Below are 72,089 nucleotides of genomic sequence, written 5' to 3'. Positions count from 1 at the left end.
TCCACGCGCGCCGGCCCTGCCCGTGTGCGCTACCGCAGCTGCTCCTGCTCTGCTTCCCCCTCTCCGATGCGCTTCTCATCGCCTGCACCACCTCCGCCCAGCAGCTTCGTCGTGTGCTGCTCGCTCGGCATCGCCACGCCTGCTATGCGCTCACACCTCAACTACACTGCGCCACCACCGCTCGACCTCGCTGGCCACCGCACCCGCCTCCTCTGCCTACCCGCAGCCCCTCTGCCACCACGGTCACCGCGCGCATCCCGTGCCCGCATCCGCCTAAGGTTGTGCCCCCTGCTCCATGGTCTGCTCTGCTGCTGCTCGTTGACGATGCCGCTCCCTCGCCTCGGGCCTCCCCTGCCCGCGCCCCTTGTCGACCTCGTCTCCGCGCGCCCCCGCGCCCAGACTGCGCCCTGGCCGCGCACACGACCACGCGTGCGCTCACACCCCTCACCTTTGACTGCGCCGGCACCCGCGGCCCGCTCGCTCCTCGAGTTGCGGCTGCGCCTGCGCGCTGCCTACTGCTGTTGCTGATGCCGCTGCCGCTCGCCGCCTCACTTTTTGCTCGCGTCGCCGCGCTCCTCGCCTCCGCTCCGCTGGCCCCGCACCATCCCGGCCACCTCCGGCGCACTCGCCCGTTGGCCCTCGCCCGAGTCGAGCGCCTGCAGCGCCCTGCGCCCAATCGCCCGCTAGCGCCGCCCGTTAGGGCTCCCCCTGAAGCACTCACCTTGGGGCCCCATGCCCTAGAACATTAAAAAAAGATTTTTAAAAATAATAAAAATAAAAATATATTAATTAATTAATTAAATTCAATAACTTAATTAATTGTGTTTAGTTAACCTAATCAATTAACTAAACTAATTAAACCTGATTAGTTAGTCTTAGTCTATGACAGGTGGGTCCCACTGGACCCACCGGTCAGGTTTGACTGGTCAGTGGACCGTTGACCGCTGACGTCACCTCTACGTCATGCTTATCTCACCAGGCACTGTTCTGGATAATGCTGATTTAAAATAAATAAATGAATTCTAGAAATGTTTAAAATCTTTAGAAAATCACAGAAAATAAACCGTAGCTCAGATGAAAATATTTTATACATGAAAGTTGCTCAGAATGACAAGACGAATCCGGATATGTAGCCCGTTCATCCACCACACATACCTAGCATAGCAAACACGCAACTTTCCCCCTCTAGTTCATCGGTCCGAAAACGCGAAAACTCCGGGGATACTTTCCCGGATGTTTCCCCCTTCGCCGGTATCACCTCCTGCTGCACTTGTTATGTCATGCATCAATATGCATCTGTTTGCATTGTATTCATTGTTTCTTCCACCTCTTCTCTCCGGTAGACCACGAGACTGACGCCACTGCTGGTGCCCCGATCGACTACGTTGTAGACAACCCCCCCCCTTACCAGAGCAACCAGGCAAGCCCCCCCCCCCTTGATCACCAGATATCGTCTATTCTTCTCTCTACTGCTTGCATTAGAGTAGTGTAGCATGTTACTGCTTTCCGTCAATCCTATTTTGATGCATAGCCTATCATTGTTGCTACACTTGTTGATACCTTACCTGCAATCCTAAATGCTTAGTATAGGATGCTAGTTTATCATCAGTGGCCCTACATTCTTGTCAGTTTGCCATGCTATACTATCGGGCGGTGATCACGTCGGGTGTTGATCATGGGTAAATACTATACTTATTACACATGATACATGTTGTGACTAAAGTCGGGTCAGCTCGTTGAGTACACGCGGTTGATTCACGAATTGGGGGCTGAAAGGACATACTTTCCCGATGGCCCTCTGTGTGGATCTTTGTGGTGGAGCGACAGGGCAGGTTGAGACCACCCAGGTGAGTGGTGGGCCTGGCCCTGGTCCGTGTCCGCGGTAACTTCAAGATAACATGCTTAACGAGATCTTGGTATTTGATCTGAGTCTGGCCACTGACCTATACGCACTAACCAACTACGCGGGAATAGTTATGGGCACTCGACGTCGTGGTATCAGCCGAAGCCTTCGTGACGTCAGCGACTGGGCGGCTGATACGTCTCCAACGTATCTATAATTTTTGATTGCTCCATGCTATATTATCTACTGTTTTGGACATTATTGGGCTTTACTATCCACTTTTATATTATTTTTGGGACTAACCTATTAACCGGTAGGCCAACCTAGAATTGTTGTTTTTTGCCTATTTTAGGGTTTCGAAGAAAAGGAATATCAAACGGAGTCCAAATGGAATGAAACCTTCGGGAACGTGATTTTCTCACCGAACATGATCTAGGAGACTTGGACCCTACGTCAAGAAACAAAGGCCCCCCCCCCCAGGCGCGCCCTCCACCCTCGTGGGCCCCCTGTTGCTCCAACGACGTACTCCTTCCTCCTATATATACCTACTGTTGGGGAACGTAGTAATTTCAAAATTTTCCTACGCACACGCAAGATCATGGTGATGCATAGCAACGAGAGGGGAGAGTGTTGTCTACGTACCCTCGTAGACAAGAAGCGGAAGCGTTAGCACAACGCGGTTGATGTAGTCGTACGTCTTCACGACCCGACCAATCAAGCACCGAAACTATGGCACCTCCGAGTTCTAGCACACATTCAGCTCGATGACGATCCCCGGACTCTGATCCATCAAAGTGTCGGGGATGAGTTCCGTCAGCATGACGGCGTGGTGACGATCTTGATGTTTTACCGTCGCAGGGCTTCGCCTAAGCACCGCTACAATATTATCGAGGACTATGGTGGAGGGGGGCACCGCACACGGCTAAGAGATCAATGATCAACTGTTGTGTCTCTGGGGTGCCCCCTGCCCCCGTATATAAAGGAGTGGAGGAAGGGGGCGGCCAAGGAGGGTGGCGCGCCCTAGGGGGGAGTCCAACTCCCACCGGGAGTAGGACTCCCCTTTTTCCTATTAGGAGTAGGAGAGGGAAGGAAGAGGAAGGAGGGAGGAAGGAAAGGGGGGGCCGGGCCCCCTCCCAATTCGGATTGGGCTTGGGGGGGCGCCCCCTCCCTTGCTCCTTTCCCCTCCTTTCCACTAAGGCCCAAATAAGGCCCATATACCTCCCGGGGGGTTTGGATAACCTCCCGGTGATCCGGTATTGTCCTAATCTCACCCGGAACCTTTCCAGTGTCCAAATATAGTCGTCCAATATATCGATCTTTATGTCTCGACCATTTCGAGACTCCTCGTCAAGTCCGTGATCATATCTGGGACTCCCAACAACCTTCGGTACATCAAAATATATAAACTCATAATGAAACTGTCATCTTAACGTTAAGCGTGCGGACCCTACAGGTTCGAGAACAATGTAGACATGACCGAGACACGTCTCCGGTCAATAACCAATAGCGGAACCTGGATGCTCATATTGGCTCCTACATATTCTACGAAGATCTTTATCGGTCAGACCGCATAACAACATACGTTTGTTCCCTTTGTCATCGGTATGTTACTTGCCCGAGATTCGATCATCGGTATCTCAATACCTAGTTCAATCTCGTTACCGGCAAGTCTCTTTACTCATTCTTTAATACATCATCTTGCAACTAACTTATTAGTTGCATTTCTTGCAAGGCTTAAGTGATGTGCATTACCGAGAGGGCCCAGAGATACCTCTCTGACAATCGGAGTGACAAATCCTAACCTCGAAATACGCCAACCCAACATGTACCTTTGCAGACACCTGTAGAGCACCTTTATAATCACCCAGTTATGTTGTGATGTTTGGTAGCACACAAAGTGTTCCTCTGGTAAACGGGAGTTGCATAATCTCATAGTCATAGGAACATGTATAAGTCATGAAGAAAGCAATAGCAACATACTAAACGATCGGGTGCTAAGCTAATGGAATGGGTCATGTCAATCACATCATTCTCCTAATGATGTGATCCCGTTAATCAAATGACAACTCATGTCTATGGTTAGGAAACATAACCATCTTCGATTAACGAGCTAGTCAAGTAGAGGCATACTAGTGACACTTTGTTTGTCTATGTATTCACACAAGTATTATGTTTCCGGTTAATACAATTCTAGCATGAATAATAAACATTTATCATGATATAAGGAAATAAATAATAACTTTATTATTGCCTCTAGGGCATATTTCCTTCAGTCTCCCACTTGCACTAGAGTCAATAATCTAGATTACACAGTAATGATTCTAACACCCATGGAGCCTTGGTGCTGATCTTGTTTTGCTCGTGGAAGAGGCTTAGTCAATGGGTCTGCTACATTCAGATCCGTATGTATCTTGCAAATCTCTATGTCTCCCACCTGGACTAGATCCCGGATGGAATTGAAGCGTCTCTTGATGTGCTTGGTTCTCTTGTGAAATCTGGATTCCTTTGCCAAGGCAATTGCACCAGTATTGTCACAAAAGATTTTCATAGGACCCGATGCACTAGGCATGACACCTAGATCGGATATGAACTCCTTCATCCAGACTCCTTCGTTTGCTGCTTATGAAGCAGCTATGTACTCTGCTTCACATGTAGATCCCGCCATGACGCTTTGTTTAGAACTGCACCAACTGACAGCTCCACCGTTTAATGTAAATACATATCCGGTTTGTGATTTAGAATCGTCCGGATCAGTGTCAAAGCTTGCATCAATGTAACCATTTACGATGAGCTCTTTGTCACCTCCATATACGAGAAACATATCCTTAGTCCTTTTCAGGTATTTTAGGATGTTCTTGACCGTTGTCTAGTGATCCACTCCTGGATTACTTTGGTACCTCCCTGCTAGACTTATAGCAAGGCACACATCAGGTCTGGTACACAGCATTGCATACATGATAGAGCCTATGGCTGAAGCATAGGGAACATCTTTCATTTTCTCTCTATCTTCTGTAGTGGTCGGGCATTGAGTCTTACTCAACTTCACACCTTGTAACACAGGCAAGAATCCTTTCTTTGCTTGATCCATTTTGAACTTCTTCAAAACTTTGTCAAGGTATGTGCTTTGTGAAAGTCCAATTAAGCGTCTTGATCTATCTCTATAGATCTTAATGCCCAATATGTAAGCAGCTTCACCGAGGTCTTTCATTGAAAAACTTTTATTCAAGTATCCCTTTATGCTATCCAGAAATTCTATATCATTTCTGATTAGCAATATGTCATCCACATATAATATCAGAAATGCTATAGAGCTCCCACTCACTTTCTTGTAAATATAGGCTTCTCCAAAAGTCTGTATAAAACCAAATGCTTTGATCACACTATCAAAGTGTTTATTCCAACTCCGAGATGCTTGCACCAGTCCATAAATGGATCGCTGGAGCTTGCACACTTTGTTAGCTCCCTTTGGATCGACAAAACCTTCCGGCTGCATCATATACAACTCTTCTTCCAGAAATCCATTCAGGAATGCAATTTTGACATCCATCTGCCAAATTTCATAATTATAAAATGCGGCAATTGCTAACATGATTCGGACAGACTTAATCATCGCTACGGGTGAGAAGGTCTCATCGTAGTCAATCCCTTGAACTTGTCGAAAACCTTTTGCGGCAAGTCGAGCTTTGTAGACAGTAACATTACCGTCAGCGTTAGTCTTCTTCTTGACGATCCATTTATTCTCAATTTCTTGCCGATCATTGGGCAAGTCAACCAAAGTCCACACTTTGTTCTCATACATGGATCACATCTCAGATTTCATGGCTTCAAGCCATTTTGCAGAATCTAGGCTCACCATCGCTTCTTCATAGTTTGCAGGTTCATCATGATCTAGTAGCATGACTTCCAGAACAGGATTACTGTACCACTCTGGTGCGGATCTTACTCTGGTTGATCTATGAGGTTCAGTAGTAACTTGTTCTGAAGTTTCATGATCATCATCATTAGCTTCCTCACTAATTGGTGTAGGTGTCACAGAAACCGGTTTCTGTGATGTACTACTTTCCAATAAGGGAGCAGGTACAGTTACCTCATCAAGTTCTACTTTCCTCCCACTCACTTCTTTCGAGAGAAACTCCTTCTCTAGAAAGGATCCATTCTTAGCAACAAATGTCTTGCCTTCGGATCTGTGATAGAAGGTGTACCCAACAGTCTCCTTCGGGTATCCTATGAAGACACATTTCTCCGATTTGGGTTCGAGCTTATCAGGTTGAAGCTTTTTCACATAAGCATCGCAGCCCCAAACTTTCAGAAACGACAACTTTGGTTTCTTGCCAAACCATAGTTCATAAGGTGTCGTCTCAACGGATTTTGATGGTGCCCTATTTAACGTGAATGCGGCCGTCTCTAAAGCATAACCCCAAAACGATAGCGGTAAATCTGTAAGAGACATCATAGATCGCACCATATCAAGTAAAGTACGATTATGATGTTCGGACACACCATTACGCTGTGGTGTTCCAGGTGGCGTGAGTTGCGAAACTATTCCGCATTGTTTCAAGTGTAAACCAAACTCGTAACTCAAATATTCTCCTCCACAATCAGATCGTAGAAATTTTATTTTCTTGTTACGATGATTTTCAACTTCACTCTGAAATTCTTTGAACTTTTCAAATGTCTCAGACTTATGTTTCATTAAGTAGATATACCCATATCTGCTTAAATCATCTGTGAAGGTGAGAAAATAATGATATCCGCCACGAGCTTCAACATTCATTGGACCACATACATCTGTATGTATGATTTCCAACAAATCTGTTGCTCTCTCCATAGTACCGGAGAATGGCGTTTTAGTCATCTTGCCCATGAGGCACGGTTTGCAAGTACCAAGTGATTCATAATCAAGTGGTTCCAAAAGTCCATCAGTATGGAGTTTCTTCATGCGCTTTACACCGATATGACCTAAACGGCAGTGCCACAAATAAGTTGCACTATCATTATCAACTCTGCATCTTTTGGTTTCAACATTATGAATATGTGTATCACTACTATCGAGATTCATCAAAAATAGACCACTCTTCAAGGGTGCATGACCATAAAAGATATTACTCATATAAATAGAACAACCATTATTCTCTGATTTAAATGAATAACCGTCTCGCATCAAACAAGATCCAGATATAATGTTCATGCTCAATGCTGGCACCAAATAACAATTATTTAGGTCTAATACTAATCCCGATGGTAGATGTAGAGGTAGCGTGCCGACCGCGATCACATCGACTTTGGAACCATTTCCCACGCGCATCGTCACATCGTCCTTCGCCAGTGTTCGCTTAATCCGTAGTCCCTGTTTCGAGTTGCAAATATTAGCAACAGAACCAGTATCAAATACCTAGGTGCTACTGCGAGCTCTAGTAAGGTACACATCAATAACATGTATATCACATATACCTTTGTTCACCTTGCCATCCTTCTTATCCGCCAAATACTTGGGGCAGTTCCGCTTCCAGTGACCAGTCTGCTTGCAGTAGAAGCACTCAGTTTCAGGCTTAGGTCCAGACTTGGGTTTCTTCTCTTGAGTAGCAACTTGCTTGCTGTTCTTCTTGAAGTTCCCCTTCTTCTTCCCCTTGCCCTTTTTCTTGAAACTATTGGTCTTGTTGACCATCAACACTTGATGCTCCTTCTTGATTTCTACCTCCGCAGCTTTTAGCATTGCGAAGAGCTCAGGAATTGTCTTATCCATTTCTTGCATATTATAGTTCATCACGAAGCTCTTGTAGCTAGGTGGAAGTGATTGGACAATTCTGTCAATGACGCAATCATCCGGAAGATTAACTCCCAGTTGAATTAAGTGATTATTATACCCAGACATTTTGAGTATATGCTCACTGACAGAACTGTTCTCCTCCAACTTGCAGCTATAGAACTTATTGGAGACTTCATATCTCTCAATCCGGGCATTTTCTTGAAATATTAGCTTCAACTCCTGGAACATCTCATATGCTCCATGACGTTCAAAACGTCGTTGAAGTCCCGATTCTAAGTCGTAAAGCATGGCACACTGAACTATCGAGTAGTCATCAGCTTTGCTCTGCCAGACGTTCATAACATCTGGTGTTGCTCCAACAGTAGGCCTTGCACCCACGGTGCTTCCAGGACGTAATTCTTCTGTGCAGCAATGAGGATAATCCTCAAGTTACGGACCCAGTCCGTATAATTGCTACCATCATCTTTCAACTTTGCTTTCTCAAGGAACGCATTAAAATTCAACGGAACAACAACACGGGCCATCTATCTACAATCAAACATAAACAAGCAAGATACTATCAGGTACTAAGTTTATGATAAATTTAAGTTCAATTAATCATATTACTTAAGAACTCCCACTTAGAAAGACATCCCTCTAATCTTCTAAGTGATCACGTTATCCAAATCAACTAAACCATAACCGATCATCACGTGAAATGGAGTAGTTTTCAATGGTGAACATCACTATGTTGATCATATCTACTATATGATTCACGCTCGACCTTTCGGTCTCAGTGTTCCGAGGCCATATCTGCATATGCTAGGCTCATCAAGTTTAACCTGAGTATTCTGCGTGTGCAAAACTGGCTTGCACCCGTTGTAGATGGACGTAGAGCTTATCACACCCGATCATCACGTGGTGTCTGGGCACGACGAACCTTGGCAATGGTGCATACTCAGGGAGAACACTTTTATCTTGAAATTTAGTGAGAGATCATCTTATAATGCTACCGTCAATCAAAGCAAGATAAGATGCATAAAAATAAACATCACATGCAATCAATATAAGTGATATGATATGGCCATCATCATCTTGTGCTCGTGATCTCCATCTTCGAAGCATCGTCATGATCACCATCGTCACCGGCGCGACACCTTGATCTCCATCGTAGCATCGTTGTCGTCTCGCCAATCTTATGCTTCCACGACTATCGCTGCCGCTTAGTGATAAAGTAAAGCATTACAATGCGATTGCATTGCATACAATAAAGCGACAACCATATGGCTCCTGCCAGTTGCCGATAACTCGGTTACAAAACATGATCATCTCATACAATAAAATTTAGCATCATGTCTTGACCATATCACATCACAACATGCCCTGCAAAAACAAGTTAGACGTCCTCTACTTTGTTGTTGCAAGTTTTACGTGGCTGCTACGGGCTTAGCAAGAACCGTTCTTACCTACGCATCAAAACCACAACGATAGTTTGTCAAGTTGGTGTTGTTTTAACCTTCGCAAGGACCGGGCGTAGCCACACTCGGTTCAACTAAAGTTGGAGAAACTGACACCCGCCAGCCACCTGTGTGCAAAGCACGTCGGTAGAACCAGTCTCGCGTAAGCGTACGCGTAATGTCGGTCCGGGCCGCTTCATCCAACAATACCGCCAAACCAAAGTATGACATGCTGGTAAGCAGTATGACTTATATTGCCCACAACTCACTTGTGTTCTACTCACGCATATAACATCAACGCATAAAACCTAGGCTCGGATGCCACTGTTGGGGAACGTAGTAATTTCAAAATTTTCCTACGCACACGCAAGATCATGGTGATGCATAGCAACGAGAGGGGAGAGTGTTGTCTACATACGCTCGTAGACCGGAAGCGGAAGCGTTAGCACAACGCGGTTGATGTAGTCGTACGTCTTCACGGCCCGACCGATCAAGCACCGAAACTACAGCACCTCCGAGTTCTAGCACACGTTCAGCTTGATGATGATCCCCGGACTCCGATCCAGCAAAGTGTCGGGGATGAGTTCCGTCAGCACGACGGCGTGGTGACGATCTTGATGTTTTACCGTCGCAGGGCTTCGCCTAAGCACCGCTACAATATTATCGAGGACTATGGTGGAGGGGGGCACCGCACACGGCTAAGAGATCAATGATCAATTGTTGTGTCTCTGGGGTGCCCCCCTGCCCCCGTATATAAAGGAGTGGAGGAGGGGCCGGCCAAGGAGGGTGGCGCGCCCTAGGAGGGAGTCCAACTCCCACCGGGAGTAGGACTCCCCTTTTTCCTATTAGGAGTAGGAGAGGGAATGAAGAGGAAGGAGGGAGGAAGGAAAGGGGGGGCGGCCCCCCTCCCAATTCGGATTGGGCTTGGGGGGCGCGCCCCCTCCCTTGCTCCTTTCCCCTCCTTCCCACTAAGGCCAAAATAAGGCCCATATACCTCCCGGGGGGTTCCGATAACCTCCCGGTGATCCGGTATTGTCCTAATCTCACCCGGAACCTTTCCGGTGTCCAAATATAGTCGTCCAATATATCGATCTTTATGTCTCGACCATTTCGAGACTCCTCGTCAAGTCCGTGATCATATCCGGGACTCCGAAAAACCTTCGGTACATCAAAATATATAAACTCATAATGAAGCTGTCATCGTAACGTTAAGCGTGTGGACCCTATGGGTTCGCGAACAATGTAGACATGACCAAGACACGTCTCCGGTCAATAACCAATAGCGGAACCTGGATGCTCATATTGGCTCCTACATATTCTACGAAGATCTTTATCGGTCAGACCGCATAACAACATATGTTTGTTCCCTTTGTCATCGGTATGTTACTTGCCCGAGATTCGATCGTCGGTATCTCAATACCTAGTTCAATCTCGTTACCGGCAAGTCTCTTTACTCGTTCTATAATACATCATCTTGCAACTAACTTATTAGTTGCATTGCTTGTAAGGCTTAAGTGATGTGCATTACCGAGAGGGCCCAGAGATACCTCTCCGACAATCGGAGTGACAAATCCTAATCTCGAAATACGCCAACCCAACATGTACCTTTGGAGACACCTATAGAGCACCTTTATAATCACCCAGTTACGTTGTGACGTTTGGTAGCACACAAAGTGTTCCTCCGGTAAATGGGAGTTGCATAATCTCATAGTCATAGGAACATGTATAAGTCATGAAGAAAGCAATAGCAACATACTAAACGATCGGGTGCTAAGCTAATGGAATGGGTCATGTCAATCACATCATTCTCCTAATGATGTGATCCCGTTAATCAAATGACAACTCATGTCTATGGTTAGGAAACATAACCATCTATCCATTGACGAGCTAGTCAAGTAGAGGCATACTAGTGACACTTTGTTTGTCTATGTATTCACACAAGTATTATGTTTCCGGTTAATACAATTCTAGCATGAATAATAAACATTTATCATGATATAAGGAAATAAATAATAACTTTATTATTGCCTCTATGGCATATTTCCTTCACCTACGTACCCCCAAACGATCAGATACGGAGCCAAAACCCTAATTCCACCGCCGTAACTTTCTGTATCCACGAGATCCCATCTTGGGGCCTGTTCCGGAGCTCCCCTGGAGGGGGCATCCATCATGGAGGGCTTCTACATCAACACCATAGCCTCTCCGATGACGTGTGAGTAGTTTACCTCAGACCTTCGGGTCCATAGTTATTAGCTAGATGGCTTCTTCTCTCTTTTTGGATCTCAATACAATGTTCTCCCCCTCTCTTGTGGAGATCTATTTGATGTAATCTTCTTTTTGCGGTGTGTTTGTTGAGACCGATGAATTGTGGGTTTATGATCAAGATTATCTATGAACAATATTTGAATCTCCTCTGAATTCTTTTATGTATGATTGGTTATCTTTGCAAGTCTCTTCGAATTATCAGTTTGGTTTGGCCTGCTAGATTGATCTTTCTTGCAATGGGAGAAGTGCTTAGCTTTGGGTTCAATCTTGCGGTGTCCTTTCCCAGTGACAGTAGGGGCAGCAAGGCACGTATTGTATTGTTGCCATCGAGGATAACAAGATGGGGTTTTTTATCACATTGCATGAATTTATCCCTCTACATCATGTCATCTTGCTTAAGGCGTTACTCTGTTTTCATGAACTTAATACTCTAGATGCAGGCTGGATAGCGGTCGATGAGTGGAGTAATAGTAGTAGATGTAGGCAGGAGTCGGTCTACTTGTCTTGGACGTGGTGCCTATATACATGATCATACCTAGATATTCTCATAACTATGCTCAATTCTATCAATTGCTCAACAGTAATTCGTTCACCCACCGTAAAATACTTATGCTCCTGAGAGAAGCCACTAGTGAAACCTATGGCCCCCGGGTCTATCTTCATCATATTAATCTTCCAATACTTAGTTATTTCCTTTGCTTTTTACTTTGCTTTTATTTTACTTTGCATCTCTATCATAAAAATACCAAAAATATTATCTTAGCATATCTATCAGATCTCACTCTCGTAAGTGATCGTGAAGGGATTGACAACCCCTTATCGCGTTGGTTGCGAGGAGTTATTTGTTTTGTGCAGGTACGAGGGACTCGCGCGTAGCCTCCTACTGGATTGATACCTCGGTTCTCAAAAACTGAGGGAAATACTTACGCTACTTTGCTGCATCATCCTTTCCTCTTCAAGGAAATCCAACAAAGTGCTCAAGCGGTAGCAGAGAAGATTTCTGGCGCCGTTGCCGGGGAGTCTATGCAAAAGTCAATATACCAAGTACCCATCACATACCCTTATCTCTCGCATTACATTATTTGCCATTTTCCTCTCGTTTTCCTCTCCCCCACTTCACCCTTACCGTTTTACTCGCCCTCTCTCTCTCTATCCTCCCTCTCTTTCCCGTTTGCCTCTTTTTGCCCGCTTGCTTTTTGTTTGCTTGTGTGTTAGTTTGCTTGCTTGTCACGATGGCTCAAGATAATACTAAATTGTGTGACTTTACCAATACCAACAACAATGATTTTATTAGCACTCCGATTGCTCCTCTTACTGGTGCTGAATCTTGTGAAATTAATGCTGCCTTGCTGAATCTTGTTATGAAAGATCCGTTTTCCGGCCTTCCTAGTGAAGATGCCGCTACCCATCTAAATAGCTTCGCTGATCTATGTGATATGCAAAAGAAGAAAGATGTGGATAATGATATTGTTAAATTGAAGTTATTTCCTTTTTTGCTTAGAGATCGTGCTAAAGCTTCGTTTTCGTCTTTGCCTAAAAATAGTATTGATTCTTGGAACAAGTGCACAGATGCTTTTATCTCTAAGTATTTTCCTCCTGCTAAGATCATCTCTCTTAGAAACGATATTATGAATTTTAAGCAACTTTATCATGAACATGTTTCACAAGCTTGGGAGAGGATGAAATTAATGATACGTAATTGCCCTACTCATGGTTTGAATTTGTGGATGATTATACAAAATTTTTATGCCGGATTGAATTTTGCTTCTAGAAATCTTTTAGATTCGGCCGCAGGAGGCACTTTTATGGAAATCACTTTAGGAGAAGCTAGTAAACTCCTAGATAATATTATGGTTAATTATTCTCAATGGCATACTGAAAGATCTACTAATAAAAAGGTGCATGCGATAGAAGAAATTAATGTTTGAGTGGAAAGATGGATGAACTTATGAAATTATTTGCTAGTAAGAGTGTTTCTTCTGATCCTAATGATATGCCCTTGTCTACTTTGATTGAGAATAATAATGAATCTATGGATGTGAATTTTGTTGGTAGGAACAATTTTGGTAACAACGCGTATAGAGGAAATTTTAATCCTAGGCCTTATCCTAGTAATCCCTCTAATAATTATGGTAATTCCTACAACAATTCTTATGGAAATTATAATAAGATGCCCTCTGATTTTGAATCTAATATTAAAGAATTTATTACTTCACAAAAGAATTTCAATGCTTTGATTGAATAAAAATTGCTTAAGATTGATGAGTTGGCTAGGAACGTTGATAGAATTTCTCTTGATGTTGATTCTTTGAAACTTAGATCTATTCCTCCTAAGCATGATATCAATGAGTCTCTCAAAGCCATGAGAATTTCCATTGATGAGTGCAAAGAAAGAACCGCTAGGATGCATGCTAAGAAAGATGCCTTTATAAGAGCGTGTTCTTCTAGTTCCTATGAAAATAAAGATGAAGATCTAAAAGTTATTGATGTGTCCCCTATTAAATCTTTGTTTTGCAATATGAATCTTGATAATGATGGGACTTATTATGATCCACCTTTACCAAGAAGGCGTTCCAAGAATTCAAAATTTTTAGACCTTGATGCTAAAATTGATAAAAGTGGGATCGAAGAAATTAAAACCCTAGATGTTGCTAAACCCACTATCTTGGATTTCAAGGAATTTAATTATGAAAATTGCTCTTTGATTGATTGTATTTCCTTGTTGCAATCCGTGCTAAATTCTCCTCACGTTTATAGTCAAAATAAAGCGTTCACTAAACATATCATTGATGCCTTGATGCAATCTTATGAAGAAAAACTTGAATTGGAAGTTTCTATCCCTAGAAACTTTATGATGAGTGGGAACCAACTATTAAAATTAAAATTAAAGATCATTAATGCTATTTTTTGTGTGATTTGAGTGCTAGTGTTTCCACGATTCCAAAGACTTTGTGTGATTTGTTAGGTTTCTGTGATTTTGATGATTACTCTCTAAACTTGCACCTTGCGGATTCCACTATTAAGAAACCTATGGGAAGAATTAATGATGTTCTTATTGTTGCAAATAGTAATTATGTGCCCGTAGATTTTATTGTTCTTGACATAGATTGTAATCCTTCATGTCCTATTATTCTTGGTAGACCTTTCCTTAGAATGATTGGTGCAATTATTGATATGAAGGAAGGAAATATTAGATTCCAATTTTCGTTAAGGAAGGGTATGGAACACTTTCCTAGGAAGAAAATTAAATTACCTTATGAATCTATTATGAGAGCCACTTATGGATTGCTACCAAAGATGGCAATACCTAGATCTATCCTTACTTATTATGCCTAGCTAGGGGCGTTAAACGATAGCATTTGTTGGGAGGCAACCCAATTTTATTTTTATTCCTTGCTTTTTGCTCCTGTTTAGTAATAAATAATTTATTTAGCCTCTGTTTAGGTTGTGTTTTTGTGTTTAATTAGTGTTTGTGCCAAGTAGAACCGTTGGGAAGACTTGGGGAAAGTCTTGTTAATCTTGCTGTAAAAAACAGAAACTTTAGCACTCACGAGAACTGCTGCCATTTTTATTTGGAAACTGATATTTAGTTAATTCTTTTTTTCAGATGATTAATAGATAAATTACTCATGTCCAGAAATTTATTTTAGAATTTTGGGGGTTCCAGATCTTGTGCTAGCTACATATTACTACAAACTGTTCTGTTTTTGACAGATTCTGTTTTTCGTGTGTTGTTTGCTTATTTTGATGAATCTATGGCTAGTAAAATAGTTTATAAACCATAGAGAAGTTGGAATACAGTAGGTTTAACACCAATATAAATAAAGAATGACTTTATTACAGTAACTTGAAGTGGTCTTTTGTTTTCTTTCGCTAACGGAGCTCACGAGATTTTCTACTTTGAGTTTTGTGTTGTGAAGTTTTCAAGTTTTGGGTAAAGATTTGACGGATTATGGAACAAGGAGTGGCAAGAGCCTAAGCTTGGGTATGCCCATGGCACCCCCAAGATAATCTAAGGACACCTAAAAGCCAAAGCTTGGGGATGCCCCGGAAGGCATCCCCTCTTTCATCTACTTCTATCGGTAACTTTACTTGGAGCTATATCTTTATTCACCACATGATATGTGTTTTGCTTGGAGCATCTCGTATGATTTGAGTCTTTGATTTTTAGTTTACCACAATCATCCTTGCTGTACACACCTTTTGAGAGAGCCATACATGATTTGGAATTTGTTAGAATACTCTATGTGCTTCACTTATATCTTTTTGAGTTATATAGTTTTGCTCTAGTACTTCACTTATATCTTTTAGAGCATTGTGGTGGATTTGTTTTATAGAAACTATTGATCTCTCATGCTTCACTTAGATTATTTTGAGAGTCTTAAATAGCATGGTAATTTGCTTAAATAATCCTAATATGCTTGGTATTCAAAGAATAGTTAAAATTTTTCTTATGAGTGTTTTGAATACTAAGAGAAATTTGATGCTTGATGATTGTTTTGAGATATGGAGGTAATAATATCAAAGTCATGCTAGTTGAGTAGTTGTGAATTTGAGAAATGCTTGTGTTGAAGTTTGCAAGTCCCATAGCATGCAAGTATGGTAAATGTTATGTAACAAATTTGAAACATGAGGTGTTATTTGATTGTCTTCCTTATGAGTGGCGGTCGGGGACGAGTGATGGTCTTTTCCTACCAATCTATCCCCCTAGGAGCATGCACGTAGTGCTTGGTTTTTGATGACTTGTAGATTTTTGCAATAAGTATGTGAGTTCTTTATGACTAATGTTGAGTCCATGGATTATACGCACTCTCACCCTTCCATCATTGCTAGCCTCTTCGGTACCGTGCATTGCCCTTTCTCACATTGAGAGTTGGTGCAAACTTCGCCGGTGCATCCAAACCCCGTGATATGATACGCTCTTTCACACATAAACCTCCCTATATCTTCCTCAAAACAGCCACCATACCTACCTATTATGGCATTTCCATAGCCATTCCGAGATATATTGCCATGCAACTTTCCACCATTCCGTTTATCATGACACATTCATCATTGTCATATTGCTTAGCATGATCATGTAGTTGACATAGTATTTGTGGCAAAGCCACCGTTCATAATTCTTTCATACATGTCACTCTTGGTTCATTGCATATCCCGGTACACCGCCGGAGGCATTCATATAGAGTCATATCTTGTTCTAAGTATCGAGTTGTAATCATTGAGTTGTAAATAAATAGAAGTGTGATGATCATCATTTTTTAGAGCATTGTACCAAGTGAGAAAAAAAGAAAGGCCATAAAAAAAGGCCCAAAAAATAATTGAGAGAAAAAGAGAGAAGGGATAATGTTACTATCCTTTGCCACATTTGTGCTTCAAAGTAGCACCATAATCTTCAAGATAGAGAGTCTTTTGTTTTGTCACTTTCATATACTAGTGGGAATTTTTCATTATAGAACTTGGCTTGTATATTCCAACAATGGGCCTCCTCAAGTGCCCTAGGTATTCGTGAGCAAGCAAGTTGGATGCACACCCACTTAGTTTCTTTTGTTGAGCTTTCATACATTTATAGCTCTAGTGCATCCGTTGCATGGCAATCCCTACTCCTTGCATTAACATCAATCGGTGGGCATCTCCATAGCCCACTGATTAGCCTCATTGATGTGAGACTTTCTCCTTTTTTGTCTTCTCCACATAACCCCCTCATTATATTCTATTCCACCCATAGTGCTATATCCATGGCTCGCGCTCATATATTGCGTGAAAGTTTATAGGTTCGAGATTACTAAAGTATGAAACAATTGCTTGGCTTGTCATCGAGGTTGTGCATGATGAGAGCATTTTTGTGTGACGAAAATGGAGCATGACTAAATTATATGATTTTGTAGGGATGAACTTTCTTTGGCCATGTTATTTTGAGAAGACATAATTGCTTTGTTAGTATGCTTGAAGTATTATTATTTTTATGTCAATATGAACTTTTATCTTGAATCTTTCGGATCTGAATATTCATACCACAATTAAGAAGAATTACATTAAAATTATGCCAAGTAGCACACCACATCAAAAATTATCTTTTTATCATTTACCTACTCGAGGACGAGCAGGAATTAAGCTTGGGGATGCTTGATACGTCTCCAACGTATCTATAATTTTTTTATTGCTCCATGTTATATTATCTACTGTTTGGACATTATTGGGCTTTATTATCCACTTTTATATTATTTTTGGGACTAACCTATTAACCAGAGGCCCAACCCAGAATTGTTGTTTTTTGCCTATTTTAGGGTTTCAAAGAAAAGGAATATCAAACGGAATCCAAACAGAATGAAACCTTCAGGAACGTGATTTTCTCACCGAACATGATCCAAGAGACTTGGACCCTACGTCAAGAAACAAAGGAGGAGGCCACGAGGTAGGGGGCGCGCCTCCCCCCAGGCGCGCCCTCCACCCTCGTGGGCCCCTTGTTGCTCCACCGACGTACTCCTTCCTCCTATATATACCTACGTACCCCCAAACGATCAGATACGGAGCCAAAACCCTAATTCCATCGCCGTAACTTTCTGTATCCACGAGATCCCATCTTGGGGCCTGTTCCGGAGCTCCCCTGGAGGGGGCATCCATCATGGAGGGCTTCTACATCAACACCATAGCCTCTCCGATGACGTGTGAGTAGTTTACCTCAGACCTTCGGGTCCATAGTTATTAGCTAGATGGCTTCTTCTCTCTTTTTGGATCTCAATACAATGTTCTCCCCCTCTCTTGTGGAGATCTATTTGATGTAATCTTCTTTTTGCGGTGTGTTTGTTGAGACCGATGAATTGTGGGTTTATGATCAAGATTATCTATGAACAATATTTGAATCTCCTCTGAATTCTTTTATGTATGATTGGTTATCTTTGCAAGTCTCTTCGAATTATCAGTTTGGTTTGGCCTACTAGATTGATCTTTCTTGCAATGGGAGAAGTGCTTAGCTTTGGGTTCAATCTTGCGGTGTCCTTTCCCAGTGACAGTAGGGGCAGCAAGGCACGTATTGTATTGTTGCCATCGAGGATAACAAGATGTTTTTTTATCATATTGCATGAATTTATCCCTCTACATCATGTCATCTTGCTTAAGGCGTTACTCTGTTTTCATGAACTTAATACTCTAGATGCATGCTGGATAGCGGTCGATGAGTGGAGTAATAGTAGTAGATGCAGGCAGGAGTCAGTCTACTTGTCTTGGACGTGATGCCTATATACATGATCATACCTAGATATTTTCATAACTATGCTCAATTCTGTCAATTGCTCAACAGTAATTCGTTCACCCATCGTAAAATACTTATGCTCTTGAGAGAAGCCACTAGTGAAACCTATGGCCCCTGGGTCTATCTTCATCATATTAATCTTCCAATACTTAGTTATTTCCTTTGCTTTTATTTTACTTTGCATCTCTATCATAAAAATACCAAAAATATTATCTTATCATATCTATCAGATCTCACTCTCGTAAGTGACCGTGAAAGGATTGACAACCACTTATCGCGTTGGTTGCGAGGAGTTATTTGTTTTGTGCAGGTACGAGGGACTCGCGCGTAGCCTCCTACTGGATTAATACCTTGTTTCTCAAAAACTGAGGGAAATACTTACGCTACTTTGCTGCATCATCCTTTCCTCTTCAAGGAAATCCAATGCAGTGCTCAATAGGTAGCAGCAGCGCGTGCCGGGTTGGACTGGAACGCCTGCTCTTGTATAAGGGAGGCTAGGTCTGCTCGCCGGCCGCGTTCGCAACATGCAGGTGTGCAATGGAGGATGGGCCCAGACCCCTACATCATAGGATTTAGACCGGCGTGCTGACCTCTCTGTTGTGCCTAGGTGGGGTTGCGACATGTTGATCTTCTAAGGCCGGGCATGACCCAAGAAAGTGTGTCCGGCCAAATGGGATCAAGCGTGTTGGAAAATGTGGTGCACCCCTGCAGGGAAGCTTATCTATTCGAATAGCCGTGTCCCTCGGTAAAAGGACGACCCGGAGTTGTACCTTGACCTTATGATAACTAGAACCGGATATTTAATAAAATACACCCTTCCAAGTGCCAGATACAACCCGGTGATCCCTCTCTCACAGGGCGACGAGGGGAAGATCGCCAGGTAGGATTATGCTATGCGATGATACTTGGTGAACTTACCATCTACTCTCTTCTACATGCTGCAAGATGGAGACTGCCAGAAGCGTAGTCTTCGACAGGACTAGCTATCCCCCTCTTATTCTGGCATTTTGTAGTTCAGTCCACATATACTATCCTTTTCCATTTGATACCAATGCATATGTAGTGTATATCCTTGCTTGCGAGTACTTTGGATGAGTACTCACGGTTGCTTTGCTCCCTCTTTCCCCATTTTCCTTTCTTCTCGGATGTCGCAACCAGATGGTGGAGTCCAGGAGCCAGAGGATCCCGAGGATGTTTCTACGTGGAGTTCGGCTTCGAGGAGTAGTTCAGGAGGATCCCAGGCAGGAGGCCTGCGCCTCTTTCGATATGTATCCCAGTTTGTGCTAGCCTTCTTAAGGCAAACTTGTTTAACTTATGTCTATACTCAGATATTATTGCTTCCGCTGACTCTTGTGTTTTTGAGCTTATGTATTCGAGCCCTCAAGGCCCCTGTCTTATAATATAAAGCTTGTATTATTTTAATTTGTGTCTAGAGTTGTGTTGTGATATCTTCCCGTTAGTCCTTGATCTTGGCCGTACACATTTGTGTGCATGATTAGTGTACGGTCAAATCGGGGGCGTCACAGTTCCGGAGGCTTGTTGTCCCTTCTCGTCGTGCATGCCGGAAGGAGGGATGGAGAAGACTTGCGTGATGACGCAATGATCTGAAACGGTGTGAAACCATATGTTGTAGCGGCGGCTAGGGTAGACATCTGCCTAACTATATAATGCGGGTTGGGATAGGTCACGGAGAAAACCCCACGTCCAAGTAACAGCCCCACAATCCAAAAGAATCGGAAATGGATGAGTAATTAACACGTCCATTAAATATTAATTAATGACTTATTAATTATTCCTAAGCAGCAAAAATATAAACAACGTGCATAGCTTTGTCCTCGGCTCATTCCCGCAACCCGCGGCACATTCTTATGCTCATACAAATGGTAGAAGAGCTCACCTTATAAAGAGATGCAAGTCTCACTCAACTTTCGGGGTGGGACTAAACTTTAGTCCCAGTCACAAGCTATGCATGAATGGGCCAAGAGGATTTCAGAATTTTAATTGATCTTTGGGACAGAGGCCTACTAGTAAATTCCAACAATAAATACTCAATGCGGGAGTCGGCTGTGAGAGAATGACCTCCTCGCACCGACCGGGACATGTACAATTATGCTATCTTAGGTGTGCCACCCGGACATGTACAATTATGCTATCTTAGGTGTGCCACGTAGGATAATTGTTGAGGTGGAGCCGTGGAGGAGAGAGGATCCATAAGAAAAGGTTTGTCTTCTCTTATTTTAAAGATGATTCTTAACCCAATATGTGTTACCATGATTTTAGGAACAACTAGTTATCTTAGATAAGACTAGGAGATAACTCATTGTATATTTTATTGTCATCTCCAAATTACATGCAAAATTTAAGATAAGGCTATCATATCAACCATTGTACATGCCCTAACTCGCCAACGACGGCACACCAAGGTGGCCGGCAAAACAAACCCAGAAAGAAACGACCCCCCATCGACCCGGAACAACACAGGAAAAGTGCCCGTGATCGCCCAACTCGGCACCCTAAGCAGCCCAGCGGGCAACCACGCCGCAGAGTCGCCCAACCCAATGAACACCGGGTACGCGCAGGCTACCCGGCATGATCGAACCCAACACAGCCTAGCGGCCAACCATGCCGCCGACCCGCCCACCCGAGTGAACGTTGGGCCCAGCTAGTGTGTCGCGGACGGGCGCGACACAAGTTGTTGCACCATGGTGGCCCCGGCAGCGCCCGCAGCCCATCTGTCATAGACCACCGAGGTGTGTTGCCTTGATAGATACGGAGGGCGCGGGCGTCACGTGAGCTGACGCAAGCAGGTAGACCGCACACGCCGACTATAGCTGACTGTAGCGACCGAACCAACCGTCTGGGACTAAGACGCCGACACGCGGGTCTGGCTAGGGCGCAACGAAGATCGCCCAATGATGGTGGTCCCGAGCGGGCAGACGATCCACCCGTCATGGACCTTCCAGCTGGGTCGTCTAGGTCCACGCCGTCCGGGCAAAATTGGACGGCGCGGAGCTGCTTCGAGAGGCTCCCGCCGCAAGCCACACCGAAACGGACGGCTAAGAGGCGCACTTCGCCCTCGATGAGCCCCAGGAGGCGGGTACTCCAGCTTCTTTTATAGAAGTATATATAGTTCAAAAAGTAATTAATCTCTTACTCCCTCCGGCCAATAATATAAGACGTTATCACATCATCAATATACTAATGTCTTACATTATGAGACGGAGCGATTACCTCGTTTTAAAAAAAAAATCTCTTATCTTTTACTCAGGGGCTGCACTAGAGAAAACTGATCCAAAAGTCCACAATACATAGGTATAAAAATACGAGGTACTATTTATTATTTATTTATACAAGCCAACAATTGATCAATTGCTGCACAGTTTTGTACTTTTGTTTACAATGAACATCAAGAAGCAAATTGCTAGCTCCCCCACTGCTCTCACTGTCGAAAACAGGTAATTAGTCTGTGATTTCATCCCCGATTAACGAGTAAAGTCCTATCCTAAAGTCGTCCTCGTCCTCGTCGAGGTAGGTGATGTATTCCTCAATCTCCGCGACCATATGCTTGGGCCAAGCGTGCGGATGTTGTTTGGCGACCCTGGCAAAGCGCTTCTGCCATTCCTTGTCCTCGTCGTAGGTGTGGAGCCTCCCCGCCCGCCGGTACTCCTCCACCACCTCCTCCTCCTCCATGGCAATGTACCGCTTGCACTCCGCAAACTGCGCCCAGAAAAACGTCAGCTGCGCCGCCGTGTACTGTTTTGGAGGCCTGGCCTCTCCCTCGTGCTGCTCTTTTGCGTCGCCGGCGGCCGTCATGGCGGCAGGGCCGCTTGCTCCACCTTTCTCCATGCCTTCAGATCTTCTTCCCTACCTTACCTACGTGTTGGGCGTGTACTGCGAAGGATTAGTTTGCTTTTTATTCCTCCCCGGCTGGCCGCGTGCGCGCGACGGTGGACTTTATCTTCGGTGGGTACGTTGATGGCACGGCTCGGCTGCATTTTATAGATGGTTTTAGGCCGCCCCTCGATGGATGTGTAACGAACCGGATCGGATTCTGATATTTGATTTGGATCGTTCTTCGTCGCTGATTTGGATTCAGAGATCGGTTTCAAATAGTATTTTTGAACATAGTTTCAACTTTGTCATTTTTATCTAGAATACTACAGAGGTCATTTTTCGTGAAACTTCATACGCGAGTATAAAGGTAGACCATATATATATTAAAAAAATCAATAGTATTTTCTTTTCACATTTTCTGTTTATGATAGATGTGTGTGGAACCATGTTCCATAATCCACGTCTGCCTGGCTATAAAAATGACGCCCGCTAGGCATCATCCGGCTACTAAACCACCTGGTAATAGCCGTTGACTGCAATGACGCTCGAGAGTTGGATTGTCGACATGTGTCAGGAGAAAAAAAAGTGTACGCTATTGCAACCCTGTGCGTTGCTGCAATCGTCCAGAGGTGGAAGCAAAATCCCCACCCCCTCTGCACCCGCCCGAAGCCAGGGTGAGGACGAGCTCCCCGGCAACACTGCCTCCGCGTCCATCGCCTCAACCATCACCGTCGTTCGATACAATTCCGCCGCCGATTGCAGGAAGTCAACCCCTTCCCGTGCCATGGCAAGTCACCACATAGTGCGCTCTATGCTACCGGCCGCCATGGGTTGAAGCTCTGGTGCTCCATCTAGCAACAGGCAGGCAAAATCGGCCCCGATACTCGCCAGCGAGTGGATTCTACGGTTTGGAGCTGCAGGGGAGCTCCCCAATCCACTTGTCTTCTGTGCTGAGGGCTCCCGGGCTAGATCCTCGCATGCTTGGGTAAGTTGCAAACAAACCCTAGCTTCATAAAAGCATGTAGCAATTGAGTGTGTTGTGTTCCTGATTTTATGTCCCTCTGCTCACTGTCCTCAGATATGTAGTATGAATTGCAGCAGTAAAATCACCTTTTTGTCCTCTTTTTCATTGTCCCTCTGGTAACTGAAAACCGGTATGAATTGCTCGTTTCAATTCCGGCAAAAAATCAGAAAAGAAGTCCCCAAAATATGTGTATATGTTGATTATGCTGTATGTGTGGTGAAATATAAAGCATTGATCGTGTGGTTATGCTGTATGTGTGTTGACTGTGTTGCATGTTAATCGCAGTGATCATGTCGGACAAGTTTCTGCACTAGAAGAAGCGAGACAGAACATGTTGCATATTCTAGGAAAGCTAAAATTCTACTACAAAAAACATGATCAAAATATGATCATCTTTTTTTTTTAAAACTATGATCATCTTTTTTTGGGGGGATAATATGATCATCTTTATTACATTTAGCGCTGTGATCATTAAGAAAATCGCTTGTGGATTTCGGTAAAATAATACTTGCAATAGTAATATTTTACACCTGCAATTACTTGCAAAAATTGCCGCAAATCCGGATCCGGACGCAGTAGGCTCATCATCACCAGCACGTGCACACACACAGCGGAGCATCCAGAATCCAGACCCAGATGAAGTACTAGGTTCACGTTTCCACGCTGGACACGCGCACGCAACACATAATTATTGTAACTTACACGACTCATCAAACATAAAAATCCACACCAAACCCCTTGGCGGGCCCGCCTCGTACCCAAATCGCCTAGATTACGGCGTAACAACGACAACAACCTCTTCTATTATACGCGACCTTTCACCTCGATTAAACCCCCAGGTTTACTTGTCCGGCTCCACTCCCACCGCCCCCGCATCTCGTGCTCCCCGCTCTCCAGCCCAGCCATGGCGTCGCCGGCCGCGGCCGCCTCCGGCCACCGCCGCCGCCTCCTCCTCCTCCTCATCGCGCTTCTCCTCCTCCCGTTCGCCGCGGCCGCCGCGCCGCACAGGCACCGCGTCCCGTCCCGCCACCTCGCCTCGCTCAACGCGTCGGCGCCGCCGACCACCTTCTTCGAGGTGGACCGCCCGATCCGCCCGCCGCTCGGCAGCGCCGGGCCCTGCTCCGCGCTGCTCCTCTCCCACTCCTTCGGCGAGACCTACGGCAGGCCCCCGGTCACCGCCGCCTACGCGCCGCCCGAGTGCCTCGCCGCCGCGCGCGCCCGGGGCGCCTCGCTCGCGCTCGCCGTGCTCGAGTGGGCCGCCGACTGCCGCGGCCGCCAGTTCGACCGCATCTTCGGCGTCTGGCTCTCCGGCGCCGAGCTCCTCCGCAGCTGCACCGCCGAGCCGCGCGCCACCGGCATCGTCTGGTCCGTCTCCCGCGACGTCACCAGGTACGCGGCCCTTCTCAATGAGCCCGGCGAGGTCGCGGTGTACCTTGGCAACCTCCTCGACAAGACCTACACGGGCGTCTACCACGTCAACCTCACGCTCCACCTCTACTTCCACCCTGCGCCGCCGCCGCTCACGCAGCACGCCGATCTGATCGTGCCCATCTCGAGAAGCTTGCCTCTGAACGACGGGCAGTGGTTCGCCGTCCAGAACGCCACCGACGTGCAGTCCAAGAGCCTCTCCATTCCGTCGAACACCTACCGGGCGGTCCTTGAGGTATCCGTTTCCTTCCACTCCAGCGATGAGTTCTGGTACACGAACCCTCCCAATGAGTACATTCAGGCCAACAATTTGTCCAGCGTTTCTGGCAATGGTGCGTTTCGGGAGGTTATTGTTAAAGTAGATGACCATATCGTCGGTGCTGTTTGGCCGTTCACTGTCATCTACACCGGCGGCGTCAACCCACTTCTCTGGCGGCCAATCACCGGCATTGGCTCATTCAATCTGCCTACCTATGACATTGATATCACGCCATTCTTGGGCAAGCTCCTGGACGGCAAGGAGCATAATTTTGGGTTTGCTGTCACCAATGCATTGGATGTGTGGTACATCGATGCCAATTTACATCTGTGGCTGGATCACAAGAGCAAGAAAACAGTCGGGAGCTTGATCAGCTATGATGCTCCGGCACTGGCACTGAATTTGGACTATGGGTTCAGTGGGCTGGATGGTAAGTTCGTCACGGGCGCAAGCCGGCATGTCTCCGCAACCGGGTCGGTGAAATCATCATACGGGGAGGTGACCACAACTTTCTACCAGAGATTTAGCTATGTTAACAGCAATGTATATAGGAGCAATGGCACTGTGCAAGTGGTGAACCAAACGATTGATGCAAAGTCTGGTGTTTTTGTCAAGGATACTTCTGCTGTTCTTCTCTCAGAGGAGGTTCACAAGGTGTTTCCGCTGTATGTCTACACTGGAACATCAGACCAGGTGGGTGATGAGTACTCATTGATTTCGCTTGTCAAATTGGGCATCAACGAGAAGAGTGTTTCGGGTGGGAAGCTAGGGTTCTCGTACCGCTCTTTGCGGAATGCACAGTCAGCACGCGGCACAATGAAGGTGAAGAAGAATTTGGTGGTTAGTGGTTTGGGGCAGACACATCAGGTGTACAAATATATGGGTACTGATGGATGCTACTTCAGGGATGTGAGCAGCAAGAATTACACTATAATTTCTGACAACTCTGGTGATTCTTGCTCAAAGGGATCGCCGTCTAGTGGTGTCAAATTTTCCTCCAATAAAAATCAACCAGCTAGGAAAAGGTTGCTGAAACTTTAACTGGGAAGGTGTGCAACTGAATTATCTATCGTTCAGTTTACTTTGTCTCTCCACTCGAGATTGTTAGGTTAGATTATCGTTCATGTACTAGGTAAGAAATTTGTTTGAAATTATCTCTGCAAGCATCCCACTTTGTAAGTCTTCTAGTACAAGACAACTTTCTCTTCTGGAATGTATATAAATCAATAAAAGTGGCGCTTGGGTTTCAAAATATTCCAACTACTCCCTCTGTTCCTAAATACATACAAGTCTTTTAGAGATTCCAATATAGACTACATACGGGGCAAAAATGAATGAATCTACACTCTGAAATATGACTATACATCCGTATGTAGTTCGCATTGAAATAGATGCAATCAAATATTTCTGAACTTATCAACCGGAGAAGTATAAAGAGACTGGTTTCCTTTTTCCCTGCTCGTACCATGAGCATTCAGCATCCAACTCAAGATTTGCAATAGGGTTGATGGCACAGGAATGAGATTTTTCCTTTTTCGGATGAGCTAAAGACAATATTGCCAACTCGGTCTTTTGGGTTCTCTACTTCTCTGTCTAAATAATGTAGCTTGCTGTTGAAAAAAAATGCGCAATTTAAATGGCCAGTTTTTTGCTTTTGACAGAAAATTGTTCCACAAAAACAGGACAGAATCCGAAAATTTTTATGAAGAAAAATTGAACCCATAAATTTGTATTGTCGAGGTGTCTAAATAATCACTTGCACTCCACAGATATGCACTCGTGCTTAAAATTGATTTGTTTTCTCAGCACTTCTCTAACCACCTAGCATCGTAGTTGGCTATAAGAGAGCATGATTGGTTTGATGCCAAAAATTGCCATGTCAAAATTTGGCAAATGTTAAATATTAGCTAGTGATTGGTTGGTTACCGTTTTCCATTTTGGCCAAGCTCACAAAAGTTGCCAAGATAAGTTTCTAAATTTTGGTAACTTTTGATTTTAATTACCAATTGTTGCCTTGTCAAATGTTGCATTAAATCAACACTACTAGAAAAAGGCCTACTAATGGCACATCAGTTTTGCCTACTAATGACGCACTACTATTATTCTTTACTAATGGCGCCATTAGTATTTTTTACTAATGGCGCCACTAGTATCACGTCACTAGTATTTTTTACTAATGGCGCACCAGTAGTAATATTTTTTTCAATTTTAAAAAAAAATTCAATTTTTTTATTTTTTTTCTTAATCTCGGGTCACTATGGCTTAATTTCGAGTCAATATGCTTAATCTCAGGTCAAATCATACTCTGTGGTCAAACTTCTCGAAAGGTCACCCATAAATTGAACCCATAAATTTGTATTGTCGAGGTGTCTAAATAATCACTTGCACTCCACAGATATGCACTCGTGCTTAAAATTGATTTGTTTTCTCAGCACTTCTCTAACCATCTAGCATCGTAGTTGGCTATAATAGAGCATGATTGGTTTGATGCCAAAAATTGCCATATCAAAATTTGGCAAATGTTAAATATTAGCTAGTGATTGGTTGGTTACCGTTTTCCATTTTGGCCAAGCTCACAAAAGTTGCCAAGATAAGTTTCTGAATCGTGGTAACTTTTGATTTTAATTACCAATTGTTGCCTTGTCAAATGTTGCATTAAATCAACACTACTAGGAAAAGGCCTACTAATGGCGCATCAGTTTTGCCTACTAATGGCGCACTACTATTATTCTTTACTAATGGCGTCACTAGTATTTTTTACTAATGGCGCCACTAGTATCACGCCACTAGTATTTTTTACTAATGGCGCACCACTGGTGCGCCATTAGTATACCAGATACTAATAGCACACCAGTAGTGCGTCATTAGTAATATTTTTTCATTTTTTAAAAAAAATCATTTTTTTATTTTTTCTTAATCTCGGGTCATTATGGCTTAATCTCGAGTCAATATGCTTAATCTCAGGTCAAATCACACTCTGTGGTCAAACTTCTCGAAAGGTCACCCATCCTCACACTACTTCAAGATAAGTTTTCCATTTTGGCCAAGCTCACAAAAGTTGCCAAGATAAGTTTCTGAATCTTGGTAACTTTTGATTTTAATTACCAATTGTTGCCTTGTCAAATGTTGCATTAAATCAACACTACTAGAAAAAGGCCTACTAATGGCGCATCAGTTTTGCCTACTAATGGCGCACTACTATTATTCTTTACTAATGGCGCCACTAGTATTTTTTACTAATGGCGCCACTAGTATCACGCCACTAGTATTTTTTACTAATGGCGCACCACTGGTGCGCCATTAGTATACCAGATACTAATGGTAACACCAGTAGTGCGCCATTACTAATATTTTTTTCATTTTTAAAAAAAAATCATTTTTTTATTTTTTTTAATCTCGGGTCACTATGGCTTAATCTCGAGTCAATATGCTTAATCTGAGGTCAAATCACACTCTGTGGTCAAACTTCTCGAAAAGTCACCCATCCTCACACTACTTCAAGATAAGTTTTCCATTTTGGCCAAGCTCACAAAAGTTGCCAAGATAAGTTTCTGAATCTTGGTAACTTTTGATTTTAATTACCAATTGTTGCCTTGTCAAATGTTGCATTAAATCAACACTACTAGGAAAAGGCCTACTAATGGCACATCAGTTTTGCCTACTAATGGCGCACTACTATTATTCTTTACTAATGGCGTTACTAGTATTTTTTACTAATGGCGCCACTAGTATTTTTTACTAATGGCGCACCACTGGTGCGCCATTAGTATACCAGATACTAATGGCACACCAGTAGTGCGCCATTAGTAAATTTTTTTTTCATTTTTTTTATTTTTTTCTTAATCTCGGGTCACTATGGCTTAATCTCGAGTCAATATGCTTAATCTCAGGTCAAATCACACTCTGTGGTCAAACTTCCCAAAAGGTCACCCATCCTCACACTACTTCAGCCCAACCACGCTTAACTTCATAGTTCTATCCAACCCCAACACCACCTCACTTCACAGGCACTTATTGATATATCTATCATATCAATCCTATTAAACCTTGCTGATGTTTAGGACTTTGTTCATGTTCATGAGTATGATGAAATTTTGAAAAAAATATTTCAAACTTCCCGGTCATATTACGTATCATATTTTGAAAAATAATTCAATTTTTTTTAACCAAGTTTTTTTCTGTTACTAGTGGCGCACCTAGCATACGGTGCGCCACTAGTAAGTTTGAAATTTTTTGAATTTTTTTTGCCTCCGGATCTTAAAAGCCCTGTAACTTTTTTTCTGTTAGGATTTTGGGGATTTTGAAAATGTTTAACGGGGTCCCCCGGTTAAATTCGGATGTAACTTTTCGAGTAGATGATTTTTCATATAAAAAACTTTTTAATCCGAGTTCGTATGCAAAAGTTATGCCCATTTTACAAATTTCAGAGAGATTTTGCAAATAAAGTCGAAATTCATATTTGTAAATTTTCCCAACAACTAGACACATATCACATAGGAAACTTACTTACTTTTTTTTACATTTCCATCATTTTCTTTTATTTTTTTAAAAACTGAAAAGGCGGTCCACGGGGAGGGGGGGTGCATTCGGTACGTTTTGGGCCAAGTTAGTAATGGCGCACCGTGGGTGTGGTGCGCCATTACTAGTTTTGAAAAAAAAAATTCTGAATTTTTTTTTAAAAAACTTAGTAATGATGCACCAGTTGACAGTGCGCCATTACTAGTTAAAAAACTAATAATGGCGCACTGTCCACTGGTGTGCCACTACTAGTTTTGAAAAAATAAATAAAGAAATTTGAAAAAAAATTGAAAATAATTTACTAGTGGCGCACCGTGGATGTGGTGCGCCATTAGTATTTGGACACTAATGGCGCACCAACACATGGTGCGCCATTAGTATATACTAATGACGTACCACATGTCTGGTGTGCCATTAGTGTCATTTCCATCTATAGCCCTTTTCCTAGTAGTGTAATTAGCCTCATACTCCTCCGTTCCAAAATACATGAAGTATCCGGTTTGCCCTAAGTTAAACTTTTTTAAGTTTGACTAAGTCTATAGAAAAACATGCCAATGCCTACACCATCAAATTATTATGACTGTATTCTTCATATAATATACTCCCTCCGTTCTAAAATAAGTGTCTCAACTTTGTACTTGAGACACTTATTTTGAGACGGAGGGAGTGCTTTCATGCTATGTATAATCTGGTTGTAGATATTAGCATATTTTTCTGTATACTCGGTCAAACTTAAAGGATTTTGAGTTAGGACAAGCTAAAAACTTCATGAAACGAAGGGAGTACTCCAGTATGCATGTTCCATCGTAATGGCAACTCCTCAGACAAAATGGGCAACAAAGACCCCTAGAAAAAAAATATGTATTCATTTTCGAGAGCAACCTCAGTCTGGTATGATGTTGAGATTATGAATTGGAAAGGAATGGATTATGGGCTTGTGCTGATTCTATAATCACATGTTCAGCCAAATACAGTATGTTGGTGTGGAGGATTTGGCAGATGTTTAATGATTTGATACATGGGAAAGAGAGTACGCCAGCGCTCGCTAATGTTGAGTACTTGGATAGTTACTACAAGTCGATCAAATTGGCTGGGAGGTACTCAACTGATGAAATTATAGAAGGCAAGATGCTTACCCTAGAGGCTTCACCCAAGGCGAGAGTTGACCGACCTCCCACAATTCCATGGCCGGCGCCTGCAGCTGGGACGGTGGCCCTTTCTGTTGATGGATCCCTCCAAAAGGACGACGACTCTGTGGCTGTTGGTATGGTTCTAAGAAACTGTGATGGAGCAATCCTTTTTGCAGCCTATCGTTTTATCTTCCACTGCAATGATTCGCTAGAGGCGGAACTACACGTGTTAATGCAAGGCATGGCACTAGCTATACAACATTCGGACCTTCCGGTGGTTGTGCAGTCGGATTCCTCTAAAGCTTTATCCAGCTTGTCCAATAATGCACTTTGTAGATCAGCTTATGGCCACCTTGTGTTAGAGATCAAGGACTTGTTAGGTACCAGGGAGTTTTTTTCTCTGAAGATTAACCATTCTCAGAATAGAGTTACCGATCGACTGGCCCATTATAGCCGCACGGAACGAACTACTGCTGTGTGGTTGGGCTCAGTACCATTGTGTATTGAGGATTTGTGGCCTCAAGATTGTAACTCTATAATCTTGCAATAAAACTCCCTTTACCTTCAAAAAAAAATAACCAGATGGTGAACGAAGACAACAGTTTTTCTCTCTCTGAGGACGCAGAAGACGACATATAGACCATGAGAACTGAAAAACGAGGCCTCGTTATTCTTTTGTGAAAAAGTTGGAGGCCCATGTTGAAAACATTTTTTTTGAGACAAACCCATGAAGCTTTATTAAGACGTCACAACGTTTACAGGGACGAAAGAAAGATTTCTGGGGTGCCCTAACCAAACAAGGCGGCCCACCCCTAACTTCAGAGCGTGCTTCGCGAGATTGTGAGCCTCAAAATTCGAGCTCCTAAACTCATGGAAAAGTTACAAATAGTAAAAGACCTACTAGACTCTATTATTTCATATATTATCGCACCATAGCTTGCCAAACTCTGTTACTTGATGTCGTCCACCACCACCTTGCAATCAGAAGCCACATGTATTTTTTGTTCATGAAGATCTTGAGCTAGAGCCAGAGCCTCTCGAACTGCCATCGCCTCCAGTGTCATGGGATCAACAATTCTGCTGAAACCGATCGCCGAGGCCCCCAAAAAGAGACCATTCTGATCCCGGCATACTGTAGCTACAACACCCCTTACCTGATTACCTCTTTTCACCGCATCAACATTAATCTTTGCTAGACTCGCTGGAGGGCGAAGCCACTGTGTTGGCCTAGAAGTAGGTTGGGCAGTTGCCGTCCTTCCCGATGTTTCAACACTCTTGAGATCATTCAGGTACGAGACAATGAACTGGTGAGTAGACATTGGGCTAGTGAATATATCTTCGTAGATCGCCTTTCTCCTTGCTCGCCACGCGGCCCAAAGTGATATGATTAGCTTCACAAAACCTGCGTGATCAAGAACCTCGTGCATAGCGAAAAGCTAGTTCTCCGCGTTAACATCGCTGTTCATGCTCATCTGTTCCATCACATGCTCATCCAATAAAGCCCAAATGCACCTCGACATGGTGCAATCCAACAATGCGTGCCTCCATGAGTCCGGTGCTCCACACAACGCACATAAAGGAGACTGAGACATATTACGGTGGTGTAGAACATCCGCCGTAGGCACTGAATGCTGGGCTAAACGCCATGCAAAAAATTTCTGTTTCGATGGAACCTTAGTATGCCACAATGAGGTCCATGCTTTCACTTGAGAAGTCATATCCGAAGCCCCGGCATTTTCATCTATCCAATTCTCTCTCTGGTATTTGGTGTTCAGCACCATTTGATACGCGGACTTAACTGAGAAGACGCCCGGTCGTTCAGCACTCTAAGCCCAAAAATCTTCTATATTGCGTGTGCACAAAGCAAATCTAATAATACAGAGCTTCCTCGCAAAAAGCAAATCTAATGCAGAGCCCAAGGATGCAAACCAAACCAAAGGCCCAGTTAGGTCGGCCCAAATTAAGTAGCACAGTCTACTCGGCCGGCGAAGGCGGTGGGCACTCTCCCCTCTCTGCTCGCCAGTCGCCGCCTCCGGCCTCGTCGCCACCCACCAGCTCCGGCCGCACGCCTGCACCCCTCACCAGCGTCGCCTACCGCGTTAGTCGACTCGGTGAAGCCAGTTCCGTTCGCCACCTCCGATCTCGTCGCCGTCCATCCGTTCCGGCCGCACGCCTGCGCACCTCACCAGCCTTCGCCTCCGTGGTAACGACCCCTCCCTCCCCGCCCGGCCATACCTTATCTACGCTCAAGCCCCATCTCTGAGACGTCACCAAGCGGATGATTCGCTGGCTTGGATCTAGTCTAGGTTTTAATTAGCTCCGGGAACCCTAGAAGTTTGCAACGACACATACTAATTTCGTAGGGCAATACGTTTCCGAGACACGAGATTGGTGAATAGTACAGCACAATGAAAATCGAAAGGAAATACCCACTTGATGCGTACCTGTTGTTTCTATTGTGCATATTTGGGTATTCTTGGTCGCCTGATTACTGAGAAAATGATAAGCGTACTCCCCTGCTGTTGTTGCAGACAGAGTCTGACGCCTCAGTGATGCCGCCAAAGGTGACCATTGCCGCCTCCAACGATGCCGTGCTGCCTGAAGACATGCTGCGCCACATCCTCGTGCGCCTCCCGGCGAAGACGCTATGCCTCTTCCGAGCAGTCTGCCCATCCTGGAGGTCCCTCCTCTCGGATCCGCTCTTCGTTGCAGCGCACAAGTCCCATCACCCCGAGCCACTAATCGTCGCATGTAACTGTGAGATGTTTGAAAGAGGCACCATTAACATTATGGACTTGTCTGGCCATGTTGTTAAGCGGATAGCCACCACCATGAAGAATGCCAGGATGGTGCGCACACGCCGGCTGGACCTTATTTGTGTCACCGGACATAAGGGCTGCCATGTGATCAACCCTGCCACGGGCGATACTTTTGCATTGCCCAGTTGCCGCGCAAAGGAGCATGCACATGTGCAACATTTCTTTCCAGAATCATTTGACTTGGGACAGGTTGTCACCACGGGAGAATACAAGGCCCTACGCTGTGTTAGCATCGATAATTTTGATCATGAGTCCAGCCCGATGCCTGTGAGGTCATCACCCTTGATGATGGTCGCAATGCAAGATGGAGGGGCAAACAGGGCCCTCCGGCCCCTGTCACAAGTAACCGTAACAGAAGTATTGTTGTCAAAGGAGTCGTTTATTTCTTGTTGGATTTTCTATACAAACGTTTTACGTTTTCTGGGGTCCGTGTCAAACCAGGTAGCATGGCTTTGTTCAACCTTGAGACAGAGGAGTGGATGGGGATTGTCCAAGGACCAAAGCCAGTGCGCAGCTTTGTTAAGGACAGCAATGGCAGGTGCGGTTACTTTAGTCTATACTTGGAGCTATCACTGGTAAATTTGGATGGGTTCTTAGTTATGGCACACAATCCTGAAGGTTGCTCTTTGGACTTATGGTTTTTGATGGATAGTGAGAAATGTCTCTGGAATAAAAGCTACAGCTTAGATTTCCAACCTGAAAATCTCTTCGCTCAACCCTTGGAAATTCTAAATGACGGGAAGATAGTTCTCTCTGCACCAGGATCGCTAAGACTATATAATCCAGTTACCAAGACTTACATTGATTTTGGGATGAGAAATTCCACATCTGTTGGTACTTACACTGGAAGTCTGTTGTCTTCAGAGAGCACCTTCACTTCTGTGGTCAGTGTTATCCTCATATGCTTTCAATTATTTATTTATGTATGTTGTCCTGTCCTAAGTATCATTTGCTTTTATTCTTGTGTCGTAGAGATAATTTTCTAGGTGATGTAAGGAACATTTAGGGATTATAAAGAATTGTAGGTGCATTTTTAGGAAAAGTAATTGTTGCAGTGTCATAGGTCTGATGCACAACATTAGCATATGAATTTCTCTATATCTGTGATCATGTTTTCAATCAATTTCTCCTATCAAGTTGTGCAGTGTTGGGCAACTGCAGATTATGATCCCTTTATTTTTGGGGATAATTAGGCTCTGTTCAGCAGCTCTACAGCTTCCAGCTTCCGCGAGGAGCTGCATGCGTTCGGAAGGCTGTGGCTGCTTCTCCTCATGCTGCATGGGCTGGCGCTGGTGGCTGGTTTGTACGGCAGCTCGGGATAAATGAATCGAACCGGTACGCAACTGGACTTCGCTCAACTCCACGATTTGGGCTTCGCGAAGCTGGACTTTGCTTGCTCCACCGATTTGCACTACGTGAGGCTCCGCTCCGAGAAACTGGCTTCGCGGAGCCGAGGCGTTCGGCCCAGCTCCTCATGCGGAGCCGGTGGAGCGCGGAGCTGGAGAGCTTCTGAACAGGGTCTTAGTTTCATGCCCCTAGTTGTGTCCCACTCGGCAGTTTTGCCCCTAGTTTTCGAAAACCCTCAGTTTTGCCCAAGCCTGTTTGCTCCTGTTATGGTTTTGCCCTTTCGTCACGTTTCCGTCCAGTTAGTGCCGTTTGACCGCGTGTTAACTGTCTATGGACTTGCATATGGTGTTCATTGACTTGGAGAAGGCCTATGATAATATACCGCGGAATGTCATGTGGTGGGCCTTGGAGAAACACAAAGTCCCAACAAAGTACATTACCCTCATCAAGGACATGTACGATAATGTTGTGACAAGTGTTCGAACAAGTGATGCCGACACTGATGACTTCCCGATTAAGATAGGACTGCATCAGGGGTCAGCTTTGAGCCCTTATCTTTTTGCATTGGTGATGGATGAGGTCACAAGGGATATACAAGGAGATATCCCATGGTGTATGCTCTTTGCGGATGATGTGGTGCTAGTTGACGATAGTCGGACGGGGTAAATAGGAAGTTAGAGTTATGGAGGCAAACCTTGGAATCGAAAGGGTTTAGGCTCAGTAGAACTAAAACCGAGTACATGATGTGCGGTTTTAGTACTACTGGGTGTGAGGAGGAGGAGGTTAGCCTTGATGGCCAGGTGGTACCCCAGAAGGACACCTTTCGGTATTTGGGGTCAATGCTGCAAGAGGATGGGGGTATTGATGAAGATGTGAACCATCGAATCAAAGCCGGATGGATGAAGTGGCGCCAAGCTTCTGGCATTCTCTGTGATGAGAGAGTGCCACAAAAGCTAATAGGCAAGTTCTACAGGACGGCAGTTCGACCTACAATGTTGTATGGCGTTGAGTGTTGGTCGACTAAAAGGCGACATGTTCAACAGTTAGGTGTGGCGGTCATGCGTATGTTGAGATGGATGTGTGGCCACATGAGGAAGGATCGATTCCGGAATGATGATATACGAGATAGAGTTGGGGTAGCACCAATTGAAGAGAAGCTTGTCCAACATCGTCTGAGATGGTTTGGGCATATTCAGCGCAGGCCTCCAGAAGCTCCAGTGCATAGCGGACAGCTAAAGCGTGCGGAGAAATGTCAAGAGAGGGCGGGGTAGACCGAATTTGACATGGGAGGAGTCCATTAAGAGAGACCTGAAGGATTGGAGTATCACCAAAGAGCTAGCTATGGACAGGGGTGCGTGGAAGCTTGCTATCCATGTGCCCGAGCCATGAGTTGGTTGCGAGATCTTATGGGTTTCACCTCTAGCCTACCCCAACTTGTTTGGGACTAAAGGCTTTGTTGTTGTTGTCTCTCCCATCGGTCAAACCCTAGTCCCAGATCCCCCCTCTCTCAAATCCTATCCCACTATCCCTTTCCCCACCCTTGGCGCTCCACCGCCATGGTTTCGAGCCAGGCCACAGCGCAACAAGCCACACCGACGTCCCCATGGGTGGCCACGCCGGCACCTGCATGCGGGCCGATGCAGCTGATCCCATTGGTGGGAGGCCAACCTAGGCGGCGGCGGTGAAGCCACGGGTCCCTTCGGTGGTGGAGCCATGGATCCCGTCGGTGGCCAACCCAGACGGCGATGGCGGCGGTGCCATGGATCCCATTGGTGGGCAACCTAGGCGGCGGCAGCGCCATGAATTCCATCGGTGGCCAGCGGGGAGAGGCCAGCGGCGGTGGCCAACATAGGCGGCGGCGGCGCCATGAATCCCACCGGTGGTCGGCGAGGGAAAGGCCAGCGGAGGCCGCAATGGCGGTGGCGGGTGGCCAACCTTGGTGCCCGTCGGTGGGACAAGGCCGTGATGGCCACCGTTGCAGGAGGTGTGTGGATCCGACCCCAATGGCGCCGGCGAGCTCATCCTCCTCTTGTGCGACGAGGAGGACTTGGTGAGCTTCGGCTCCGACTCTGTTGGCTCTAACGAGCTCATCCTCCTACGGACTGCGGCCTCTAATCTTTGACCCCATGTAATTAGCTAGGATTTAACTAGTGATTGTGAACTATTGCTTAGTTTGTTGTATGTGGGACCGATGAATTTTGTGTTAATTACTGTTGTTTTAATTGATCAATGTTGTGTTAATTATTGTACAAAAATGTTATTGCAAAATTTATGTGGTGTTTACAACATGGCAATGTTATTTAGTTATTTGGTTGGTTCATCGTTGGTCCCACATGGTAGTGAGATGAGAGAGTGATGTTTTTCTCAGTTATGGGTCCCATTTGGCAGTGTCTTGCCAGAGAGTGCAGAAGAAGGGGTAAAAAGGTCCAAGGAAATGTCCACAGGCAGTCAACACACAGTCAAACGATACTAACTGGATGGAATCGTGATGGAAGGGCAAAAGCATAAGAGAAGCGAAGTGGCTTGGGCAAAACCGCGGGTTTTTGGAAACTAGGGGTAAACCTGCCGAGTGTGACCCAATTAGGGGCATAAAACCAATTATCCCTTCTTTTTTATGATGGAAATTATTGTGGCGCTATTGTGGCGCTTTAATTTGGATTGCTGAAGCTATCTTAGGTTTTATTCAAAGGTCCACCAGTGAGAGAACATCACATGTAAGAATTGTTCGTCTAGAGTTTGTGTGAAAGCACTCTCAACACAAAAGAAAAAAAAAGAGAGGAAACTGAGGGTCTGATTCGCAATGGTCGCTACAAACATATTTATAGCGCCGGTGTTCAGACTTGTCCGGTTTACTTTTGTGGCTGCTTGTCCTATTTAGATTTTGCTGGTTAATTATGTTATAGATTGACAGGTTAACCACATTTTATGTTCATCTAGTTTGTGTACTTTCTTCTCTGAATAGTTTGTCTACTCTTATAGTCTTATTCTTAGTGGCACATACACATACATATTTTGTCCAATGAATTTAAATAAACTGCCAGCAATGTTAGATTGGTACATCGCCTACCCTACTATTTAATGTCACATGTAGATTGGTAATGACCTTATAAGAATGCATGGTGCTGATCTTGTGATTTTCATAAGATGCAGAATTCTTTCAAAGCTGTAGTTGTGTGGGAGGTTGCATTAACTCACTGGCAGTATATGTCTTGTGTTTGAGTGAAGATCTGATGCATGCCTTTGTTCTTGCAGGCTGAACGTTGCACTGCCTGTGGCTGCTATTTCACCCTCGAAGCCGGCCAACATGATGTAACATGTCAAAATTGTATGTATGAAGCCGTGTTTGCACGGCATTGAACTTCTCGTGCATCTTTTCTCTATGGCCCATATTGGCTTTATGCGTACGTGCACGGCGTTTCACACCATCCTTGCGTTTGGAAGGCTGCCGCCTGCCGGTGAACTTTGGCATCCATAGGCTTTCGCCAATCACCAATGCCAGTAGACAATTTCAAGTATGATCCAACAAATTTAGTTCTCAAATGTCAGCCTAGTTGGGTTTTAGAGAACACTGTTGCTAGTATGTTTTTTCTTCTTGATGAAGCTTATTTTGGAATATATATATATATATATATATATATTTGTTATGCAAGAAAATATGCTTTGATCTTGTGATTTCCTGATGCAATGTCAATATGGCCTAGTGCCTGACATGTGGGCCTGAAAACAGTGGCACCACCTAGGGACTGACATGTGGGCCCAGTTGGTCGGATTGGCTATTCCCCTGTTTTGGAAATCCTGTGATCCAAACAAGCCTACCTATGTTTGGTAGATTTGGGCTTGTGCTAATTGTTTAAACCAGTTCCACTCCCACTCCACCACTCCCTAGCTCCATCCATGGCGTCGCTGGCCACCAGCTCCTGCCTGCTCCTCCTCCTGGCGCTCCTCCTCCCCCTCGCCGCGGTCGCCGTGCCGCGCAGACACCGCTTTCCGTTGCTCCAGCTCGCGCCGGTCAACGCCTCGGAGCCACCCACCGCCTTCTTCGAGGTGGACCGCCCGATCCAGCCTCCGCGCGGCAGCGTTGGGCCCTGCTCCGCGCTGCTCCTCTCCGACTCCTTCGGCTACACCTACGGCCGTCCTCCGGCCACCGCTGCCTACGCGCCGCCCGAGTGCCTCGCCGCCGCGCGCGCCCGGGGCGGGTCGCTCGCGCTCGCGGTGCTCGAGTGGAGCGCCGACTGCCGCGGCCGCCAGTTCGACCGCATCTTCGGCGTCTGGCTCTCCGGTGCCGAGCTCCTCCGCAGCTGCACCGCCGAGCCGCGCCCCAACGGCATCCTCTGGTCGGTCTCCCGCGACGTCACCAGGTACGCCGCCCTCCTCTCCGAGCCTGGCGAGATCGCGGTGTACCTTGGCAACATCGTCGACGGCACGTACACCGGCATTTACCACGCCAACCTCACCCTCCATCTTTACTTCCGCTCCACAACTCCGTCACCTCCGCAGCCGCAGCCGCACGCCGATTTGATCCTGCCCATCTCGAGAAGCCTGCCTCTGAACGATGGGCAGTGGTTCGCCATCCAGAATTCGGCCAATGTGCAGTCAAAGAAGCTCGCCATTCCGTCGAACACCTACAGGGCGGTCCTTGAGGTGTTCGTTTCGTTCCACTCCAGTGACGAGTTCTGGTACACGAACCCTCCCAACGAGTACATTGAGGCCAACAATTTGTCCAGCATTCCTGGCAATGGTGCGTTTCGGGAGGTTATTGTTAGAGTTGACGAACGCGTCGTCGGTGCTGTTTGGCCGTTCACTGTCATCTACACCGGTGGTGTCAACCCGCTTCTCTGGCGGCCAATCACCGGCATTGGCTCATTCAACCTGCCTACCTATGACATTGATATCACGCCATTCTTGGGCAAGCTCCTGGACGGCAAGGAGCACAATTTTGGGTTTGCTGTGACCAATGCATTGGATATGTGGTACGTTGATGCCAATTTGCATCTGTGGTTGGATCACAAGAGCAAGAAGACAGCCGGGAGCTTGATCAGCTATGATGCAGCGTCATCGGCAAATGTGGACTCACAGTTCAGCGGGCTGGACGGGCGGTTTGTGACGAGCGCAAGCCGGCATGTCTCCGCCACCGGGTGGGTGGAATCGTCGCACGGGAAGGTCATGACAACTTTCTACCAGAGATTCAGCTACAAAAACAGCAATGTGTATAGCAAGAGCGGCAGTGAGCAAGTGGTGAACCAAACGATCGACGCCAATTCAGGTGTTTCCGCCACAATCGGCACCGTGCTGCTGCCCTCGGAAGAAGTTCACCAGGTCTTCCCACTCTATCTTTTCTCTGGGACCTCGGAAGAAGTGGGTGATGAGTACTCGCTGGTTTCGGTTGTCAAGCTGGGCATCAATGAGAAGAGGGCCTCTGGTGGGGAGCAAGGCTTCTCATACAGCTCTCTGCAGAATGAGCAGTCGGCACGCGGTAGTATGAGGGTGAAGGGGAATTTGGTGACTTCTGGGTCCGGTGAGAACCACCAGGTGTATAAATATGTGGGTACCGATGAATGCTACTTCAGAGATGTCAGCAGCAAGAACTACACTGTCGTTTTCGACCACTCTGATGATTCGTGCTTAAAGGGATCATCACGAGTTAATGGCTCCAGATTGCCCTCCAGTTAGTTTAGACGATCTGTTGATCGAACTGTACTGCAAGTTAGAGAATAAGATTGCATAGGCTATCCTGTGCCTCGTGTGGTAGGTAGAAATATTGGAAATTTCAATTTAGACTTACTGTTTTCGAATGTATCAGTGACACTCTTAATTTGGTTCGAAATGATTCTGCTCTGCACAGGTTTGAAATGAACTGTACTACAAGTTACTACTTATTAATCAAGCTTCTGACATTGTTACTGGTTACATTACATTATTTTCTGCATGTTCACAAGCATCTGATTGGGTCTCATTTTGGCCTTGCTGCGTCTGTTCCAGTCTCCAACTCAACCGCTCATCGCTGAAAAACGGAGAGCGATTTACTCGCAGAAAAAAAGAAGCCCTTGCCCCTCAAAAAGCTCTCTTGAGTGACACCGGAAAGAACAAAGCGTGCTCACAAGTCACAAGATGGGTACTGCAATATGCAGTGCTGGAGATGTTCTTCCAGTTCATTCGTAAAAAGATGTTCATGTCTCCTGAGCAGTGGTGCAAGTGCAACGCTATGGGTGGAGGCGGAGGCAACTAATTTGCTCACATTGGAAAACGAAGTACTACTGCTCCATTGATGTGGTGGTTTTCCAGCCAGCTTCTTTCTTTCTGAGCCTTTCAAGTTCCTTTTGTACAGAACGAAACTTCCGTTTACTGCACGTTCTTCGCTGAGCCCACTTGTTGCCTTCAGCAATTCAAACTTCCGCTGGAGACTTGGCTTTGTCAGTGGAAATTCCAGGCAGCACCGACTTATGCAGCGAAGGATGGTTACCTTTCTCACGCCATCTCGTAGCCCCCTTGGATTAAGCTTTTTTTTTTGAGGGAAACAGCATGACTCTGCTGTGTATTAAGGCTAAAAAAAAGACTCTGCTGTATATTTTTATTGATTATTTTTAAAAAGCACAAAGAGTCTTCAGAAAAAGGAAAGAAGTATCCATGCAGCAGCAGGACTAACATCCTTGAAAAAAAGGCCCTAGAAAAAAGCAAGAGGAAAAGATACATACAACATGTACAGGTTAACTACAGATAGTCAACTGAATGCATGACCCAATCCTGGAAGCCTGCATATTCCTTTCTGATAGCCCTGTGAGTAAGCCGGTGTACGTCTTCCTTGAAAGTTTTCCTGCAGGAGCATAAGCTGGGAGTGATGCCTGTGAAAATATAATTATTCCCTGTGATCCAAATTGCCCAAGAAGCCAGAATAATAAGCTCTAGGGAGAAGGGCATGCTAGGATTAAGCTCTGCAAGCTGCACTGAAATGGGTAAGTGGCCAGACCTGAAGGAGATCAAATTTCAAATGTTGAACGCTCAACCGGTCAACCCCGAGAAGTGGTTTATAGACATCCAGGGACAAAAGCCACCGCTCTGTCGTCTGTCCAGACGGACATTTCTTCTACCTCGTCTCTTGTTTCTGTATCTCCATGGCACGCCCTTAAAAATCCAAGGTCTGCATGTCGAGAGACCCTCTGCTTTGCCATGTCACCTCACTACTTAACAGATCATCCGCTGTTCAGATGCATTAATTAACCGCAGATGATATCTACGAATTACTATTTCTTCGACACCTTGGATCTAGGAATTTCGGTAATACAGTAGCTGCTTCTGTGCATCCGTACATGGCGCCAAGAATTAATTAACCGCAGGCAGGCGTACGCTCCCTATTTCAGATCGAATTAGCTGGTGATACCGAGAATATATTCCCCCATCTGCGGATCCTCGCTGTCCATCATTCCTTGCAACCTGAATGCCGAGATTGTCAGCGGGCAGCCAGGGGTGGAGCCAGAAAATTTAGCTGATGGGTTCATTCGTTGACTGATTGTGGGGATTTAGTCTCTTTTTTTCCGCACCACCTTGCATCAAATATATAGCACTCGGTTTCAAAGAAGAAGAAAAATATAGCACTCAAAAAATGCAAAACAGATTGAAATATAATATCACTTATGAATAGCAAAGGCGGAAATATTATGATTTCTTATTCCGCACCAACACATTTAACTAGTAATTATAAAAACATACTGATTAAATTGTGTGATTATGGAGTTAACCTAGTTCTGGTGCATCTAGCCATTGGAGAATGACCCAAATATATGTGAATCGCTGCCAAACATTGACATGTCGCCATATTCCAATTACCAAGTAATCACTCTTAAAATTAAAAACCCTAGCCCTACATTTTAGGAAGCAAAAATTAGACAAAGCGGAGGCACACGCTCTGTAGAAATTGATGACTTACCTCTTCAGAAATATGATGCACATTACCTGCGTCTAAAGGTGGCCTTGAATTATAATACTCCTATTTGGATCTGGTGATCGTGTTTCTCTTTTGAGAAATATCATTCATACCCTAATTCGGTCAAAATACTTGGAGTAAAACCCGCACAAAAAAAGTACATGGAGTAAGCAACTACTCCCTCCGTTCCTAAATACTTGTCTTTCTAGGCATTTCAACAAGTGACTACATATAGAGCAAAATGAGTGAATCTATACTCTAAAATATGTCTACATATATCCGTATGTAGTAGTCATTTAAAATGTCTAGAAAAACAAATATTTAGAAACGGAGAGAGTAGAAAATTAAAATATGAACACTAGAGAGGAGACGTACGTGGTCATGCGATCTCAGTACCTCTAAATTGGAGTTCTTGACAAGAATTGCCGGCTTTGCTACCGTCGACCTGCCGTGGCGTGACGGCTGACCGAGGTCGTGAAGAATAGAATTAGGGTAGGAACAGGCGGTATAAAGGCAATTTATTATTGGGCTTTTGGGCCTTTTTTATTAGACTGCTCACTCTGCGTTGGAACTCGATGGGTTCAGGCCTTGTTTTTTGTTGGGTTCATGGGATTACTTACCTACCTACGTGTACTGGACCAGCAAAAGTCGTTGGGTTCATCTGAACCCAACGCTACCATGCTGGCTCCGCCTCTGCGGGCAGCTTGCAGAATCCTCGCCATGTTCCGAGCTTGCTGGACGCGACGGGCCACATTCCATGAGCGTCTCCATATATACATACCTCCACATCAAGCAAGCCACTTAGATACGTAGATCCCCGCAATATACAAATGCGTACGTACAAGGCCACCACTGGCACTAGCTGATCACTAGCGCTTCTTCATCACCAGGTAGATCGATCTTGCAGCTAAGCTGTTGCATTTGCGGTTCCTCTTTTTAGAGTTGACATATCAGGATTGGGCATCGTGTGTGATAGGAGATGGCGGGAGGACGCGTGAACTTGGCAATGGCGCTCTTGTTGGCGCTGCATGGGCTGCTGCCGCCGTCCGCCCACGCCGCCCTGCAGGACGGGTTCTACGGCGCCAGCACCAACTGCACCGTCGACGTCGAGGCCGTCGTGCGGGGCGTCGTCGAGCAGCACGTCTCCCGGCTCGGCGACGGCGGCTCCGGCGCCGGGCTCATTCGCCTCCACTTCCACGATTGCTTCGTCAAGGTACGTAACGAACGTGAGAAATTTTGTGTGTGTCAAGTGTAGTACAGAAACTGATCTAACAGAGCTCTGTTGATGCGTAACTATAGGGCTGTGATGGCTCCGTCCTCATCGATCCGAGCCCCGTCAACCCGGACCCGGAGAAGGCCTCGCCGGCGAACGGCGGCCTCCGCGGGATCGACGTGGTCGAGGAGGCGAAGAGGCAGCTCGAGGCCGCGTGCCCCGGCACCGTGTCGTGCGCCGACATCCTCGCCTTCGCCGCCCGGGACGCGGCCTACGTCCTCAGCTCCGGGGCGATCAGCTACGGCGTCCCCTCGGGCCGCCGCGACGGGCTCACCTCCGACGCGGCCGACGCCAGCCAGAGCCTGCCGCCGCCGTTCGCGCGGCTCGACGACCTCGTCCGTGCCTTCGCCGCCAAGGGCTTCGGCATTGACGAGCTCGTCGCTCTCTCCGGCGCGCACTCCATCGGCCGCGCGCACTGCTCGTCGTTCAGGGACCGGATCCACCCCGCCGTGCACGAGACCATGGACCCGAGCTACGGCACCGACATGCGGGCGCGGTGCCCCGAGGACGCCGGGGCGGAGGAATGGGTCGCGCAGGACCAGGCGACGTCGGGGGACCTCGACGGCCGGTACTTCGAGAACGTGCTCGCCGGGAGGGTGCCCTTCAGCTCGGACCGGGCGCTGATCGACGACGGCGAGACGAGGCGGATGGTGGAGGACAACGCGGGGGACCAAGGGGGGTGGGCGGCCAAGTTCGCTGCCGCCATGCGGAAGATGAGCGAGCTCGCCGGCACCGGCGAGGGCGAGATCAGGGAGTTCTGCCACGTGACAAACAGAGGCTAGCGACGGCCGACAGGGGGCATCGTCCATCACCGTCAACTTGATTTTTCAGTCGCAAAAAAAAACCTGGTTTTGTTTATTTATAGCTTTTGTTTTCGTATTTTTTGTTGATACAAGTAATTGTGGAAAATCATTTTTGGGTGAAAATATCGTGGGAACGACTCTTCGGCGTCGGAAAAAGAAACTCTCGAGTGACCAGAGCAAAAAGGCATGTGTGTTGCAACGAGATACAAAATTGACGCAAATATAGTGTGGATCACGTTGCAATGAGATAGAAAATTGACGCAAATTTACTAAGGACATATAAAGAGAAAATTGGCTCATACTTCCTCCGTAAACTAATATAAGATCGTTTAGAATATTAAAATAGTGATCTAAACGCTTTTATATTCGTTTACAGAGGGAGTATTTACTAAGGATGGTAGAAACTAGGGTTCTATCCGGTGTAGGGCGTAGCCTGTAAGGGAAGGAGGGAGGAGAACGGAGGAGATTGCGCGGCGACCGGCGGCTGAGCGCCGTCCTTGTGGCTGGTGCGACGGCGGCGGACGCAAGAGGCGGCTAGGGCTTAGGTCTCCCGGCTCCCTAAGGGAAGTCGAGCAAATATTGTTTGCTTTTTGCTTAATTCCAAAAGGAGTCTTACAGCCTATATTTATAACATAGATAACTTGCATAAGAATTAATCTAAGATAACTTATGGGCTAAGATTGCCCGGTAGGCCTAGCTAAACCGGCCATAACACTTCTCCCCGCATGCACAAACAGCTCGTCCTCGAGCTGTAAGGTGGGGAAGCGCTTGCGGAACTCCTCGAGGCGATCAACCAGCGTCAAACACCTTCTCGACAGCTGGGGCGCCCAGGTCGGCGATGACGACGTCCTCCGGAATGTAGTCGGCAACCTCCAGGTAGAAGAGTCGCGGGCAGACATGGCCGGGCATGTAGGGCTCGTCGCAGTTGAAGCACAACCTTCTTCTTGTAGACGTTGTTGGACCTCCAAGTGCAGAGGTTTGTAGGACAGTAACAAATTTCTCTCAAGTGGATGACCTAAGGTTTATCAATCCGTAGGAGGCACAGGATGAAGTTGGTCTCTCTCAAGCAACCCTGCAACCAAATAACAAAGAGTCTCTTGTGTCCCCATCACACCCAATACAATAGTAAATTGTATAGGTGCACTAGTTTGGCGAAGAGATGGTGATACAAGTGGTATATGGATAGTAGATAAAGTTTTTTGTAATCTGAAAATATAAAAACAGCAAAATAACTAGTGATAAAAGTGAGCGTAAACGATATTTCAATGCGTTGAAATAAGGCCTAGGGTTCATACTTTCACTAGTGCAAGTTCTCTCAACAATAATAACATAATTGGATCATATAACTGTCCCTCAACATGCAACAAAGAGTCACTCAAAGTCACAAATAGTGAAGAACAAACGAAGAGATTATGGTAGGGTACGAAACCACCTCAAAGTTATTCCTTCCAATCAATCTGTTGGGCTATTCCTATAAGTGTCACAAACAGCCATAGAGTTCGTACTAGAATAACACCTTAAGACACAAATCAACCAAAACCCTAATGTCACCTAGATACTCCAATGTCACCTCAAGTATCCGTGGGTATGATTATACGATATGCATCACACAATCTCAGATTCATCTATTCAACCAACACATAGAACCTCAAAGAGTGCCCCAAAGTTTCTACCGGAGAGTCAAGACGAAAACGTGTGCCAACCCCTATGCATAGGTTCATGGGCGGAACCTGCAAGTTGATCACCAAAACATACATCAAGTGAATCACGTGATATCCCATTGTCATCACAGATACACACGGCAAGACATACATTAAGTGTTCTCAAGTCATTAAAGACTCAATCCGATAAGATTACTTCAAAGGAAAAACTCAATCCATTACAAGAGAGTAGAGGGGGAGAAGAAACATAAGATCCAACTATAATAGCAAAGCTCGCGATACATCAAGATCGTGCCAAATCAAGAACACGAGAGAGAGAGAGATCAAACACATAGCTACTGGTACATACCCTCAGCCCCGAGGGAGAACTACTCCCTCCTCATCATGGAGAGCATCGTGATGATGAAGATGTCCACCGGAGAAGGATTCCCCCTTCGGCAGGGTGCCGGAACGGGTCTAGATTGGCTTTCGGTGGCTACGGAGGCTTCTGGCGGCGGAACTCCTGATCTATTGTGTTCCCCGGTCGTTTTAGGGTATATGGATATATATATAGGAGGAAGAAATACATCAGGAGAGCCACGAGGGGCCCATGAGGGTGGAGGGCGCGCCCCACTGCCTCGTGGCTTGCTCGTTGCTTCCCTTACGTGCACTCCAAGTCTCCCAGATTGCTTTCCTTCCAAAAATAAGTTCCATGAAGTTTCAGGTCAATTGGACTCCGTTTGATTTTCCTTTTCTGCGATACTCTAAAACAAGAAAAAAAACAGAAACTGGCACTGGGCTCTGGGTTAATAGGTTAGTCCCAAAAATCATATAAAATAGCATATAAATGCATATAAAACATGCAAAGTTGATAATATAATAGCATGGAACAATCAAAAATTATAGATATGTTGGAGACGTATCAGCATCCCCAAGCTTAATTCCTGCTCGTCCTCGAGTAGGTAAATGATAAAAACAGAATTTTTGATGTGGAATGCTACCTAACATATTTCTCTAAGTAATTCTTATTTATTGTGGCATGAATGTTCAGATCCATAAGATTCAAGACAAAAGTTTATATTGACATAACAATAATAATACTTCAAGCATACTAACTAAGCAATCATGTCTTCTCAAAATAACATGGCCAAAGAAAGCTATCCCTACAAAATCATATAGTCTGGCTATGCTCCATCTTCACCACACATAGTATTTAAATCATGCAAAACCCTGATGACAAGCCAAGAAATTGTTTCATACTTTTGATATTCTCAAACCTTTTCAATCTTCACGCAATACATGAGCGTGAGCCATGGACATAGCACTATAGGTGGAATAGAATGATGGTTGTGGAGAAGACAAAAAGGAGAAGATAGTCTCACACCAACTAGGCGTATCAACGGGCTATGGAGATGCGCATCAATAGATATCAATGTGAGTGAGTAGGGATTGCCATGCAACGGATGCACTAGAGCTATAAATGTATGAAAGCTCAACAAAAGAAACTAGTGGGTGTGCATCCAACTCGCTTGCTCATGAAGACCTAGGGCATTTTGAGGAAGCCCATCATTAGAATATACAAGCCAAGTTCTATAATGAAAGATTCGCACTAGTGTATGAAAGTGACAACATATGAGACTCTCTATCATGAAGATCATGGTGCTACTTTGAAGCACAAGTGTGGTAAAAGGATAGTAGCATTGCCCCTTCTCTCTTTTTCTCTCATTTTTTTTATTTTTTATTTGGGTCTTCTCTTTTTTATGGCCTCTTTTTTTTATTTGGGCTTCTTTGGCCTCTTTTTTCGTCTGGAGTCTCGTCCCGACTTATGGGGGAATCATAGTCTCCATCATCCTTTCCTCACTGGGACAATGCTCTAATAATGATGATCATCACACTTTTATTTTCTTACAACTCAAGAATTACAACTCGATACTTAGGACAAGATATGACTCTATATGAATGCCTCCGGCGGTGTACCGGGATGTGCAATGACTCATGAGTGACATGTATGAAAGAATTATGAATGGTGGCTTTGCCACAAATACAATGTCAACTACATGATCATGCAAAGCAATATGACAATGATGGAGCGTGTCATAATAAACGGAACGGTGGTAAGTTCCATGGCAATATATCTCAGAATGGCTATGGAAATGCCATAATAGATAGGTGTGGTGGCTGTTTTGAGGAAGGTATATGATGGGTTTATGGTACCGGAGAAAGTTGCACAGTACTAGAGAGGCTAGCAATGGTGGAAGGGTGAGAGTGCGTATAATCCATGGACTTTAGTCATAAAGAACTCACATACTTATTGCAAAAATCTATTAGTTATCGAAACAAAGTATTACGCGCATGCTCCTAGGGGAATAGATTGATAGGAAAAGACCATCGCTCGTCCCCGACTGCCACTCATAAGGAAGACAATCAATAAATAAATCATGCTCCGACTTCATCACATAACGGTTCACCATACGTGCATGCTACGGGAATTACAAACCTCAACACAAGTATTTCTCAAATTCACAACTACTCAACTAGCATGACTCTAATATCACCATCTCCATATCTCAAAACAATTATCAAGTATCAAACTTCTCTTAGTATTCAATGCACTCTATATGAAAGTTTTTATTATACCCTCTTGGATGCCCATCATATTAGGACTAGATTCATAACCAAAGCAAATTACCATGCTGTTCTAAAGACTCTCAAAATAATATAAATGAAGCATGAAAGTTCATCTATTTCTATAAAATAAAACCACCACCGTGCTCTAGAAAGATATAAGTGAAGCACTAGAGCAAATGACAAACTACTCCAAAAGATATAAGTGAAGATCAATGAGTAGTTGAATAATTATGCAACTATATGAAGACTCTCTAACATTTAAGAATTTCAGATCTTGGTATTTTATTCAAGCAGCAAGAAAAACTAAATAAAATAAAATGACTCTCCAAGCAAAACACATATCATGTGGTAAATAAAAATATAGCTCCAAGTAAAGTTACCGATGAACAAAGATGAAAGAGGGGATGCCTTCTGGGGCATCCCCAAGCTTAGGCTCTTGGTTGTCCTTGAATATTACCTTGGGGGTGCTTTAGGCATCCCCAAGCTTAGGCTCTTGCCAATCCTTATTCCATAGTCCATCGAATCTTTACCCAAAACTTGAAAACTTCACAACACAAAACTTAACAGAAAACTCGTAAGCTCCGTTAGCGAAAGAAAACAAAACATCACTTCAAGGTACTATAATGAACTCATTCTTTATTTATATTAGTTTTAAACCTACTTTATTCCAACTTATCTATGGTTCATACCCTCCGATACTACTCATAGATTCATCAAAATAAGCAAACAACACATAGAAAACAGAATCTGTCAAAACAGAACAGTCTGTAGTAATCTGTAACTAATGCAAACTTCTGGAACCCCAAAAATTCTAAAATAAATTTCTGGACGTGAGGAATTTATCTATTAATCATCTGCAAAAATAATTAACTAAATATCACTCTCCAATAAAAAATGGCAGCAATTCTCGTGAGCGCTAAAGTTTCTGTTTTTTACAGCAAGATCAACAAGACTTTCCCCAAGTCTTCCCAACGGTTCTGCTTGGCACAAACACTAATTAAAACACAAAACCACATCTAAACAGAATCTAGATGGATTATTTATTACTAAACATAACCAAAAAGCAAGAAACTAAAATAAAATTGGGTTGCCTCCCAACAAGCGCTAAAGTTTAACGCCCCTAGCTAGGCATGATGATTTCAACGATGCTCACATATAAGATAGGAATTAAAACATAAAGAGAGCATCATGAAGAATATGACTAGCACATTTAAGTCTAACCCACTTCCTATGCATAGGGATTTTGTGAGCAAACAACTTGTGGGAACAAGAATCAACTTGCATAGGAAAGTAAAACAAGCATAACTTCAAAATTTTAAGCACATAGAGAGGAAACTTGATATTATTGCAATTCCTACAAGCATATATTCCCCCCTCATAATAATTTTCAGTAGCATCATGAATGAATTCAACAATATAACCAGCACCTAAAGCATTCTTTTCATGATCTACAAGCATAGACAATTTACTACTCTCCACATAAGCAAAATTCTTCTCATTCGGGATAGTGGGAGTATCATAAGAGACTTGAATATTATAAATTGTTTCCACATTAAAAGAGTAATGTTCAGAAAAAGGGTAATCATAATCATGACAAGTTTTATAAATATAATCACTACTTTTTATAGCATAAGTATCATCACAATAATCATCATAGGTAGGAGGCATGCTATCATCATTATAAATTTGCATATCAAAACTTGGGAGACTAAAAATATCAACTTCATTAAACGTAGTGATGTAGACACAGACCTAGGGTAGGGTAATAGGCCTGACCTATACGCCCCACCTAAAGTCTTGTCCTAAGAACTAAGAAGTTCAAGAATCAGAAGCAGAGGACCCGCAAAGGTGTCGAGCGAAGTCCACTCGACCTGTCAATCACTCGGAGACCTCTCTTACCCAGGTCACTCGACCACCAAACCACTCGACATATCAGAAGACCTAAAGCTGCTCTGCGCAGCAATGGTCAAGCATTCATTCACATACTTAATGATCATTTGTAGCACTTTAATATAGGCGTTACCTGTAATGCCTCCTCTTAATGCATATTGAACCCTGTGTAACGGAGGGGAGCTGGGGTCCTGGCGTACTCTATATAAGCCACCCCCTCCTTTGGGACAAGGGTTCGCACCCCCTGTAACTCACACACGTATAATCCAGTCGACCGCCTCCGGGCTCCGAGACGTAGGGCTGTTACTTCCTCCGAGAAGGGCCTGAACTCGTAAACCTTGTGTGTACAACTCCTCCATAGCTAAGATCTTGCCTCTCCATTCCTACCCCCATATTCTACTGTCAGACTTAGAACCACGACAGTTGGCGCCCACCGTGGGGCAGGTGTCTTAGCGACTTGTTGGCGAAGTTGCGATTTTTCCGATCCCCTTCATCATGGTTTCAGGCGGAGTTTTGGTGGAGGGCCGCGAGATCCGTCTCGGCGCGCTCACGTTCATCGCCGACGACTCCGCTTGGCTTCAGGAGGCCCCGCTCGACGTCGACGCGCTCCCTTTCCGCGGGGCAACGCACTTTCGCGCGTGTGTCCGCGGCGTCCTCTTGCGGCAGCCGTCGACCCAGTATCGGTCGGCCCCTGTGTCGTCCTCCCTTCCTGTTTCCCACTGGCGCAAGCGCTCCGGTCGGTCGAGACTCTAGCGGTGGGTGAGACACGCGGTGGCTCGCCAGTCGGCCACCCCCCAAGTCGCGGCGATCGAGCCCGACAAATCTCTCTACGGCCTGTTCGACTGGCTCCACAGAGACTGCATCCGAGTGCGACAGCAGTGATCCAGCGGCGGAGGTTCTGATGGTCGATGAACCACGCAGTCCTCCCGGCTTTCCCAGCACCGACGGAGGCGACGACGGAGGCAATCCGTCGCATGCCCATGAAGAGTATCTCCTCGAGCCCCTCACTTCGCTGCAGAGAGAAGAACTTCGCCGCCGGAACATGGATGCGCTGCACACTCCCATCGTTGGAGAAACCCCCGAGGCCCGTGCCTTAGAGGACGCGCGCTTGGCCAACTTGGCTGAGCGCACTCGACTGGAGAACCTCCAACGAGTACTCGACGAGCGTACGCGACAACGGATTCCAACATCCAGTCGACGTCAGCTCTTTCCGGCACCGACTCAGGTATATCGAACTCCGATTCAGAATTTAGCAGCTGCAGCCCGTATAGCAGAGTCGATTCAGCCTTCTCAGTCAGAGGCTGGCAGAGGCTTGTTACAGATCAGAGCATTACTCCGGGCGGCAGGAGATCAGAATTCAGCTGTATCACAGTCGCGAAATAGGATCCACAGCAGATCCGTCGCTGCAGATACAGTCCAGTCGGCCCACAGTCCAAGATCACCCCCGAGGCGTGAGGGACGTGGGGACCGATGTGATCAGAATAGGAACCGTGAGCAGTATGATCACTGACTCGATCGAGATGATCGACGTGGAGTGCCCACCCCTCCCCCAAGGAGTGGATCATATGTGCCTCGACAGCAGGATGACAGACGCCCTCACAGTGTTGGGCGAAGGATTCCAGTCGACCCCAGGGAACCAGGCTTTGATGCGAGATCCATTCTCGTTCAGGGTTTGTTCGACAGGAACAGAGCCCACCGAGAAGGTCATGACAGAGACGTACTCACCAACAGCAGAGTACACGTCTCAGGACCGGAGTGCTTCAGCAGAGCCATCAGGGCCTCGGTGATTCCTCCCAACTTCAGGTTGGCGACTGGAGTCAGTAAGTTCACTGGTGAGTCCAAGCCTGATACATGGCTCGAGGACTACCGACTGGCTGTTCAGATTGGCGGCGGTAACGATGAAGTGGCAATGAAACACCTGCCTCTTATGTTGGAAGGTTCGGCCAGAGCATGGCTGAATCAGTTAGCACCCAGCAGCATTTACACTTGGGAAGATCTTACCCGAGTGTTTATCAGAACATTTGAAGGAACTTGCAAGCGACCAGCAGGGTTGATAGAGCTGCAGTCTTGCGTGCAGAAGCCGAATGAAACTTTGAGGGCCTACATCCAGAGATGGATCACATTGCATCACACAATAGAGAACATATCTGATCACCAAGCAGTCTGTGCCTTCAAGGAAGGCGTTAAATACAGAGAACTGAACCTGAAATTCGGTCGAACCGGAGACATGTCTCTGAGTCGAATGATGGAGATTGCCACCAAGTATGCCAATGGTGAAGAAGAGGATCGGCTCCGGAGTGGCAAGCACAAGTCAGTCGCCCACGAAACCGGAGGAGGGAACTCCAGTCAGAAGCAGAAGTGGAAAGCCGAACCAGCTGCTCCTAGAGAAGCCTTGGCCGTGACTCAAGGAAAGTTCAAGGGGAAGCCCAAAGGGCCTTGGAACCCCAAGAAAGTGAAAGACCAAGATGGAAATGATGTGTTGGATCTGCCATGTCACATTCACACAAAGAAAGATGAAGAGGGTAAACTCATTTATCCGAAACATACCACTCGATAGTGTCGGCTCTTGATCCAGCAGTTCCAAGGGAAACAGCCCAAAGATAAGGAAAAGGAGTCAGACAAAGTTGAAGACAAGGAAGATAGTGATGATGGGTACCCCCAGGTCAATTCTACCCTGATAATTTTTGCTGATGTTGAAAGCAAAAGTCGATTGAAAGTTATCAACCGAGAAGTGAATATGGTCGCTCCGGCGACAACCAGTTATTTGAAATGGTCTCAGACTGCCATCACATTCGACCAGTCCGATCACCCGACGCACATAGCCACCCCTGGGAGGCAAGCTTTGGTGGTCGACCCAATTGTTGAAGGCACTCGACTGACCAAAGTTTTGATGGATGGAGGTAGTGGCCTGAATATACTATATGCAGAGACGTTGAAAGGGATGGGCATTCCGATGTCCAGACTCAGTACCAGCAACATGAGTTTCCATGGAGTCATTCATGGAAAGAAGGCTGAGTCACTCGGCCAAATTGCTCTTGACGTGGTTTTCGGTGATTCCAAAAATTACCGCAAAGAGAAGTTGATGTTTGAAGTTGTGGATTTCCAGAGCGCTTATCACGCTATTTTGGGAAGGCCATCTTATGCATGATTCATGGCTCGACCATGTTATGTGTACCTCAAATTGAAGATGCCTGGTCCCAGAGGTGTGATCACTATTACTGGCAATCGGAAGAAGGCGGAAGAGTGCTTTCAGAAAGGCTCAAAGATCGCCGATGCTCAGATGGCAGTAGTAGAGCTGCAGGAATACCAGAAAACCGTAGACCCGAGTGACTTGTTGCAAGCCAAGAAGCCCGCTACGGAATCAGTGTCTCAGTCGTCCGGTGAGACAAAGCCGACTCACATTCACCCGACCGACCCCAGTGCTGCTCCGACTCATATCTCTACGACACTCGACTCCAAATAGGAAGAAGCGCTCATCCAGTTCCTCCGTGAGAACTGGGACATCTTCGCATGGAAGCCTTCTGACATGCCGGGTGTTCCGCCGTCCAGAAGAGAAAAGCCATTGGCGAGGAGGTGGCTCGGCTCTTAGCAGCAGAGTTTATCCGAGAGATTTACCACTCTGAGTGGCTCGCCAACGTTGTCATGGTCCCCAAGAAGGACAAGTCACTTCGCATGTGCATTGACTTCAAACATATCAATCGGGCCTGCCCGAAAGATCATTTTCCTCTCCCCCGCATCAACCAGATAGTCGACTCGACTACGGGATGTGAGCGCCTGTATTTTTAGATGCCTATTCCGGTTACCATCAGATCCATCTGTATGGTCCCGACGAGATCAAAACAGCTTTCATCACTCCATTCGGGTGCTTCTGTTATGTTACCATGCCATTCGGCCTCAAAAATGCCGGAGCCACATTCATGAGGATGATTCAGAAGTGTTTGCTCACTCAAATCAGTCGGAATGTGGAAGCTTACATGGATGATATTATGGTCAAATCACGGAAAGGTTCCGACCTGCTAACCGACCTTGCTGAGACATTTGCCAACCTCAGGAGGTATGATATCAAGCTTAACCCATCAAAGTGCACATTCAGAGTTCCTGGCATAAAGTTACTCGGTTTTCTCGTTTCACGAGGAATCGACGCCAACCCAGAAAAAGTTGGTACTATACTCCGAATGAAGCGCCCTGTGCGCGTGCACGATGTCCAGAAGCTTACTAGTTGCTTGGCTGCTTTAAGTCGATTCATTTCTCGTCTCGGTGAAAAGGCATTGCCTCTTTACCGACTAATGAAGAAGTCAGACAAGTTCGAGTGGACTCTTGAAGTTGATGCAGCGTTTGCAGAGCTAAAAGCTCTGCTCTCCACCCAGCCGGTGCTTGCTGCCCCAATCAGCAAAGAGCCTTTGCTACTTTACATTGCAGCCACGGGACAAGTCGTCAGTTCAGTACTTACGGTCGAGCGGGAAGAAGAAGGAAAAACCTTTAAAGTTCAGCGCCCAGTATATTATGTTTCTGAAGTTTTGACCCCATCAAAGCAAAGATATCCTCATTACCAGAAGCTTGTATATGGGATTTATATGACCACGAAGAAGGTTGCACATTACTTCTCTGACCATTCCATTACAGTCGTCAGCGACGCTCCATTGTCAGAGATTCTACACAACAGAGATGCAACTGGTCGAGTGGCAAAATGGGCGATTGAACTCCTTCCCCTAGATATCAGGTTTGAGGCAAAGAAAGCTATCAAGTCCCAAGCAATAGCAGATTTCGCCGCCGAGTGGATTGAACAGCAACTGCCGACTCAAGTTCACTCGGAGCACTGGACTATGTTCTTCGACGGTTCTAAGATGCTGAATGGTTCCGGTGCTGGGGTAGTATTGGTTTCCCCCCGAGGAGATAAGCTCAGATATGTTCTCCAAATCCACTTTGATTCCTCCAATAACGAAGCAGAATATGAAGCACTTTTGTATGGATTGCGCATGGCCATTTCACTCGGCGTCCGTCGCCTCATGGTCTATGGCGACTCAGATTTGGTGGTGAATCAAGTAATGAAGGAGTGGGACGTCAGAAGTCCAGCCATGATTGGTTATTGCAATGCAGTGAGAAAGCTAGAGAAGAAATTCGAGGGGTTAGAGCTGCATCATATACCCCGACTGAAAAATCAAGCAGCTGATGATTTGGCAAAAATAGGTTCCAAGAGAGAAGACATTCCCAGCAATGTGTTTCTGGAACACATCCACACACCATCAGTTCAAGAGGATCCTTTCACCGAAGAAGCCCCGCAGCCTAAAAGTGCCACGGATCTGACTGAAGTTGAGGTTCCAGCTGTGGTCGACCTGATCATGGAAGTTTTGGTCATCACTCCCGACTGGACAGTGTCGTACATCGCGTACATCCTAAAGAAAGAACTCCCAGAGAATGAAGAAGAGGCTCGACAGATCGTTCGTCGATCTAAGGCCTTTATTGTGATAAAGGGACAGTTGTACAGGGAAAGCGCGACTGGAGTCGGTCAAAAATGTATAACACCAGAAGAAGGTCAAATAATTCTTGATGATATCCACTCGGGGACCTGTGGCCATCATGCGTCCTCTCGGACCATTGTGGCTAAAGCATACCGAGCGGGATTTTACTAGCCAAAAGAAAATGAAATGGCAAAGGAGATAGTCGACAAATGTGAAGGATGTCAGTTCTATTCCAATATGTCGCACAAACCCGCCTCAGCCTTGAAGACCATTCCACTCGTCTGGCCCTTCGCTGTTTGGGGATTGGATATGGTTGGACCACTGAGAACTGGCAGGAGCGGCTTCACCCATGTGCTGGTGGCAGTCGACAAATTATAAATTCCAGTCGAAAGCAAACACCAGCATATTCAGAAATAAACCAAGTTCGGATAAACCCCAAGGTTCCAGACGGTAGATCAAAAGTACTCGAGCATCAAGCCCGAAGAAGTTTAACGGTTACACAATCACTTGGCATTCCGAGGCAAATAAAAGTGGAGCATAATGTTTTTCGGTCACGCATCAGGAGAAGGACTGGCTGGGTCACAGAAATTGTCAAGGTCAATGTTGTCTGCAATGCGAGTGGCAGCGTCAAGGAAGGTGTCCATGAAAGACTGGAACGTGTGCTTCCTCGTGTTAGCAACCTTGATCTCTGCCAGCTTGTCTTCTTTGACATCCTTGCAGTGCACTCGAACCAGAGACAGAGCGACGTCAGCACCACAATGAGCAGATGACTTCTTCCATTCTCGCACGCATTCAGGGATTTGATTTAGTCGAGCCATCAAAGACTCGAGATCTTGAGACAGCTCCGCCTGAGGCCAAAGACCAGCATCAACCCGAGTCATTGCAGCTTTCAAGTGTGCCAGATAAGCAACCGCGCTGTCCATGCGAGACTCCAACCGCAGCACGTTCATTGCAACATCATCTTTGACTGGACAGTTGATGGGATCAAGACCAGTCTCGACCCGCCCGGTTTCTGCTTCAAAGTCTTGGCAAAGTTCTGCATGATCGAGTGAATTATGAGTCGACAGCACCATTAGACTTGTTAGTCGACAGAAATAAGACAGATTAGTCAATACCTTCAAGTTTCAAGACTAGCTTCGCAGCAAGTTGACCCAGATAAGACTCTAGCTCGCCATTCTTGGCCTTGAGGCTTCCAAGTTCGTTGGTCAACTTCTCTTTGTTCTTCTTCAGTCGCTCGACCTCCTGATTGGCGTTAGATACAACAGTCTCCAGCTTGGAGTTTTCTTCTTCTAACTTGCCGACTGAAGCAAGCTTCTTGTCAGCAAGCATTGTCTTCTCGCGCGCCTCCTTCTGTGTTGCGGCAAGATCCAGATCCTTCTTCTCCAAAGCTTCCTTCATTTTCTCTAAAGAAATAACATTCTTCACGCGAGCTTGGAGTTGGCGGTTTTCACTACATACATCTGCTCGAGTGAAGCCACTCGGTTCAAAGATGGAAAGGAAAAGTGCCAGTGTTGGGATATGAAGCGGTTGATTGGTTACCTCCCATGGAAGCTACTTTATCACGAGCGGTCTTGAGGTTCTTCTTGGCCAGTTCCAGATCAAGGTTGAGGCTGATTTGTTGTTTGTTCATGTCATAAAGTTGAGCCCCAAGATCACAAGATTTCTGCAGTCACAGCCATATCAGTCGACAGAGATAAAAAGAGATAATTATTCTAAGACTACCGCCGAATCAAACATTCAACGGCAGTCTCGGGGACTACACCCAGTGGGTGCACTTAGCGTGCCCCCACTGATTTTCAGACCATATTCGTTCAGACCACAGTCGACAGTCGACTGGCTTTCAAAAAAAAGACAGATCCAAATTCTCAGACCACAGTCGACTGTCCGCAGTCAACTACGGTCTCGGGGACTACACCTAGTGGGTGCACTCAGCGTGCCCCCACTAGTGCAAAGAATCAGTTCGAACTGACACAAAGAGATATACTATTTCCGAACAGCCACACTCAAGTGGGTGATCAGACAAGAAAAATGGTCGATCAAAAAATCAACTAACCTGGACATTGGCTTGCATGGAAGCTCCGGCGTTGAAGGCCACCTGACTGGCCTCATGCACCACCTTCAGCTGCCCCATCACAAGGTTCAGTTGAAGAAGAGCTTCTCTGGCAGCAGCCGGTGGATCGTCCGAAGTTTGATATGCAGTAAAAAGTGACGGAGGTAGAGCAGTCGAAGCAGCCGCCGGATCTGAAGCATGGAGTGACGTCAGCGCAGCAGGAGCCTGAGCAGCTGATCCCGAGGGACAATCAGTCGACAGAGGAACAATGAAGGTGACGTTGGTTCGAGCCGGGTCTGTCGATCGCTCGACCGTCGACCCAGGCGTTCCAATCGACCGAAGAACTTGGGCTTCAGACACCTTCCTGCCTGGCTCCTTGTCCTTCCTCCTCCTTCCTCTCAGCGGTACTTCCTCTTCATCATCTGGGAGCACAACAATGTCTCGTGGGGCTGCAACAAACATAGAGAGCCATAAAGACAACTGACCAACATTCCAGTCGACCAGACAAACTTTGAGTCGGGCAAACTTACTGGCTTTGGAGGTGACAGCGTCATCAGCTTCCTCATCGGCAGGGGTCTTGTCAACATCCATGTCAGTCGCAACCGAGGTCGGGCTATACAGGTTCATCATCCGCTCGGTCAGAACAAGAAAACCGATCGGAACGGGAAAATATGAGAAGAACATTTACCCAAAGGCAACAAGGACGTCCATCTTGATCCTGGGCAAGGTCTTCCGAGCCTTCGAAGGATTAGCTTTGGGCTGCTTGGGGACCGTCTCAGTCAACTCTGGAGTCGGAGACCGAGCGCGCTTGTGAGATGGAACACTCGACGCCACAGCTTTGCCGCGTCTGTTCACGGGGTCGTGCCGCTGCTTGGATCGATGTTCAGAGCGAGGCGGCGAGTCGCCACCTCCTCATCGTCAGACTCGTCACTCTCATCGTCTTCACCATCAGCTGGGGACTCCCACTCACCGCTCTCCTCGGCGCTGTCCCCGCCCTCTTGGTCTTGCTCCAGGGCTTGTTCACCATTGGGGATCGAATACATCTCCGTGTAAATCTGCAAAATAAGGAATCGATCATAAATCAGTCAGAACCTCAATCAGTCGGAAAATATGTTCAAAAATTCAGTTATGACGACCAAACCTTATCTGGCAGGTTGCTGTCGCTGAAAGGGTCGACTCTCCTGGCACCCCTAGGGTTGTCTTTGTTCCCGGTAATGCTCATCAGCCAATCGGCCACGGTTTTGGCCTCCACTTCCTCCGGATGAACCCGAGCAGTGTCGCCAGCCCCGGAGTACATCCACATAGAATGATCGCGAGCTTGGAGGGGTTGGATCCGCCGACTGAGGAACACCTCGAGCAGGTCCATACCAGTGACACCCTGATTGATTAGTTGGACTACTCTCTCAACTAGCATGCCTGTCTATGCCTTCTCAGCAGCGGTCACTTGCAAGGAAGATGGAGTTTGGACACAGTCAAAAGAAAAAGGGGGAAGTCCGGTCGACTGGCCTGGGGTCGCGATATCTTGGCAGTAGAACCAGGTCGACTGCCAGCCCCTGACCGATTCTGGAAGAGTCATCGGAGGAAAAGAGCTCCTCTTCCTCTTCTGAATGCCCAGGCCCCCGCACATCTGGATAACATGGGTTTTCTCGTCTTTCGAGTTCTCTTTCTTCACGGTTTGGGATCGGATGGTAAAGATTTGTTTGAAGAGGCCCCAGTGCGGTCGGCACCCCAAAAAATTCTCACACATAGAGACGAATGCAGCAAGGTACGTGATGGTATTGGGAGTAAAGTGATGGAGTTGGGCACCGAAAAAGTTTAAGAAGCCCGAAAAGAAAGGATGTGGTGGAAGCGAGAAACCACGGCCGACATGGGTGGCGAGCAAGACACACTCACCCGGTTGTGGCTGCGGCTCCGATTCCCCCTTCGGCAGGCGCGCGGACTCATGGACGATCAGCCCTAACTCGGCCAAATCATCCAAGTCCTCTTGCCGGAGCGAAGATCGGATCCAGTCTCCCTGGATCCAACCTGACGGCAGCCCCGAGCGCGATGAAGACCCCCGATTCATCTTCTTGTTCTTCGCCGCCCCCGTCGCCTTCTTCGCACGCTCTAACGCCGCCGTTTTGTCCTTCCCCATGGCGGCAGAGCAGCGGTGTCGAGAGTGGTCGGGCTAGGCGAGGTGGAGACGCGAGAGGAAGAAGAAGGGGAATGGGCACACACAGTACGAATACCTCGGCCTCGCCGCTTTTAAAGGCCTACTTCTGAGTGGCTGACGCGTGGGCCCGATCAATCCTGTCAAATCCCCCCAACAGTTGCACACGTGATACGTGGCGAAAAAGGTGGCGCAGAAATCGAAACGTCCGATTTATCTACTCCACTTACCGCGGGACGCTCCGCCTGGCGCGCTTCCACCCAAATTTTGAATCCCGTGAGATCCGGGATCCCCTGTAACCGATCTCACCAAAGATTCCAATCAGAGATATCACTCGACAGATGCCACTGAACAAACCAGTCGGTGATTTTTGAATCGATCAAGGCGACTGAAACGAAGTCAAAAGTTTCAGCAGCTGACCTCACTTGGAGAAGAAGACAAGGCAGATCAAGGGCGGGAACCAGGTCAACTACCATCCTTCTTTTTCACTCAAACCTCGATCCATTCGGGGGATAATGATGTAGACACAGACCTAGGGTAGGGTAATAGGCCTGACCTACACGCCCCACCTAAAGTCTTGTCCTAAGAACTAAGAAGTTCAAGAATCAGAAGCAGAGGACCTACAAAAGTGTCGAGCGAAGTCCACTCGACCTGTCAATCACTCGGAGACCTCTCTTACCCAGGTCACTCGACCACCAAAACACTCGACATATCAGAAGACCTAAAGCCGCTCTACGCAGCAACGGTCAAGCATTCATTCACATACTTAATGATCATTTGTAGCACTTTAATATAGGCGTTACCTGTAACGCCTCCTCTTAATGCATATTGAACCCTGTGTAATGGAGGGGAGCTGGGGTCCTGGCGTACTCTATATAAGCCACCCCCCTCCTCTGGGACAAGGGTTCGCACCCCCTGTAACTCACACACGTATAATCCAGTCGACCGCCTCCGGGCTCCGAGACGTAGGGCTGTTACTTCCTCCGAGAAGGGCCTGAACTCGTAAACCTTGTGTGTACAACTCCTCCATAGCTAAGATCTTGCCTCTCCATTCCTACCCCCATATTCTACTATCAGACTTAGAACCATGACACATAGCATCCCCAAGCTTGGGACAAACATTAATTGCAGCAAATATATTCTCAAAAACATCATCTTCATCAAACATAGCATCCCCAAGCTTGGGCCTTTTCATATCATAAGCATAATAACTTTCATCATCAATAGTATGGATAGTACCAATAGTATAGCAATTATCATATTCTTCCAATCAAGTGCGAAAAAGATTTTCAAGATCATAAGAAGTATCATTATCTTCCACAATTATATTTTCATGAGGCACAATAGTAATAGGAGCAGCATTATTTGGGGGAGATATCTTTTTACCTCTCTTCCTTTTTCTTTTCTTCTTCTTCACCACATCATGTGTGGGTTCAATCCTCTTTTTGGAGCTCCTTATTAGTGAGATTGGTTGAATAGGAGGCTCTTCCTCGTTACCTGATTCATCATAAGAAATAATAGGAGGGCTTTCATTAGTATTCTCTTCATCTTCTATTTGTTTTCTTTTCTTTATGTAATTGGCAATATAAGGATTTTCAATGCAATTCATCGCACAATACATATAAATTTCCTCTAGATCAAAGCCAAGAAGTTTGTAACGGGAAAATTCTGGAAGATGATTGGTTAAACGTTTCATTTCTTCATAACCCATAAGCAAACTAAGTTCATTATAATTTGCAAGGTAAATCAATCCATCACAATTTTTGGACACGATTAGATCATGAAACAATTTGCATCAGATAGCTAAATGACCACTTTCATTGCAAAGTCCACAAGTACGGCCAAGAAAATTTAATTTTTCAGCACAATCATCTAGCCTTTCTTGCAACAATTTAGTTTCTAAGTACTTATTCCTCTTGCAATATCTATCTTCCCTATTTGGTGTGTACTTACAAACCCAATGCACTCCACAAAAATTGACATGTTTATAGGAGACATTTTCATCGTAACTAGTGCAATCATCATTAGTACTATGGATATTCAAGGAGTTCATACTAACAACATTGCAATCATGCTCATCATTCAAAGATTTAGTGCCAAACATTTTAATGCATTCTTCTTCTAACACTTTGGCACAATTTTCCTTTCCATCATACTCACGAAAGATATTAAAAAGATGAAGCGTATGAGGCAAACTCAATTCCATATTTTTTGTAGTTTTCTTTTATAAACTAGACTAGTGCTAAAACAAGAAACAAAAAGATTCGATTGCAAGATCTAAAGATATACCTTCAAGCGCTAAACTCCCCGGCAATGGCGCCAGAAAAGAGCTTGATGTCTACTACACAACCTTCTTCTTGTAGACGTTGTTGGGCCTCCAAGTGCAGAGGTTTGTAGGATAGTAGCAAATTTCCCTCAAGTGGATGACCTAAGGTTTATCAATCCGTAGGAGGCGTAGGATGAAGATGGTCTCTGTCAAGCAACCCTGCAACCAAATAACAAAGAGTCTTTTGTGTCCCCAACACACCCAATACAATGGTAAATTGTATAGGTGCACTAGTTCGGCGAAGAGATGGTGATACAAGTGGTATATGGATAGTAGATAAAGGTTTTTGTAATATGAAAATATAAAAACAGCAAGGTAACTAATGATAAAAGTGAGCGTAAACGGTATTGCAATGCGTTGAAACAAGGCCTAGGGTTCATACTTTCACTAGTGCAAGTTCTCTCAACAATAATAACATAATTGGATCATATAACTATCCCTCAACATGCAACAAAGAGTCACTCAAAGTCACCAATAGTGGAGAACAAACGAAGAGATTATGGTAGGGTACGAAACCACCTCAAAGTTATTCCTTCCAATCAATCCGTTGGGCTATTCCTATAAGTGTCACAAACAGCCCTAGAGTTCATACTAGAATAACACCTTAAGACACAAATCAACCAAAACCCTAATGTCACCTAGATATTCCAATGTCACCTCAAGTATCCGTGGGTATGATTATACGATATGCATCACACAATCTCAGATTCATCTATTCAACCAACACATAGAACCTCAAAGAGTGCCCCAAAGTTTCTACCGGAGAGCCAAGATGAAAACGTGTGCCAACACCTATGCAAAGGTTCATGGGCGGAACCCGCAAGTTGATCACCAAAACATACATCAAGTGAATCACGTGATATCCCATTGTCACCACAGATACGTGATACGTCTCCAATGTATCTACAATTTTTGATTGCTCCATGCTATATTATCTACTGTTTTGGACATTATTGGGCTTTATTATCCACTTTTATATTATTTTTGGGACTAACCTATTAACCGGAGGCCCAGCCCAGAATTGCTGTTTTTTTGCCTGTTTTAGGGTTTCGAAGAAAAGGAATATCAAACGGAGTCCAAACGGAATGAAACCTTCGGGAACGTGATTTTCTCAACTAATAAGACCAGAGAGACTTGGACCCTACGTCAAGAAAAGAAACAGGAGGCCACGAGGTAGGGGGCGCGCCTGCCTACCCTAGGCGCGCCCTCCACCCTCGTGGGCCCCCTGTTGCTCCACCGACGTACTCCTTCCTCCTATATATATCCACGTACCACCAAACGATCAGGTACGGAGCCAAATCCCTAATTCCACCGCCATAACTTTTTGTATCCACGAGATCCCACCTTGGGGCCTGTTCCGGAGCTCCGTCGGAGGGGGCATCGATCACGGAGGGCTTCTACATCAACACCATAGCCTCTTCGATGAAGTGTGAGTAGTTTACCTCAGACCTACAGGTCCATAGTTAGTAGCTAGATGGCTTATTCTCTCTTTTTGGATCTCAATACAACGTTCTCCCCCTCTCTTGTGGAGAACTATTCGATGTAATCTTCTTTTGCGGTGTGTTTGTTGAGACCGATGAATTGTGGGTTTATGATCAAGTCTATCTATGAATAATATTTGAATCTTCTCTGAATTATTTTATGTATGATTGGTTATCTTTGCAAGTCTCTTCGAATAATCAGTTTGGTTTGGCCTACTAGATTGATCTTTCTTGCAATTGGAGAAGTGCTTAGCTTTAGGTTCAATCTTGCGGTGTCCTTTCCTGGTGACAGTAAGGGCAGCAAGGCACGTATTGTATTGTTTCCATCGAGGATAACAAGATGGGGTTTTCTTCATATTGCATGAGTCTATCCCTCTACATCATGTCATCTTGCTTAAGGCGTTACTCTGTTTTTTTACTTAATACTCTAGATGCATGCTGGATAGCGGTCGATGAGTGGAGTAATAGTAGTAGATGCAGGCAGGAGTCGGTCTACTTGTCTCGGATGTGATGCCTATATACATGATCATACATAGATATTCTCATAACTATGCTCAATTCTGTCAATTGCTCAACAGTAATTTGTTCACCGAACGTAGAATACTTATGCTCTCGAGAGAAGCCACTAGTGAAACCTATGGCCCCCGGGTCTATCTTTATCATATTGATCTCCTACTACTTAGTTATTTACTTTGCCTTTATTTTACTTTGCATCTTTTATCATATCTATTAGATCTCACTCTTGTAAGTGGCCTTATAGGGATTGACAACCCCTATTTGCGTTGGTTGCGAGGATTTATTTGTTTTGTGCAGGTACGAGGGACTCGCGCATAGCCTCCTACTAGATTGATACCTTGGTTCTCAAAAACTGAGGGAAATACTTACACTACTTTGCTGCATCATCCCTTCCTCTTCGGGGAAAACCAACACAGTGCTCAAGAGGTAGCAAGAAGGATTTCTGGCGCCGTTGCCGGGGAGGTCTACACAAAAATCAACATACCAAGTACCCATCACATACCCTTATCTCCCGCATTACATTATTTGCCATTTGCCTCTCGTTTTCCTCTCCCCCCACTTCACCCTTGCAGTTTTATTCGCCCTCTCTCTCTCTATCCTCCCTCTCCCTCTCTATTTGCCTCTTTTTGTTCGCTTGCTTTGTGTTTGCTTGCTTGTCATGATTGCTCAAGATAATACTAAATTGTGTGACTTCACCAATACCAACAACAATGATTTTATTAGCACTCCAATTGCTCCTCTTACCGATGCTGAATCTTGTGAAATTAATGCTGCTTTGCTGAATCTTGTCATGAAAAATCCGTTTTTCCGGCCTTTCTAGCGAAGATGCCGCTACCCATCTAAATAGCTTCGTTGATTTGTCATGCAAAAGAAGAAATATGTGGATAATGATATTGTTAAATTGAAGCTATTTCCTTTTTTGCTTAGAGATCGTGCAAAAGCTTGGTGTTCATCTTTGCCTAAAAATAGTATTGATTCTTGGAACAAGTGCAAAGATGCTTTTATCTCTAAGTATTTTCCTCCCGCTAAGATGATATCTTTTAGAAACGATATTATGAATTTTAAGCAACTTGATCATGAACATGTTGCACAAGCTTGGGAGAGAATGAAATTAATGATACGTAATTGCCCTACTCATGGTTTAAATTTGTGGATGATTATACAAAAAATTTATGTCAGATTGAATTTTGCTTCTAGAAATCTTTTAGATTCGGCCGCGGGAGGCACTTTTATGGAAATCACTTTAGGAGAAGCTACTAAACTCCTAGATAATATTATGGTTAATTATTCTCAATGGCATGCTGAAAGATCTACTAATAAAAAGGTGCATGCGATAGAAGAAATTAATGTTTTGAGTGGGAAGATGGATGAACTTATGAAATTATTTGCTAATAAGAGTGTTTCTTCTGACCCTAATGATATGCCCTTGTCTACCTTGATTGAGAATAATAATGAATCTATGGATGTGAATTTTGTTGGTAGGAACAATTTTGGTAACAACGTGTATAGAGGAAATTTCAACTCTAGGCCTTATCCTAGCAATCCCTCTAATAATTATGGTAATTCCTACAACAATTCTTATGGAAATTATAATAAGATGCCCTCTGATTTTTAATCTAATATTAAAGAATTTATTACTTCGCAAAAGAATTTAATGCTATGATTGAAGAAAAATTGCTTTGATTTGGCTAGGAACGTTGATAGAATTGCTCTTGATGTTGATTCTTTGAAACTTAGATCTATTCCACCTAAGCATGATATCAATGAGTCTCTCAAAGCCATGAGAATTTCCATTGATGAGTGCAAAGAAAGAACCGCTAGGATGCGTGCTAAGAAAGATGCCTTTATAAGAGCGTGTTCTTCTAGTTGCTATGAAAATAATGATGAAGATTTAAAAGTTATTGATGTGTCCCCTATTAAATCTTTGTTTTTCAATATGAATCTTGATAATGATGGGATTGAATATGATCCACCTTTACCTAGAAGACGTTCCAAGAATTCAGAATTTGTTGATCTTGATGCTAAATTTGATAAAAGTGGGATTGAAGAAATTAAAACCCTAGATGTTGCTAAACCCACTATTATGGATTTCAAGGAATTTAACTATGAAAATTGCTCCTTGCTTGATTGTATTTCCTTGTTGCAATCCGTGCTAAATTCTCCTCACGCTTATAGTCAAAATAAAGCGTTTACTAAACATACCGTTGATGCCTTGATGCAATCTTATGAAGAAAAACTTGAATTGGAAGTTTCTATCCCTATAAAACTTTATGATGAGTGGGAACCAACTATTAAAATTAAAATTAAAGATCATGAATTCTACGCTTTATGTGATTTGGGTGCTAGTGTTTCCACGATTCCAAAGACTTTGTGTGATTTGTTAGGTTTCCGTGATTTTGATGATTGCCCTCTAAACTTGCACCTTGCGGATTCCACTATTAATAAACCTATGGGAACAATTAATGATGTTCTTATTGTTGCAAATAGGAATTATGTGCCCGTAGATTTTATTGTTCTTGACATAGATTGCAATCCTTCATGTCCTATTATTCTTGGTAGACCTTTCCTTATAACGATTGGTGCAATTATTGATATGAAGGAAGGAAATATTAGATTCCAATTTCCATTAAGGAAAGGCATGGAACACTTTCCTAGAAAGAAAATTAAATTACCTTATGAATCTATTATGAGAGCCACTTATAGATTGCCTACCAAAGATGGCAATACCTAGATCTATTCTTGCTTGTTATGCCTAGCTAGGGGCGTTAAACGATAGCGCTTGTTGGGAGGCAACCCAATTTTATTTTTATTCCTTGCTTTTTGCTCCTGTTTAGTAATAAATAATTTAACTAGCCTCTGTTTTGGTTGTGTTTTTTGTGTTTAATTAGTGTTTGTGCCAAGTAGAACCGTTGGGAAGACTTGGGGAAAGTCTTATTGAACTTGCTGTAAAAAATAGAAATTTTAGCGCTCACGAGAACTGCTGTCATTTTTATTTGGAGAGTGCTATTTAGTTAATTATTTTTTCAGATTATTAATAGATAAATTCCTCACGCCAGAAATTTATTTTATAATTTTTGGGGTTCCAGATCTTGCGCTAGCTACAGATTACTACAGACTGTTCTGTTTTTGACAGATTCTGTTTTTCGTGTGTTGTTTGCTTATTTTGATGAATCTATGGCTAGTAAAATAGTTTATAAACCATAGAGAAGTTGGAATACAGTAGGTATAACACCAATATAAATAAAGAATGAGTTCATTACAGTACCTTGAAGTGGTCTTTTGTTTTCTTTCTCTAAGGGAGCTTACGAGATTTTCTACCTTAAGTTTTGTGTTGTGAAGTTTTCAAGTTTTGGGTAAAGATTTGATGGATTATGGAACACGGAGTGGCAAGATCCTAAGCTTGGGGATGCCCATGGCACCCCCAAGATAATCTAAGGACACCTAAAAGCCAAAGCTTGGGGATGCCCCGGAAGGCATCCCCTCTTTCGTCTACTTCTATCGGTAACTTTACTTGGAGCTATATTTTTATTCGCCACATGATATGTGTTTTGCTTGGAGCGTGTTGTATTATTTGAGTCTTTATTTGTTAGTTTACCACAATCATCCTTGCTGTACACACCTTTTGAGAAAGCCATACATGATTTAGAATTTGTTAGAATACTCTATGTGCTTCGCTTATATCTTTTGAGTTATATAGTTTTGCTCTAGTACTTCACTTATATCTTTTAGAGCACAATGGTGGATTTGTTTTATAGAAACTATTGATATCTCATGCTTCACTTAGATTATTTTGAGAGTCTTGAATATCATGGTAATTTTCTTTAAATCCTAATATGCTAGGTATACAATATTAATAATAAAACTTTCTTATGAGTGTGTTGAATACTATGATAAGTTTGATACTTGATAATTGTTTTGAGATATAAAGATGGTGATATTAAAGTTGTGCTAGTTGAGTAGTTGTGAATTTGAGAAATACTTGTGTTGAAGTTTGTGATTCCCGTAGCATGCACGTATGGTGAACCGTTATGTGATGAAGTCGGAGCATGATTTATTTTTTGATTGCCTTCCTTATGAGTGGCGGTCGGGGATGAGCGATGGTATTTTCTTACCAATCTATTCCCCTAGGAGCATGCGCGTAATACTTTGCTTTGATAACTTATATATTTTTGCAATAAGTATATGAGTTCTTTATGACTAATGTTGAGTCCATGGATTATACGCACTCTCACCCTTCCACCTTTGCTAGCCTCTCTAATACCGCGCACCTTTCACCGGTATCATACACCCACCATATACCTTCCTCAAAACAGCAACCATACCTACCTATTATGGCATTTCCATACCCATTCCGAGATATATTGCCATGCAACTTTCCACCGTTCTGTTTATTATGACACACTCCATCATTGTCATATTGCTTAGCATGATCATGTAGTTGACATCGTATTTGTGGCAAAGCCACCGTTCATAATTCTTTCATACGTGTCACTCATGCATCATTGCATATCCCGGTACACCGCCGGAGGCATTCATATAGAGTCATATTTTGTTCTAAGTATCGAGTTGTAATTGTTGAGTTGTAAGAAAAATAAAAGTGCGATGATCATCATTATTAGAGCATTGTCCCAGTGAGGAAAGGATGATGGAGACTACGATTCCCCCACAAGTCGGGATGAGACTCCGGACGAAAAATAAAATAAAAAAAGAGAAAGAAAAGAGGCCACAAAAAAGGAGAAAAGGCCCAAATAAAAAAAGAGAAAAAGAGAGAAAAAAATGAGAGAAAAAGAGAGAAGGGACAATGTTACTATCCTTTTACCACACTTGTGCTTCAAAGTAGCACCATGATCTTCATAGTAGAGAGTCTCTCATGTTATCACTTTCATATACTAGTGGGAATCTTTCATTATAGAACTTGGCTTGTATATTCCAATGATGGGCTTCCTCAAATTGCCCTAGGTCTTCATGAGCAAGCAAGTTGGATGCACACCCACTTAGTTTCTTTTTTGAGATTTCATATACTTATAGCTCTAGTGCATCCGTTGCATGGCAATCCCTACTCACTCACATTGATATCTATTGATGGGCATCTCCATAGCCCGTTGATACGCCTAGTTGATGTGAGACTATCTTCTCCCTTTTTGTCTTCTCCACAACCAACACTCTATTCCACCGATAGTGCTATATCCATGGCTCACGCTCATGTATTGCGTGAAGATTGAAAAAGTTTTGAGAATGTCAAAAGTATGAAACAACTGCTTGGCTTGTCATCGGGGTTGTGCATGATTTAAATATTTTGTGTGGTGAAGATAGAGCATAGCCAGACTATATGAGTTTGTAGGGATAACTTTCTTTAGCCATGTTATTTTGAGAAGACATAATTGCTTTGTTAGTATGCTTGAAGTATTTTTTTATGTCAATATGAACTTTTGCGTTGAATCTTTCGGATCTGATTATTCATACCACAATTAAGAACAATTACATTAAAATTATGCCAAGTAGCACTCCGCATCAAAAATTCGGTTTTTATCATTTACCTACTCGAGGACGAGCAGGAATTAAGCTTGGGGATGCTTGATATGTCTCCAACGTATCTATAATTTTTGAATTCTCCATGCTATATTATCTACTGTTTTGGACATTATTGGGCTTTATTATCCACTTTTATATTATTTTTGGACTAACCTATTAACTGGAGGCCCAGCCCAGAATTGCTATTTTTTGCCTGTTTTAGGGTTTCGAAGAAAAGGAATATCAAACGGAGTCCAAACAGAATGAAACCTTCGGGAACGTGATTTTCTCAACGAATAAGACCACAGAGACTTGGACCCTATGTCAAGAAAAGAAACAGGAGGCCACGAGGTAGGGGGCGCGCCTGCCTACCCTAGGCACGCCCTCCACCCTCGTGGGGCCCCTGTTGCTCCACCGACGTACTCCTTCCTCCTATATATATCCACGTACCCCCAAATGATTAGATACGGAGCCAAAACCCTAATTCCACCGCCGTAACTTTCTGTATCCACGAGATCCCATCTTGGGGCCTGTTCCAGACCTCCGCCGGAGGGGGCATCGATCACGAAGGGCTTCTACATCAACACCATAGCATCTCCGATGAAGTGTGAGTAGTTTACCGCAAACCTATGGGTCCATAGTTAGTAGCTAGATGGCTTCTTCTCTCTTTTTGGATCTCAATACAACGTTCTCCCCCTCTCTTGTGGAGAACTATTCGATGTAATCTTCTTTTGCGGTGTGTTTGTTGAGACCGATGAATTGTGGGTTAATGATCAAGACTATCTATGAATAATATTTGAATCTTCTCTGAATTCTTTTATGTATGATTGGTTATCTTTGCAAGTCTCTTCGAATTATCAGTTTGGTTTGGCCTACTAGATTGATCTTTCTTGCAATGGGAGAAGTGCTTAGCTTTGGGTTCAATCTTGCGGTGTCCTTTCCCGGTGACAGTAAGGGCAGCAAGGCACGTATTGTATTTTTGCCATCGAGGATAACAAGATGGGGTTTTCTTCATATTGCATGAGTATATCCCTCTACATCATGTCATCTTGCTTAAGGCGTTACTCTGTTTTTAACTTAATACTCTAGATGCATGCTGGAAAGCGGTCGATGTGTGGAGTAATAGTAGTAGATGCAGGCAGGATTCGGTCTACTTGTGTCGGACGTGATGCCTATATACATGATCATACATAGATATTCTCATAACTATGCTCAATTCTGTCAATTGCTCAACAGTAATTTGTTCACCCACCGTAGAATACTTATGCTCTCGAGAGAAGCCACTAGTGAAACATATGGCCCCCGGGTCTATCTTTATCATATTGATCTCCTACTACTTAGTTATTTACTTTGCCTTTATTTTACTTTGCATCTTTTATCATAAAAATACCAAAAATATTATCTTATCATATCTATCAGATCTCACTCTCGTAAGTGGCCTTATAGGGATCGACAACCCCTATTTGCGTTGGTTGCGAGGATTTATTTGTTTTGTGCAGGTATGAGGGACTCGCGCGTAG

At 44.8% G+C, this 72,089-nt stretch overlaps 3 protein-coding genes and 1 pseudogene across 3 annotated transcripts; all 4 read left to right on the top strand.

The window, feature by feature from the left end:
* Positions 1-24,238: 24,238 nt before the first annotated feature.
* Positions 24,239-26,365, top strand: LOC125529450 (peptide-N4-(N-acetyl-beta-glucosaminyl)asparagine amidase A). The gene has a single exon (XM_048693858.2). The coding sequence runs from the start codon at positions 24,329-24,331 to the stop codon at positions 26,150-26,152; it is 1,824 nt and encodes a 607-aa protein (XP_048549815.2). The 5' UTR covers positions 24,239-24,328; the 3' UTR covers positions 26,153-26,365.
* A 6,321-nt stretch (positions 26,366-32,686) lies between these two features.
* On the top strand, positions 32,687-38,543 carry LOC125529451 (F-box/kelch-repeat protein At2g43445). Its single transcript, XM_087546580.1, has 6 exons — positions 32,687-32,962; positions 33,291-33,920; positions 34,020-34,116; positions 34,197-34,462; positions 34,786-34,913; positions 38,178-38,543. Exons 2-6 carry the CDS (start codon positions 33,312-33,314, stop codon positions 38,236-38,238), a joined length of 1,161 nt encoding a protein of 386 aa, XP_087402706.1. The 5' UTR covers positions 32,687-32,962; positions 33,291-33,311; the 3' UTR covers positions 38,239-38,543.
* A 227-nt stretch (positions 38,544-38,770) lies between these two features.
* LOC147978864 (peptide-N4-(N-acetyl-beta-glucosaminyl)asparagine amidase A pseudogene) lies at positions 38,771-40,801 on the top strand (annotated as a pseudogene).
* A 3,007-nt stretch (positions 40,802-43,808) lies between these two features.
* Positions 43,809-44,947, top strand: LOC147978863 (peroxidase 2-like). Its single transcript, XM_087516680.1, has 2 exons — positions 43,809-44,056; positions 44,143-44,947. The coding sequence occupies exons 1-2, from the start codon at positions 43,823-43,825 to the stop codon at positions 44,896-44,898; spliced, it is 990 nt and encodes a 329-aa protein (XP_087372806.1). The 5' UTR covers positions 43,809-43,822; the 3' UTR covers positions 44,899-44,947.
* Positions 44,948-72,089: the final 27,142 nt, after the last annotated feature.

The sequence above is a fragment of the Triticum urartu genome, chromosome 3A, assembly GCF_056163025.1.
Source record: "Triticum urartu cultivar PI428250 chromosome 3A, HENAU_Tu73, whole genome shotgun sequence".
NCBI lineage: Eukaryota > Viridiplantae > Streptophyta > Magnoliopsida > Poales > Poaceae > Triticum > Triticum urartu.
The sequence above is the reverse complement of the archived record's forward strand: the minus strand, read 5'-3'. Positions and strand labels throughout refer to the sequence as shown.

Excerpts from the sequence above, each read along its gene's own strand:
- LOC125529450 (XM_048693858.2), top strand. The coding sequence starts at position 24,329 with ATGGCGTCGCCGGCCGCGGCCGCCTCCGGCCACCGCCGCCGCCTCCTC.
- LOC125529451 (XM_087546580.1), top strand. The coding sequence starts at position 33,312 with ATGCCGCCAAAGGTGACCATTGCCGCCTCCAACGATGCCGTGCTGCCT. Across the intron at positions 33,921-34,019 it reads CCCTCCGGCCCCTGTCACAA|GTAGCATGGCTTTGTTCAAC; the intron begins GTAACCGTAACA and ends GTGTCAAACCAG. Across the intron at positions 34,914-38,177 it reads GGGATAAATGAATCGAACCG|GCTGAACGTTGCACTGCCTG; the intron begins GTACGCAACTGG and ends TTGTTCTTGCAG.
- LOC147978863 (XM_087516680.1), top strand. The coding sequence starts at position 43,823 with ATGGCGGGAGGACGCGTGAACTTGGCAATGGCGCTCTTGTTGGCGCTG. Across the intron at positions 44,057-44,142 it reads TCCACGATTGCTTCGTCAAG|GGCTGTGATGGCTCCGTCCT; the intron begins GTACGTAACGAA and ends GCGTAACTATAG.